This window comes from Scyliorhinus canicula, chromosome 7, assembly GCF_902713615.1.
Source record: "Scyliorhinus canicula chromosome 7, sScyCan1.1, whole genome shotgun sequence".
Classification (NCBI taxonomy): Eukaryota; Metazoa; Chordata; class Chondrichthyes; order Carcharhiniformes; family Scyliorhinidae; genus Scyliorhinus; species Scyliorhinus canicula.
The window spans coordinates 97,595,734-97,667,822 of NC_052152.1; the positions used below are offsets into that span (position 1 = coordinate 97,595,734).

Consider the following 72,089-nt stretch of genomic DNA (forward strand, 5'->3'; position numbering starts at 1 on the left):
GATCAGTATTCTCAGGATGGGGTGGGAAGGATGGCAGAATAGTAGTAATATCACTGGATTAGTAATTTAGAACAATTTAGGTCAAATGCTCTGGGGCATGAGTTCAAATCCCAGCATGGCAATCGATGGAATTTAAATTCAATTAATAAATCTGGAATTTAAAACTAGACTCAGTAACAGTCACCTTAAAATTCTTGTCAATTGTAAAACAATCTGGCTCACTAATGTCACTTAGGGAAGGAAATCTGTTAAACTTCCCTGGAACGGCCTACATGTGACTCCTGACCCATGGTAAAGTAGCGGACTCTGAGATTGCCTCACAAATCACTTGGTTCAAGGGCAATTACGGATGGGCAACAAATGTTGGTCTTACTGGTATTTTCGTTACATAATTGGATCAATCACTGGCATGGTCAGTACCCAAAATAGTCAATGGATTTGCTGAGAGGACTTTGACCTGAAATGTTCATCTCCATATCGGTCCATATCCATCCCCATCCATCCATATCCCTCCCTATCCCATCCATATCCATCCCATCCATATCTATCTCCATCCATATCCATCCCCCTTATCTATATCTATATCCCCCATCACCCTACAGCCGTTTGCGTCGTCTGTCTTCAAGGGGCTGAGTCTCAGCAGCGCCGCCTGCGGCCGCTGCTGGAAGGGCGCGTGCGCACTGGCGGCAGCCGGCACCTTCCGCCCAGCGCGTGCCGGGCGTTCCAGGCACTTCCGTGTTGTGCAACGTCACCGGGAGACGGACGGAGATGTTCCGAACGGTCGGCAGCTGGTTCGGCCTGGAGGGCCCCCAGGAGCAGCCGGCCCCAGCGGATGGTGGCGGCGACCGGGAAAAGGAGCAAGAAGGAGGAGAAGCGGTCGGCGAGGATGAGGCTCCCGAGATGCTGAGCCAGGCCAAGGGTCTGGGCGGTGAGTGTGGAGCCGGAGCGGCAGCTGTTCGTGGCGGGGAGGCCGCAGCTTTTGCAGCGGGCGGGCGGTGCCGCCTCCTCCTCGGGAAGGTGCTGCCTCCTCCTCGGGAAGGTGCTGCTTCCTCCTCGGGAAGGTGCTGCTCTTCGAGCCGGTGCGCCCCCCGCCCCCCCCCCCCCTCCCCCCCCCAAGCGTATCATTGGCGGGGATGTAGGGGCAGTATCCAGGGTGTCTGTCACAGGGATAGTGAGCAATGTCCCATCACAGTACAATACACATGTCGCCAGTCTTGGGAGCACTCTCGCCTCTCCATCAGCAGGTGGACCTGAGCCCAGGCCCACAGGCCTGAGCACATTGTTGGTGGCGAGCCCTTTTGAACCGCAGGACGCCCACCTGATGTAGGTACGCCCACTGTGTTGTAAGGTAAAGAGTATCTCGGGTTTTGGCCCAGCAACAACGCACTGTTAAATTGTCTGAGATGCTTTCTTTCCGATGTGATGTTAAACTGAGGTGCTAACTGCCCCTTAAGGGTCACCAACATATTGGTGGTGTTCTGATTATGTCAATGACAGGCCCATTTGGCACTTTTCACAACCATGGTCGTCTCAATGTGCTTTACGTCAGTGCTTTTCAAACTTTTTTTACCCGGCACCCATTTTTACCGACCTTCGTGACCCATGCCACCCAAACTTTGTGACCCACCTTTTTGCTTACCTTTAATGCGACAGGTGAGCTGGCTTGGTCCTCATGATCGCACTTGGGTTGTCATTCAATGTTACATTTCTGCTATGGACTTCAGCTGATGATTAAAGTTCTCACTGCATTCTTTGAAAAAAAACAAGAGATTTGTCCTCAAACTCGCCATTCTAAGTCTTCAAATGCCTTTTGAAGTTTTCAGGGTTTTAATCTTCAATTTGCCAGTACTTCCCTGCACATAACACACATGGGCTTTGCATTCTGATTTGCATTGACACAATTAATAAAGCCATACCTCAAGAAATCATCTTTATACTGCTTTGATATCACTTTCAGCTTCTTAATGGGTTGTTCATCAGAAGCCCTGGAACTTACACCAGCACTGCTTTGTCCTGCCGTGCGCTCTTCTGAGAAGTTGTCTCCAGCAGAAGATTCAGTTGTGAGATCCCGGCCTGTTTGCGTCTATGGCCCTTTCTGCCTTATTTAAAACTGATCCGTCTTCAGTTCTTCACACACACCTGTTGCTTGCTTGCTGCCAGCTACAAAATGGAGGAATCTCCTCTATGATTTTGCGGCCAAATCACAGATTGTTTGACGTAAGTGGGATGTCTGTGTATGTGTCCAGCATGTGACCTGCTCTCTGATGCCACTTCTAATGGGAAGACTGCTGTTTTAAAAAATAAATTTGGTGCTGGGACAGTGAGCTTATGTCGGGAGGAGACGGTCCTAGGGCAGTGTGTTGATGTCAGGAGGAGACGGTCCTGGGACAGCACGCTGACGTCAAGAGGAGACGGTCCAAGGACAGCTCGCTGATGTCAGGAGGAGACAGTACTGAGACAGAGCAGTGACGTCAGGAGGAGACGGTACTGGGACAGTGCGCTGACGTCAGGAGGAGATGATACCGTGACAGCGCGCTGACGTCAAAGGGAGACGGTACTAGGACAGCGCGCGGACGTTGGGAGGAGACTGTACTGGGACAGCGCACTGGCGTTGGGAGGAGACGGTACTGGGATCGCGCACTGACGTCACGAGGAGATGGTACTGGGACAGCGCACTGACGTCAAGAGGTGGCAGTCTGGCGCACAGGCCTGTGTACTGTCGGATCCACTTGAAGGGGCATGCATGCAGACAGCATTCTTTTTGTTTGTTTTTTAAACAGCATCTTGCATCCCATGAGTTTTATTTGCAAAGACTGATGACTTATGCACATTACAGTGACATGATTGCAGAGGTTTCAAACATTCACACATTTCACATGCTATTCCTTAACTTCCACTTGCCCTGCCCCAGAGGAGAACCACATGTCATTTCTATTCTGAGATTGCTGCTGGCACCTTCTTCTTGGATCTCAGTTTGAAGAACGAACAAATTACTGCAATCCCTATTTATGTAGCTATCTCACAATTCCTCCTCCCTGTGATGGTGTGGGCATTGAAGTACTTGTGGAAGCCAGTGAATTGGTGCTGACTGCCAGCATCATGACCTGTCATTCTCACCCCTTACACCAGGGGTGGGCAAACTACGGCCCGCGGGCCGCATGCGGCCCGCCAAAGGTATTTCTGCGGCCCACCAAATCATTAAAAAAAAAAAAAAAAAAAAAAATTTTCTAAAAAAAATTTTTTTTTTTTTTTTAATTTTTATTTTTAAAGGTTAATGGGAGGGGGGGCTGTTGGATTACTTACTGGCATAGGGTGGATACGTTGACTTGAGTAGGGTGATCATTGCTTGGCACAACGTCGAGGGCCGAAGGGCCTGTTCTGTGCTGTACTGTTCTATGTTCTATATGAGGCGCCCAGAATCATAACCGGGTGAAGTAATTATTTTACTTAATATACTATGCGGCCCTTTGTGAATTGTGAATTTCTGAATGCGGCCCTTGCACGGAAAAGTTTGCCCACCCCTGCCTTACACAAACGTCACTCGGCTGCTCTCTGTGTTCTTCCCCGGCTGCAATCTGCAACAATCCCACCGCTGGGAGTACCCCCCCCCCCCCCCCCCCCCCCCTCGTCCTATTGGTTAGCGGAACAATGCGGTGCCGGATGTGACGTTAGGAAAGCTAATCACCCATTGGATAATCTGGGTGCAATCGGATGGATCAAGGCAAAATGCTGGAATATTGGAAACATGGCAGCTAGTATACATAGCAAATTCTCAAAATGTGATAATGAGCGGATAATCGTTTTTCACAATGTTGATTGAGATAAATATGGTTCAGGATCCCAAGGATAACCTCCCTGCTGTTCTTCGAAATAGTACCATGACATCATGTAATACTTGGGCAGCATGGTAGCATTGTGGTTAGCATAATTGCTTCACAGCTCCAGGGTCCCAGGTTCGATTCCCAGCTTGGGTCACTGTCTGTGTGGAGCCTGCACGTTCTCCCCGTGTCTGCGTGGGTTTCCTCCGGGTGCTCCGGTTTCCTCCCACAGTCCAAAGATGTGCAGGTTAGGTGGATTGGCTATGCTAAATTGCCCTTAGTGTCCAAAATTGCCCTTAGTGTTGGGTGAGGTACTGGGTTATGGGGATAGGGTGGAGGTGTGGGCTTGGGTAGGGTGCTCTTTCCAAGAGCCGGTGCAGACTTGTTGGGCCGAATGGCCTCCTTCTGCACTGTAAATTCTATGAATACATCTGTCCAAACAGGTGGATTTTGATGTACAGTCTCATCTGAAAGTTAGCATCGCTGGCAGTGCAGTATTCCTGCAGTACTGCAGTGAGTACCAACTTTGATTTTGGACTGGGTCTTTAACCCACAACTTTGAGAACTCTTGACTGAGTCAATCAACTGAACCATGGTTCACTGTTAATGGCATTACTGTCTAAGGCAACCGTGATAAACAGAATACTTATTCTGTCCTCCAGGACTGCCATGGAGGCTTCAGGCTTTGAACTCCTGAAAGAAGATCACAACCACTGATATGCCTGAGCACACTAACTTTTCTTTAATAAATTTAGAGTACCCATTCTTTTTTTTTTTCAATTAAGGGACAATTTAGCACTGCTAATTCACCTATCCTGCACATCTTTTTGGGTTGTGGAGGTGAAACCCAAGCAGACATGGGGAGAATGTGCAAGTCCCACATGGATAGTGACCCGGGGCCGAGATTGAACCCGGAACCTCGCTGGCGTGAGGTAGCAGTGCCAACCACTGTGCCATTGTGCTGCCCCTGAGCGCACTAACCTACTTGGTAGACACTTCCAAATAATAAACAACTATTAAGGCATTTTCAATGTGACATTTTAATTGACTTCAAATTTGTTTCATGTGATTTGAATTAATGTAAAGAAGATCATGCTTTTAGAATGTCGTCTTTATCTATAACCATTACATAACAGTTGGTAAGTAATTTGGCTCTGATGGAATGTATCCTTCGTTGCTGAAAGAAAAAAAGATAGAAATTATGTCACAGTTTTCAATCCTCATTGGTTAAAGGAATAGTGCTGCAGGATTGCTACAAAAGGAAAGAGATCACAAATTGGGAGAGAGATAAACCAGTAAGCTGCAGGCCAGTCAGCTTAATAATGGTAGTGGGGAAATTATTAGAAACCATTATCAGGGACAAAATAAACCTTAATTTTGAAAGACGTGCGTTAATCTAGCAGTGCCATCATGTATTTGCTAAAGGAAAGTAATGTCTCACTGACATGACGGAATTTCGAGGTTGATCAAGGTAGTGCAGTTGATGGTGCATATAGGGGCTTTTGGAAGATATTTGACAAAGTGCCACACAAGCTTATTAAGCTAAAAACAAGGGTGGTGCCGAGTCTAGAGGTTACGATTTTTGGAGTGTCGGAAGATCCGGGTGTCCAGGGGGCAAGAGAGGCCGATGTCTTGCCCGGAGACGGATATTGCTAGCATGGAGAGACTTGAAGCCCCCAAAATCAGAGATCTGGGTTAACGACATGGCTGGGTTTCTCAGACTTGAGAAAATTAAGTTTGCCTGAAGAGGGTCAATGCCAGGGTTCGTACGGAGATGACAGCTGTTTGTCAACTTCCTCGACGAAAACGGCAAAAAGAAAAGGGGGGGGTGGAAGTTAGGCTATTTTCTATTTAGGTTAGGTGAGATTTGTTAGGGACGGAGATGGTTTATGCCCAATGTTTATATTTGTACTTGTACAGGGCAGCACAGTGGAGCAGTAGATTAGCCCTGCTGCCTCACGGCGTTGAGGTCCCAGGTTCAATCCCGGCTCTGGGTCCCTGTCCGTGTGGAGTTTGCACATTCTCCCCGAGTTTGCGTGAGTTTCGTCCCTACAACCCAAAGATGTGCAGAGTAGGTGTATTGGCCACGCTAAAGTGCCCCTTAAATTGGATAAAGTTTATTGGGTTCTCTACATTTAAAAAAAAATTGTATTTGTACTGTTTACTGTTATTATAAAATTATAAATACCTTAATAAAATGTTTTACAAAAAAAAATGAAAGTCCATGAAATTAATAGGACAACGATAATTAGGAAAATGGTTAACAGCAAGTTTTGGAAATGATGTAGACTTGAGCATTGGGTGTAGCATTATTAAGTTTGCAGATGATACAAAACTTGGCAAAGTAGTAGGACAGTCATGGGTTTCAGGAAGATAAAACGGACAGAAGCATGGAAGATGGAATTCAGTGCAAAGAAGTGCAAAATAATGCACATTGGGAAGACAAATATCGGATAGTATATTATAAATGGCACAATTCTGAAAAGTGTCGATGAGCATGGGGTCTTTGGTGTCCAAATACACACATTTTCAGTGTGGCAGGATTCATCAAGTTAAAGAGACAGATGGGTTTATAAATTGAGGTATGCCTTAGCTGGGGAATTGTGGACAATTCAGCACCACACGTCTGGAAAGATGTAAATATATTTGAAAGATTACTGTTCAAGTTGCCAGGATCATATCAATGATGAGGGGTGGCAATTAGGAAGGGAGGTTGGAAAAGTTAGGACTGTTCTCCTTGAACAGGGAAAGCTGATATGGAGGTTTACAAGATGAATGGATAGAGTAAAACAAAATTTCTCTGATAAGTTGGTCAATAATTAGAGCTAATGGATATAAAGTCATTGGAAAAGATCTGTGGGGTGGGTGGGGGTGATAAATATTTTCATTGAGTGGTTGGGATCAGGAATGCTCTTGAATTGGTGATGGAATTTGATTCTCTACATTTTAATAAGAAATTGGACAGGTAACTGAGGAGCTTTACAAGGTTCTATACAAAAAGCAGCGCGAGGTGTGGGACTTGGTTTAACTGCTCTTTTAAAGAGTCAGTGAGTCTACCCCCTTGACTATTAAGTTTCAATGATTCTAGTACATTAAATACCTCCTAAAACAATCCTTAACCCTCCCAGTAGTTTATGGAACTTGCAGTTCCTTGTGTCTTTCGTATTACATAAGATCATTCATGCTATTCAGCACACACTTTACATGTCATTTGAAGTATGGTGACCTGCCCATATATTGTAACAATCAATTTTCCCTTTTAATTACTTATTGCAAGTTGCTAAGTGCCAGGTACCTGCCAAACGCCCAACTGCGCTAATCCTGTTTTCTTTATGACATACTTGTTTCTCATTCTTTCATCCAAAATACAATGTTTGGCATTTTTCACTATCTAGTTTAATGTATTTGCTCAGTTAACACACAAATCATCCTGTATCCTCCAACCTCATTACACCCTATTTATGTAATCTCTAATTACAATAAGTTTACAGCTGGTTTCTAAATCCAGGTCATTTGATGTAGATGGAAATAAAATCTAATTCTCACCCCGTATCCAAGACCTCCTTTCAGGATCTCTGCATTTTATATATTTTAATCCAAGTTTTCTCCACTCTGATATTGCATCTTAATTTCGGTTGATTTTACTTTAGTTGGTCTTTTGTGTACAACTTTATCAAAGACTTGCTGGAAGTCAAAATAAACCAAATCTGAAGGATTTCTACATTTTTGTGTTTGTAACTTCCTAAATGGGAGATTTGGTGAGTAGAATCACTATCCCTACAGCTTGATGACTGTTACTCATAAGCTTTTACGATGCAGGTGTTCATTCACCCTGTACAGTGCAATTCCATTATTTTACCCAGTATTAATGCAAGGCTAATGGACCTCTGATACATACACTCCTCTGGTTTCTCCCCTTTTTAAAATGTGGTGATCCCAAATTTGTTTCCTTGCAATTCTTTAGACATTTCAAGTAAACAGATAATCTTCGACTAACCAATACCTCAGATTTTTTTCTCTAATCTACCTCCTCGTTTGTATACCATCTGGTCCAGGTTACAGGTGGAACATGTCCACATGGCTTGAAGGCCTAATAGCTGTATGTGTTGATACATGAAAGATTATATACTCAGGCAACGAGTTCGATTAGGTATCCTATGAAGTAGGGCAGCACGGTGGCGCAGTGATTAGCACTGCTGCATCACGGCGCTGAGGTCCCAGGTTCAATCCCGGCCCTGGGTCACTGTCCATGTGGGGTTTGCACATTCTCCCCATGTTTGCAGGGTTTCGCCCCCACAACCCAAAGATATGCAGGGTAGGTAGATTGGCCACACTAAATTGCTCCTTAATTTGAAAAAATGAATTGGGTACTCATAAAAACTTTTTTTAAAGGTAGCCTATGAAGTATGTAGAAAATTTCTGTTGCCCCAAGCAAATGAACAGTTGCTCTTGTTGGAGACTAGCCACTTGCCACCTAAATTGAAAGTCTATAATTCAATATTAAAGCGCAGTGCATTTAAACTTATTTTGCATGAAAAAATAGTTCAAAATTGTTTGTAAAACTTTGCTGCACTGGATATTCCCAGTTTGAGTTTGCTGATTTTTTTTAAAGATTGCCTTTGCACGGTAGCACAGTGGTTAGCGCTGTTGCTTCACAATGCCAAGGACCCAAGTTCGATTCCCGGCTTGGGTCACTGTCTGCACAGAGTCTGCAAATTCTCCCCTTCTGTGCGTGGGCTTCCTCCCACAAATGAAATATGCTTGTTAGGTGAATTGGCCATTCTGAATTCTCTCCGTGTATCTGAACAGGTGCCGTGGCGTGGCGACTAGGGGATTTTCACAGTAACTTCATTGTAGTGTTAATGTAAACCTACTTGTGACACTGATACAAATTATTATTATTGTTAATAATGTCTCACTGCCTGTCCACTGTTGCTTACTGAATCCATAGAGACTTTTTGAAAATAAATTTAGAGTATCCAATAATTTTGTTTTCAATTAAGCGGCAATTTAGCGTGGCCAGTCCACCTGACCAGCACATCTTTGGGTTGTGGGGGTGAAACCCACGCAGACACGGGGAGAATGTGCAAACTCCACACAAACAGTGACCCGGGGCCGGGATCATACCCCGGTCCGCAACGCCATAGGCAGCAGTGCTAACCACTATGCCACCTGATCCAGAGAGATTTTTACCATTTGCAGGATATCGATAGTAAGGCGAGTTAGTGGGTCGTTGGGGGTACCAATGCAGTAATCTGGCAATCAATAGAATAATCTGGATAAAGGATGAGAATTATCAGTCCTGAAATTCATTGAGGGAGTTCAGCGATGACAATGATTGAGGACATAATTTAAACATTGTTTCAAGCATTGAATTGAAGTTCATAAACATGTATCAAACAATTCACTGGAGTTATCTCTTATAAGCTTTAGTCTAGAGTCCAAGTTGATGTGGAACTTTCACAGTTAGCATGGAGGAATCTAGTTTGTACGTTACTAACATGTGAATAAGAGTTCAAGCAGAATTGTAAGTTAGCACTGTTGGGGTCACCCAGAATATGGCATTTCAAACTTAGTCAGACTGAGCTTGGTGAGTGGGTGGAGATCATAGAATTTACAGTGCAGAAGGAGGCCATTCGGCCCATCGAGTTTTCACTGGCTCTTGGAAAGAGCACCCTACCCAAGTTCAACACTTCCACCCTATCCCAATATCCCAGTAACCCCGCCCAACACTAAGGGCAATTTTGGACACTAAGGGCAATTTATCATGGCCAATCCACCTAACCTGCACATCTTTGGACTGTGGGAGGAAACCGGAGGAAACCCATGCACACACGGGGAGGATGTGCAGACTCCGGACACAGACAGTGACCCAAGCCGGAATCGAACCTAGGACCCTGGAGCTGTGAAGCCATTGTGCTATTCACAATGCTACCGTGCTGCCCTCCGATGGATTCCATCGATGGCAGGACAATCCAAAAGATCAGAAAGAATTAGATGTTGAAGCCCTTTACAGTGGTGATATGTACCTTGAAAGACTTCCTGAATACTATTATGACTGTCCCACTAATGTACCTTTACATCAGGACCAAATAGTTTAGTTTTCTGACTTGTTTATATTTAGCCCTTTTTTTGGCTTCACTGTGTTCCACATTTTTAGAAAAAATAAAAATCTGTACACAAATCTCCTGTTTGCCCTGGTGGCAATTGTGAAATCATGGCGAAAAACTTTCCAATCAATTGCTGATATATTTGTTGTATTTTAAACACAAGCTGCAACTTGAAAATGTATCAGTGTTGGTGGACTTCTATATTAAATCTGACAACTAGAGACCTCAGTCATGTATCAAATTAGTTGCTGATCTGTTTTCAGTGTAGCTTATATTTATATCACATATTGTAACATTGTGTTTTTTCATCAAGTGAACCTTGAGCGATAGAACAGGGAACAAATCCATCTGTTCCCAGGATTGATTACTTTGAAGACGTTCCTTCCCTTTGTAAAATAAAAACAATTGGCCACCGCTTGTACTGTTAAAATCAATACCTCATTCATGGACTGAATAGAATTTACTTTATTTTTTGTCCAGTGCTTTTCTTATTTTTTAAAAATTAATTTACGTGATGTGGGTGTCGCTGGTTATTCATAGAATTTACAGTTTCAGAAGAAGGCTATTCGTGCCATTGAGTCTGCAACTGCCCTTACAAAGAGCACCCTACTGAAGCCCACGTATCTCCCCTATCCCTGTAACCCAGTGAAATCATGGTGAAATGGTTGTGCCAGCATTTATTGCCCATCCCTAGTTGGCCTTCAGAATGTGGTGATGAGTTGCCTTCTTGAACCAATGCAGTCCCTGAGGTGTAGCTACACCCACAGTGCTGTTAGGGAGGAAGTTCCAGGATTTTGACCCAACAACAATGAAGTAACGGTGATATATTTTCAAGTCAGGGTGGTGAGTGACTTGGAGGAGAACCTCCAAATAATGGAGTTCCTCGATATTTGCTGCTCTTGACCTAGTGGTCGTGGGTTTGCAAGATGCTGCCTAAGGGGTGACACAGTGGTTAGCCCTGCTGCGTTACAGCTCCAGGGTCCCGGGTTCAAATCCAGCCTTGGGTAACTTTCTGTGTGGAGTTTGCACTCTCTCCCCATGTCTGCGTACTTTTTCTCCAGGTGCTCCGATTTCTTCCCACAGGCCAAAGGTGGTTAGGTGGGTTGGCCATGTAAATTGCGCCTTAGTGTTCAGAAAGTTAGGTGGGGTTACTGGTGATGGAACCATCAATTCAGCGAACACATATAGCGATGGTAATGCTATTGAATGTCATGGGGAGATGGTTGGATTCTCTCTTGTTGCAGGTTGGCATTGCCTGGCACTTGTGTGGCGTGAATGTTACTTGTCACTAGTCAGCCCAAGCCTGGATATTGTCCAGGTCTTTCTTCAGTATCTGAGGACTCACAAATGATGTTGAAGAGTGTGTAATCATCAGCGAACTCCTACAGTGATGTCCTGGAGCTGAGACAATTGACCTCCAACCACCACAGACATTTTCTTCCAGGTATAACTCCAACCAGCAGAGCGTTTTCCCCTTGATTCCCATTGACTCCAGTTTTGCTCGGGCTCCTTGTTGCCATAACTCGGTGAATTGCTGCATTGATGACAAGGGCAGCCATTCTTACCTCACCTCTGACATTCAGCTCTCTTCACCATGTTTGAACCAAGGTTGTAATGAGGTCAGGAGCAGAAGTGACCCTGGCGGAACCCAAACTGAGTGTCCGTGAGTAGGTTATTGCTGAAATGGGCTCCTGATTCCTTTTAAGCCACTACTACATGGCTTTATCCAGAGACAGTCCATTTTAAATTAAAACAGGGGTTCTCTTCTTTAGAAGACAGTGATCATTGTATCATAAGGTTTAAAATGATTATAGAAATGGGCAGTAGGTAGTCTAGATTAACATAATTAACTGAGGGAGTGCCGACTTCAATGGGGCAAGAATGGAGCTGGGCCAGTTAGACTGGAACAAAAGTTGTCGGGAAAAACTGTAGCTGAACAATGTGTTCAAAACAGAAATGGTCTGGACACTTTCAAAGCATATTCCTTTAAAAGGAAAGGTCGGGTAAACAAATTCTAAACTCCTTGGAAGAAAAAGGAGATTGAAATTAATATAAGGAAGATAAAGTGTGCTAAATACTGGTGTTGGATAGAAAACAGTTGAGAACTAAGAAGGTTCAGAGGGGAGGTGAAAAAGCACATTAGAGAAGTGAAGAGAGATTATGAGAAAAGACAGGCAGCCCTAATGGGGAATCCAAAGTCTTTTATAAGCATATAAACAATAAAAGTGCGGTAAAAGGAGGCATGGAGCCGATCAGGGACCAAAAACTGAATTTATACAAGCAGTCTGGGGACATGGCTGACATATTAAAGGAATACTTTGCATCTGTCTTTAGCAAGGAGGTAGATGATACGTAGACTATGGGGACAGACAAGGAAACACTGTTCCTCGAAGGGTTCAAAATTGATAAGGAGGAAGTGTTGATTGTCAGTACTTAAAAATGACAAGGCACTGGGACTGCATGAGGATATTGATGGAAGTGAAAATGGAAATTGCAGGGGTGTGACCATAATCTTCCAGTCTTCTCTAGACTCGGGGGTGGTACCAGGTACTGGAGAATTGCAAATGTTAGACACTTGTTCAAAAAAGATTGTACGGATAGCTCTAGCCACCAGATCAGGATAACAGCAATGAGGGGCAAACTTCTAGAAACAATTGTTTGGGATAGAATTAGAAGTCACTTGGAAAACCGGGTCAATTAGGAAGAGCTAAAGAGAAAATCATGTTTACCTAACTTGCTGGAATTTTTTGAGATGATAACAGAAAGGGTTGATGAGGGTAGTGTTGTTGATGTAGTGTACATCAGTGTTTTTCAAACTTTTATTTTCTGGGACCTACTTTTACCAACCGGCGGAACTTAGGGACCCATGCCAGCTAGCAATTATGAACCGCGCTGTCCAACCATCGCAACACACCATTATTGCTTACCTTTAATGCAACAGGTGAGCCTGCTTGGGCCTCACAATTTCACTTGCTTGGTCCTCACAATCTTGCTTGCTTTGTCACTCAATGCTACATTTATGCTTAGGACTTCAGCTGATGATTTAAGTTCTCACTGCATCCTTTGAAAAAAAGCAAGAGGTTTGACCTCGAATTTGGCATGTTCAGTCTTTAAAAGCCTTTGACGATTTGAGGTTTTTAAACTTTCATTTGCCATTACTTCGCTGCATATACCACTCATGGGTTTTGCATCTTATTTGCATTGGCACAATAAAGCCATACCTCAAGAAATCATCTTTATACTGCTTTGTTTCTGATTTCAGTTTCTTCTTAATGAGTTGTTCACCAGAGGCCCAGCAGGCACCAGCACTGCTTTTTCATGCCAGGGACTCTCCTGCGAAGTTCTCTCCAGCAGATTCAGTTGTGAGACCCTGACCTGTTTGTGTCTCTGGCCCTATCTTTCTTATTACAAAAATAATCCAGCTTCAGTTCTTCACACAGTCCTGTTGCTTGCTTGCTGGCAGCTACAAAAAGCACAGGGCTTGTGGCGTGAGCGTACGCGCCGGGCAGGTGACCTTCTCTCTGGCAAAAAGACTCAATGATCATATTTAAAGCCTGCTGCAGCCAGCATTCTTTTTTATTTACTTTGAAACTTTATTTCCAATACTTGATATTTCCATATTTATGACTTTTTACTACTGAAAATCAAACCATTTCAGTTGAACATGCACATCCTTATATTAACACACAAACTTTGTTTTAAAAATATACCAATTTCTTTTGAAATTTAAACAAGTATGGAAAAATGTTCAATCTTGTTTTTACTTTACAATCTATGACTTTAGACGAGATGAAGTAACTTGTCAAACACACAATGTAACAATATTTATTATTGGTTCCACTACATTGCACTATCCAAACATCTAAGTCATCACCCTCTCCATTCTCACCAAAAACACTGACTTCCTGGTTTCCAGAGAGTGGTGACACAAAGTGATGACTGTGTTGACTTCCAGTGTTGACATGTGTCAGCTGTATTGACTGGCCTCGTTTGATCGGTATTCCTGGCTGACAAACCTGACCTGATTTCCCCCTCACTGTTCAGTAGCTACTTCCACCCCAGTCACTGACTGCTGAACACTTTCCAACCAGTACTTCACGTCATGGGACTGCAAGCGGAAGTACTACCGGCCATTGAACAGCTTGACCACTGAGCCACAGTTCGCATACTGCCAATAAGTGGTGGGAACGAGCTGAGCAGTGCACAGAGGACGAGCGCTACAACCTGGCGCCACCACCGTTAGCATCGTGAGTCCACATTGGGTGCCTGTCTGCTCCCTGTCCCCACCCCCTGTGCACACGTGCAGTGACCAGCGCACAGCCCAGCCTCCCACCACCCCCCCCAATCTCAAATGTCGCAACCAATCGGGGACTGCCCGCGGCCGGCAATCTTAACAACCGGTTGTGGCCATTGGGGACTTCTTCCCGTGATTGGGAACGCCACAACCGATTGCCCCACGACCCCCCCTGCTGGTCGCGAACCTGAGTTTGAAAAACTCTGGTGTACATGAATTTTCAGAAGGCATTCAATGCAGTGCCATACAACAGACTTGTGAGAAAAGCTATAGCTCAAGGAATAAAATGGACAGCAGAAACGTGGATTCAAAATTGACAATGATAGGAAGCAGAGAGTACTAGTCAGTGGATATTGTTCAGGCTGGAAGAAGGTTTGTAGTGGTACTCCTGTGGGGGGGGGGGTGTTGATCTAGATCTTGGTGTGCAGGGGACAGTTTGTGGCTGATACGAACCTTGAAAGTATTGTAACCTGTGTAGGGGAGAACAACGTAGAACTTCAGAGGGACATAGACAAGTTGGAGTGGGCAGATGGTGGCAGATGAAGTTCAGTGTGAGTTGATAATTTAGCTAGGAAGAACATAGAGAGATAATATGAAATAAGGGGTAAAATTCTAAATGAGCTGCAGGAGCAGAGGGACCTGGGTGTACATGTGCATAGATCATTGAAGGTGGCAGAACACGTGGAGAGAGCAGTTAATAAAGCATATAGTATTCTGGGCTTTTCTAATAGGGGTATAGGCTGCAAGAGCAAGATGGTTATGCTGAACTTGCACAAGATACTAGTTAGACCTCAGCTGGAATATTTATTGTGTACAGTTCTGCGTGCGCGCCACTATAGGAAGGATGTGAAAACATTGGAGAGACTGCAGAAGAGGTTTACAAGAATGGTTCCAGAGATGAGAAACTTCAGTTATGAGGATAGATTTGAGGAATTGAATTGACATATGTGCTGTGTCAGAAATTGGAAAGAGAATTTAGACCCTTGGGATAAAAGAACCGATACCTAGTTTAGGTGCAGTATCTCTTGGTGACACCCAGAATTTGTCATATCATTCTGTTCAGTTAATAGATACAGCTTTGTTTGATTAAAACTTCAAAACTGTAATACTGCGTGAGTATTTAACCATGTGTTTTTTGCTTTGTAGAATCTCTTATGTACAGTTATTTTGTACACATTAGCATACAAGTTGTGAAATGTAGATTCCACAGGAATACCAAAAGAACCTGGCTCAGTGAAGCATTTGGCAAGTTTATTGAAGATCTCAAAACAAGGGCAAGGAAGCAGGATAATGTTACACGCCCTTTTAATTACTTGAGGGTTCTGTTAACTTAGTCTAGATACTTGTTATATACCTAGAGTCGCATTACATATCTGACATTTTCTTCTCTTGCATAGATTATCTGTTCAGCTTTGCCACTGCTGCGACCAAAAAGATATCTGAATCCATGGTTGAGACCGCACAGACTATTAAGAAATCTGTCGAGGAAGGAAATATTGATGGTGTGATTGACAAGGTTCGTATGTTTCCACAGAAAGACACATATATGTTAATGTATTACAGCCATGGTGGATGGTGTTGAGGAAATGAAGGAAGAATATGAGAGAATTATGGTGCTGTTATGCCCGTGTCCAGTAATTCATGAGGATGTCTGGGTAGAGTTTTTGCTTTGGAGGTAGTTGGGTACAAATTGTGCTGGTTAATATATAGTTCAGGTTTTTGTAAAAATTCATTTGCATATTCACATGGAAAATGTCCCATGAAGCAGTGTAATCAGGTGAAGTAATAGAAAGTAATTGTTTCCTTCCTTCACACGTTACGGTTAACAGTGGTAACTTAGTGCAGTTTTATCATTGCTCCTGGAACTGGAGTTATTGCAACAAACGAGCATATTTACAAATCATTGACTCCTCCACCACCTATGAGCAGCCAAATTTTTAATCACCTGAAAGGGATTTTTACAAAATATTTCCGAATTTCAACAGAAGAAACTTGCCATCTCGTTATTTTGACCTGGAGACCTGGCCAGTTTTGGGTGGGGTGGGGGAAAGCTTCAAGCAGAAAATATTTTAACACCATGTTAAAGATTTTTAAAAATGTATTTTATTACAAACGTGTAAAAACAGTAACATATGCAACACACTCCACCACGTCACAATCCACAGTCTGTACAATTTTCCCCCTTTTTACCCCCTACCCTCTCCTCCTCCCCCGCAACGAACAGTTCCTCAAACATTATCATGAACAATCCCCATCGTGTCTCGAAGCCCTCCTCCGACCCCCTCAACTCAAATTTGTTCTTTTCCAACCATAAAAAAAATCATACAGATCTCCCAGCCAGGCCGCCACCCCAAGCAGTATATCTGACCTCCAGTTCAGCAAGATCCTTCACCGGGCAATTAAAGAAGAGAAGGCCATAACATCAGCACTCTTCTCCTTCATCCGCTCCAGCATTTCCTACACCCTAAAGATCACCACCATTGGGACCTCCGTGACCTTCACCCCGATAATTTTGGACAACGTCCCAAACACCGCTTCCCAGTACCTCTCCAGTTTCTCACAACCCCAGAACGTGAGTGCATGATTCCCCGACCCCCTCCTGCACTTCTCGCACTCGTCAGCCACCCCTTGAAAGAACCCACTCATCCTTGCCCGAGTCATATGCCCCTTGAGCTGAATCAAGCTCATCCGCGTGCAAGAGGAGGTTGAATCCACTCTACGTATCGCCTCACAGCACAGACCCCAGTCTATTTCTCCTGCCCCCCCCCCCCCAAAACTCATCCTCCCACATGTACCTGATCCTCACCACTTGCATTGCAGCCCCCCCCCCCCCCCCCCCCCCGCTTCGCCAACCACCCATATATATCCCCAAACCTACCCTCTCTCCCAACTCGTCCAGGAGCAGCACTTGCTCTCACCAGCCTCGCCTGCCTCCACTTCCCGTACATCCCATCCATCTCCCACGGCTGAAACCTATGGTTCTCGCACAGTGGTGTCGACACCAACATCCCCTCTAATTTAAAGTGCCTCAGCTGATTCCACACCCTGACCATTGACTGTACCACTGGGCTCCCCGTATACTTCCTTCGAACTAACAGCAACAGAGCCATCACCATGGCTCTCTTCCTCCATTCTAACCCACTTTCCCTGCCCTTGCAAACTCTTGAGATCACCGTCTCCAATTTCCAAAGAAGGAAGGAAGATCGGTAGGATCTAGAAAACAACAGGAACCTTGGCAGCACATTCATTTTCACGACCTGCACCCTCCCTGCCAGTTTCGGGTGTAATGTGTCCCATCTCTTAAAATCCCCCTAATCTCCTCCACCAATGTTGTCAAATTCCACTTGTGCATCATAGCCCATTCCCTCGTCCCCTAAATCTCCAAATACCTGAACCTTTCCCTAGCTACCTTAAATGGCAACATCCTCAAATTGGCCCCCAGCCCCGCCGCATTCACCGGAACACCTCGCTCTTCTCGACTTTCAACTTCTACCCAGAGACCCGAAAGACGTGCTGTTGGGTGATTTGGGCATTCTGTATTCTGCCTCTTTGTACTCGAATAGGCGCTGGAGTGTGGCGACTGGGGGATTTTCACAGTAACTTCATTGCAGTGTTAATGTAAGCCTACTTGTGACACTAATAAAGATAATTATTAGATTACCCCAAACCTCTCCAATATTCCCATGTTCCTACCCATACTCTCCAGTGGGTCTAACACAAACAACAACAAATCATGCGTGTGCAATGACACTCGGTGCTCCCTGTCTCCCCTCACAATCCCCTGCCGCTCCACTGACTCCCGAAGGGCCATCACCATGGGCTCAAACACTAACAGCAATGCGACAACGGACACTGTACAGACCAAAACTCTGTTAACTCGTCCCAATTGTACATACACTTGCCACCAGAGCTACAAATAACAAGTGCGCCCACACCATGAACTTCGGGCTAAACCCAAACCTACCCAAAATCTCAAATAAATACCTCCACTCCACCCAATCAAAAACCTTCTCTGCATCCACAGAGACAATGACCTCTGGCACCCTCCCCACCCTTGGCCAGTACCGTAATGTCAGTGTTCAACAACAAAATGGGCCTATATGATGGATCCTTCCCCTTCAGGGTTAGCGTGATCGAAGTCTACGCCAGTGTCTCTGGCAGCTCCCCTATCTCCAATGCCTCACTAAATATCCTCAACAAATGCAGGGCCAACTCAGTTGCAAATGCCTTATAGAACTCCACCGGAAATCCATCCAGCGCTGTAATGCTATCAATCACCTCCCTCATTCCCAGCGGCTTCGATGCCTGCCTCTTCTCTTCTTCCAACCTTGGAACCTCCAATCCGTCCAGGAACCGTCCCATACCCCTTACTGTCCATCCGGCTCTGCCCTATATAGCTGTTCATAGTACTCCTGGAAAGCCTCATTTATCTTCCCCAGCTCAGACGCGACCTTCCCCTTCTCCGTTCGCACCTTTAAAATTCGCACCAGCATGCGAATCATCTTCTCCCCATTGTCATATTGAACTCCCCTCGCCCCCCTTAACTGCCCCACTGCCCTCCCCAAAGTCAACCTATTGAACTGTCCATGCAAGGTCTTCCACTCCGCCAATATCTCTAGTGGGGGCCCCTGCGTAACTCCTGTCCACCTCATCCTTCATCCAACAGCCGTTCATGCTCCTCCCTCCCTCCTCCTGTCCCTGTACTCCTTGAACGAGAGAATTTCCCCTTGGACCTCTGCCTTCAACGCACCCCAGAATGCAGCCACCGACACATCCCCATTCTGATGAATTTCCACATACATCCTGATTGCCGACCTCACCTTTTCACAGAACCCCTTGTCCCCCAACAAACCCAAATCCAGCCATCCCGGCCTCTGCACCTGCCCCTCACTGAGCCTCACTCCAGCCAATGCGGCGCGTGATCGGATGTTACAATTTCCGCATACTCCGCACCCAGCACCCGCAACAGAACCACCCGGCTCACCAATTCTCAAGTACACCTTATACCCGTGTGAGAAGAAAGAGTACTCCCCCACCCCAACCCCCCATCCATAACGCTATTAAAATCTTCACCCATAATCAATTAGTGCGTATCCAGATCCGTGATTGCTCCCAGCAAACCCTTCACAAACCCTATATATTTCCAATTCGGCACATGCACACTGACTGGCACCACCGCTGTCCCCTCAATCACCCCACTTACTATCACATATCTTCTTTTCCCCCCCGGACCCTGTTCTTTTGTTCAACAAGATGCCTGCCCCCCCCCCCCACGACTTTGAGAAAACCATCCAGTGGAATACCTGTCCCACCCATCCCTTCCTCAACCTAACCTGGCCCTTCACTCGGAGGTGCATCTCTATAAGAAGATCCCCTCCATCTTCAAACTCCTCGAGTGCACAAAAATCATGGACTTCTTAACCGGCCAATTTAATACCCGAACGTTCCACGTTACAATTCATACCGGAGGCTTAACCCTCCACTCCCCCCATCCAAGATGGCCCCCCTCTTTGTCCATGACCATGCTCAGTCTCCAATGTGCCAGCCCCCCACCCCCCCCCCCCCTCCCCCCGCCATCTCTCCCTCCTGTCCTGCCCCTCACCTCGCCACCTCTCTCGGCCTCCTCCCCCACCTCACCTCTTTTCACCAGCATTACCTGCCAGCGTGTCAGCGCCAACAGCCCCCCTACACCCACACACGCGCGCACACCCCGTAGATAGAAAAAACAACTAAAGCCATATTCCTCCCCTTCCAAAAGAAAAACACCACAGATGTGGGTGAGGGGGAACAACTACCCCCATACATATGTTTAACTCCGCAAAATGCAATATACAATAACATCAACAAACAAAAGGAACCCCCTCCCACCCTCCGGCAACGTACAACAACCATAACCTCCAACTTTTGCAGATGCAGCTCCTCCATCTCACACCAACTCTCAGATCTCCCCCAGTTTATGGCCCTTATTAAGTCATTGGCCTCTTCTGCGGTTTCCAAATAGTATTCCCGGCCTTCGAATGTGCCCCACAGTTTCGCCGGATAAAGCACCCCAAATCGGATCTGCCTTCGGTACAGCACCAGTTTGATCCTGTTGAATCTTACACGCCCCTTCGCCAGCTCTGCACCAATATCTTCATATATTCGGACGCGGTTCCCTCCCATTCACAGTCTCACTTCTCCCTGACCAATCGCAAGATTGTTTTCCTTCTCCACGCATTTGTGAATGCACACAATCACCACGCGCAGAGGCTCCCCTGCTCTCAACCTCTGCTTTAAAGACTTATGGGCCCAGTCCACATCTGGGGCCTTGTCCAGCACTCCCTGCTCCACCAACGTGGCTAACATCCTTGACTTGTATTTCATGGTGCTCGTTCCCCACACCTGGCAGCTGCTCAATCCGTAGGTTCTGCCGCTTGAACCTGTTTTCATGCTCCACCACCTTCATCCTCAGCGACTGGCATAGGTCTCCCAGAACCTCCGCCTCCAGGGACACGAGCCGGTCACTCTGGTCAGATACCACCGTCTCCACCTCTTGTGTTTTTGCCCCTTGTGCCTCGAGTCGCTTCTCCACTCGTTCTATGACCCTCGCAGAGGTGCTATTGCTCCCTCGATGACCTTCAACCAGTCCCCATGCATCTTCTTTCTCTGCTGTCGAAATTTATCTTTGAAGAAGGCCATCAACTGTTTGCACATTCTCCCCATGTCTGCGTAGGTTTCACCCCCACAACCCAAAGATCTGCAGGTAGGTGGACTGGCCACGCTAAATTGCCCCTTAATTGAAGAAAAAAATAATTGGGTACTCAAAATTTAAAATAGAAATGAAGGCCATCAACTGTTCCATCTTGGCCTTTCCCACTGGCGTCGATCCTTCTCCCTCTGCCAATTTTTTGCAATTGTCGCTAGACCTCCAATTCCTTAGCCAGGTCTTTAACATTTTTGCCGGGTCTAGTAGCCAGTAGACATACCAATCTTGGGGAGAACTTTTTCCCCCTACATCTTCTGTACTATCCTTTTTTTAAAATTCAGAGTACCCAATTATTTTTTTTAAATTAAGAGGCAATTTAACGTGGCCGATCCACCGACCCTGCACATCTTTGGGGGTGCGACCCACGCAGACATGGGGAGAATGTGCAAACTCCACACGGAGTGTGACCCAGGGCCGCGATTCGAACCAGGGTCCTCAGCGCCACAGTCCCAGTGCTAACCACTGTACCACATGCCGCCCTCTGCACCACTTTCCTGCCGGAGCTACCTCACTAACGGGTATAAAGTGCCCAATCCAACGCCTTCGACCAGGAGCTGCCACTCACTCCACGGCCGCCACCGAAAATCTGCTCTTGTGTTAAAGATTGGCGAAACCTGAGTTTTGCTTGTGTTTCCTCAATCACTGGGTTGGCCAATTTCTAGCAGTAACTTTATGCCTTAATATTTTCTTTTTAATAAACACACACGACCTGGTTGAACCTGGATAATTTTATCAAAGGTACATGCGCTGGTTTAAAACTAGAAAATACATTCGAGTAAACCTAAAGCTGTGTATAAGTTATATTGGACAGTGCTTTTGTGGCTGTTGCTGAATTTGTATTCAAAGTGTGATTGTAGTTCCATTTTAATCTGAGTTTATGATGAAGGAAATACAAAATATTGCTTTGCAATCAGTCTTTTTCTCATATTGAAGGGAAAAGTGTTTTCTCAAGATAAAGTAGAAAATAACACTTTGCATTTTTTTCAACAATTGTTGATTTGATATTAGTTTACAAACAGGCACTTGTGCAGCACATCAGCTATTGTTGTATATGCAAGCAAAAGCGTGCTCTTGTGCATGGCAAAAAGTTAGTTTTAAGTAAGTTCAAGCCATAAGTTTGTATCCAAATCATGTGGTTGTAAACAAATTATTTTTCTGCATTTTTAGACCATCATTGGAGATTTCAAAAAAGAGCAAGACAAATTTGTGCAAGAAAAGTTGACAAAGAAAACAGGTACTGTTCATGGATTCCTAAAGCCCATCGAATCTGCACCGACCCTTGGAAAGAGCACCTTACCTAAGCCCACTTCCCCGCCCGATCTCTTTAATCCTGCACATTGATCATGACACTAAGGGGCAATTTAGAATGACCAATCCACCTAACCTGTCTGCCGGTGGAATGTTGTGTATACAAGTCTCTGCTTTAGAATAGCTAAGCATTAACTATTTTTTTAACTTTGTCTCAATTGACTTTCCAAATTCCATATTCCTCAGATGTGATGGAAATTTCTCATTATTTGATACATTTGGCCAAAATCATTTACAATGAATCTGTGAAAAGCAAAGCACATTTAAATATATGCTGGCAGATTACCCTGCTTAGAGTAAATTTGACGATATGCTGTTTTCGAATCCCTATAGTGCAGAAGGAGGCCACCCAGCCCATCACATCTGCACCGGCCCTTGGAAAGAGCACCCTGCCCAAGCGCACACCTCCACCCCATCCTGGTAACTCAGGAACCCCACCTAACCAACACATCTTTGGACTGTGGGAGGAAACCGGAGCACCCGGAGGAAACCCACACAGACAAGGGGAGAAGATGCAAACTCTGCACAGTCATCCGAGGCTGGAATTGAATCAGGCTGGAGCTGTGAGGCAGCAGTGCTAACCACTGTGTCGCTGTTTAACACATTGCAAATCAGAAACACAAATTCATGGTGACTGAATACATCTGACATATTCTATTACATATTCTCATATTTTTGTATTCTTTTAGGGACCAGATTCTGCAACTCTGTCCATTAATCTGTGTTTTTTTTATGCGTTATGTATTTCATTTTTATCCTTTACCATTTTGAGGAGATACAGCAAGGTTTTATGTGAGGCTTAACAGTCCGAGGTAGGTGCCCAGTATTTAGCTGCACCCAGGGAGCGGAAGAGAAATGATCGTACACTTTGGTCCTGGTGGTGGTAGGTAGGAATGGTTGGTCCTGCAGTTTGGTTGCACTACTCAGGATTTCTTGTTTACACAATGCTAAAGTTGTAGTCTAAATGTGGTCAAAGATGTTTACACCTTGCAAAATGAGATTTCTATTCAGGGGTATCCAACATAAACTTCACATTCCTATCTTAGGCTGGATGACCTTTTTTTAATTCATTTATAGGATGTGGGCTTCACTGGATAGCCAGCATTTACTGCTGCTTTGAACCGATGCATCCATGTTGTATAGGTACACCCGCAGTGCTGTTAGGGAGGGAGTTCCAGAATTCTGACCCAGCAACAGTAAAGGAACGGCGATATATTTCCAAGTCAGGGTGGTGAATGACTTGGAGAAGAACTTCCAGGTGGTGAGGTTCTCGTGTATCTGCTGCCTTGTCCTTCTAGATGGTAATGGCCTTGGGTTTGAAAGGTGCTGCCTAAGGAGTTTTGGTGAGTTTCTGCAGTGTATCTTATAGATTGTACACACTATTTACTGTTTGTTGGAGGTGCAGGGGGGGAATGTTTGTGGAAGGGGTGTCAATCAAGTGGGCTGCTTTGTTCTGAATGGTGTTGAGTCTCTTGGATATTGTTGGAGCTGCATTCATCTAGGCAAGAGCATGCCTTGTAGATGGTGGACAGGCTTTGGGGAGTCAGGAGGTGAGTTACTCCCAGGGTTTCCAGCCTCTGATCTGCTCTAGTATTTATATGGCTAGTCCAGTTCCGTTTCTGGTTAATGGTAACCCCTAGCATGATATTAGTGGGAGATTCAGCGATGGTAATGCCATTGAATCTCAAGGGGTGATGGTCAGATTCTCTCTTATTGAAGATGACCATTGCCTGGCATTTATGTGGCACAAATGTTACTTTCCATTTGTTGGCCCAAACCTGGATATTGTCCAGGACTTGCTGCACTTGGACATGAACTGCTTCAGTATCTGAGAAGTTGCGAACATCTCCACTTCTGACCGTATAATGGAAGGAAGGTCATCGATGAAGCAGCTGAAGATGGCTGGGCCTCGGACACTGCTAGGTATGACTTCAGCCACCGGAGAGTTTCCCCCTGATTCCTAATGTCTCCAGTTTTTGCTAGGGCCCTTTGATGCCACACTCAGTGAATGTCCAGGGCAGTCACTCTCCCCTCACCTCTGGGATGCGGCTCTTTTGGCAATGTTTGAACCAAGGTTGTAATGAGGCTAGGAGGTGACTGGCCCTAAACGTCAAAGAGCTTGTTATTGTTAAGCAAGTGCTGATTGATAGCGCTGTTGGTGATCTCTTCCATCACTTTGCTCATGATCAAGAGTAGACTGATGGGACTTCCGGTTGCGGCTATGACCAGCTAAGTCGCACGTTTGGCTGCTCCTGCTACAAAGGTGTTTTCGGGCCGATTGGAGGGCCCCAACGGCGCTGTAGGGACAAATCCCGGTGGGGGAAGGCTCCCTGAAGAGAACCAGACCAACTTTATGGTCGGTACCCGGAGTGGGGTGGTAAAGAAAGCAACAGCAGCTCCCAAAAAAAAGCGGGGGAAGAAGACCAAAATGGCGGCCGGGGGCGCACCCGAGGAATGGAGGAAATGGGCGGAGGAGCAGCAGGCCGCTCTCCTGCGCTTCTTTACGGAGCTGAAAATGGAGCTCTTGGAGTCAATGAATGCGACGACCACCAGGCTGATGGGAGCCCAGGCGACCCAAGAGGCGTCGATTCGGGAGCTGCAACAGGAGATGACTGTGAGGGAGGAGGAGGCCACGGTCCTCGTGGGAAAGGTAGAGGTGCACGAGGCACTCCACCTGAAATGGCAGAGCCGTTTTGAGGAGCTGGATACCCGAATGAGGCGGAAGAACCTGAGGATCTTGGGCCTGGCAGAAGGCCTGGAGGGGTCAGACCTCCCGGGATATGTAGCAGAAATGCTGAGCTCCCTGATGGGGGCAGGGGCCGTCCCTTCGCCCCTGGAGCTGGAAGAGGCCTACAGGGTCATGGCTAGGAGGCCAAGAGCAAATGAGCCCCCGAGGGCGGTGCTGGTGCGGTTCCAGCGACTCAGCGACCGTGAGAGAGTGCTGGAGTGGGCCAAGAGGGAAAGGAGCAGCAAGTGGGAGAATTCGACGGTGAGGGTCTACCAGGACTGGAGTGCGGAGGTGGCAAAGCGGCGGGCCCGGTACAACCGGACGAAGGCGGTGCTACATGCAAAACGGATCAGGTTCGGAATGCTGCAGCCAGCGCGCTTGTGGGTCACCTACAGGAACCAACACCACTATTTTGAGTCCCCAGAGGAGGCGTGGGCCTTTGTACAGGAAGAGAAACTGGACTCGAATTAGACCCAGGGGATACTTGGCGGCCGTAGCCGCTCGGATACTTTCTGCTGAATTCTTTGTTTGGATTTTGAACTCTTGCTGTGGTTTTTCTTTTGATGTTTTTTCCCCCTTTGCCAACTTCCCTTAGTTATTGTTATTGTGGTTATTCATGGTTATTTATGGTTATTTATGCTGTTTGGTAGAGGGCGACTGTTAAGTACATTGTTATTTGTTATTTATCTGTTATTTATAATGTTAAGTTGGGGAGGTGGGACGGGGGGGAGAGCAGATCGGGGATATGGGTTCCTAGGGGGGGTTCTTTTACAGGCATGGACGGGGACGGGGGTGGAACTGAAGATGGCGGGGTGGGGTGTGGCAGGGCGAAAGCGCGGGCTTTCCTCTGTTTTCCCGCGCGCGGGGCAGAGGAGGGGGGAGGGGAGGAGTGCGGGGGCGTGGCTAGCAATGGCGACCTTTCCCGCGCTGGAGCGGGGCCAGGGAGGAGTGGCAAGGGGGGGGAGGCCCCCCCCCCCCGAGCCGGGGGGAGTCGGAGTGTGGCAGGAGCAGCCGGGTCAGCGTGAACCAGCTGACTTACGGGAGTACGATGGAGGGTACATCGCGGCTAGGAGGGGTCCTAGCCTGGGGGTGGGGGGGGAGGGGGGTTAGGGAGGGATACCGGGTTGCTGCTGAAAAGACCAGAAACGGGAAGTGGAGGGCTGGAGAGGTGGGGGGAGGGGGACATCGCCATGGGGAGCGGGTCAGAAGGGAAGGGTCGACCCGGGGCGAGCAGGGAACAGGACATGGCTAATCGGCAGGGGAAGGGGGCGGGTCGTCCCGCGACCCGGCTGATCACTTGGAACGTGAGGGGGTTGAATGGGCCGGTCAAGAGATCAAGGGTATTCTCACACCTGAAGGGACTGAAGGCTGATGTAGCAATGTTACAGGAGACCCATCTGAAGGTAGTGGACCAGGTTCGCCTGAGAAGGGGGTGGGTGGGACAGGTGTTCCACTCTGGATTGGACGCAAAGAACCGGGGGGGTGGCGATTCTGGTGGGAAAGAGGGTGTCGTTCGTGGCGGAGGAGGTGGTGGCGGATAAGGAGGGTAGGTATGTGATGGTGAAGGGTAAGCTGCAGGGGGAGAAAGTGGTGATGGTCAACGTATATGCCCCGAACTGGGATGACGCGGGTTTTATGAGGCGCCTATTGGGCCTCATTCCGGGACTGGAGGCAGGGGGCTTGATCATGGGGGGGGACTTTAACACAGTGCTGGACCCCGGGCTAGACAGATCGAGCTCAAGGACCAATAGGAGGCCGGCAGCGGCAGAAGTGCTGAGGGGGTACATGGAGCAGATGGGAGGAGTAGACCCATGGAGGTTTGGTAGGCCGAGGGCGAGGGGGTATTCCTTTTTCTCCCACGTCCATAGAGTGTACTCCAGAATCGATTTCTTCGTGTTGAGCAGGGGGCTGATCCCGAGGGTACGGGAAGCTGAGTACTCGGCCATTGCGATCTCTGATCATGCACCGCATTGGGTGGATGTGGAAATGGGGGAGGCGCGGGACCAGCGCCCGCTGTGGCGGCTGGATGTGGGGCTGTTAGCGGACGACGAGGTGTGTAAAAGGGTCCGGAAGAGCATTGAAAGCTATCTGGACTTGAATGACACGGGTGAGGTGCAGGTGGGGATGGTCTGGGAGGCCCTGAAGGCAGTGATCAGGGGAGAGCTGATCTCCATAAGGGCGCACAGAGAAAGAAAGGAGAGGCAGGAGAGGGAGAGGCTGGTGGGGGAGCTATTGGAAGTGGATAGGAGATATGCGGAGGCACCAGAGGAGGGGCTGCTGGGAGAACGGCGCAGCCTGCAGGTCAAGTTCGACCTGCTGACCACCAGGAAGGCAGAGACGCAGTGGAGAAGGGCACAGGGCGCGGTCTATGAGTATGGGGAAAAGGCGAGCAGGATGCTGGCACACCAGCTTCGCAAACGAGATGCGGCTAGGGAGATTGGGGGAGTGAAGGAGAGGGGCGGGAAGGTAGTGCAGAAGGGGCAAGAAGTGAACGGGGTCTTCAGGGATTTTTACAAGGAGTTGTATCGGTCTGAGCCGCCGACGAGGAGAGGGGGAATGGAGGACTTCCTAAACAAATTGAGGTTCCCAAGGGTCCAGGAGGGGCTGGTAGAAGGGCTGGGGGCGCCAATAGGGCTAGAGGAGCTAGTCAAGGGAATAGGTCAGATGCAAGCGGGGAAGGCGCCGGGGCCAGATGGGTTCCCGGTGGAATTCTATAAGAAAAATGTGGACTTGGTGGGACCGGTACTGGTTCGAGCCTTTAATGAGGCGCGAGAGGGGGGGGTTCTGCCCCCGACAATGTCGCAGGCTCTGATCTCCCTGATATTGAAGCGGGATAAAGACCCCGTGCAGTGCGGGTCCTACAGGCCTATCTCGCTTCTGAACGTGGATGCCAAGTTGCTGGCAAAGATCCTGGCAGCTAGAATAGAGGATTGTGTGCCAGGGGTAATCCATGAGGACCAGACGGGGTTCGTGAAGGGGCGGCAGCTCAACACGAACGTGCGGAGATTGCTGAATGTAATTATGATGCCGGCAGTGGAGGGGGAGGCTGAGATAGTGGTAGCGCTGGACGCGGAGAAGGCATTCGATAGGGTGGAGTGGGAGTACCTGTGGGAGACGTTGGAACGGTTTGGGTTTGGGGAAGGGTTTATTAAGTGGGTGAAGTTGCTCTACTCGGCCCCGACGGCGAGTGTAGTGACAAACGGGAGGAGGTCGGAGTATTTCGGGCTCCACCGAGGGACCAGGCAGGGATGTCCCCTATCCCCCCTACTTTCGCACTGGCGATTGAACCGTTGGCGATGGCACTGAGGGGTTCAGGGGGGTGGAGAGGACTGACTAGGGGAGGGGAGGAACATCGAGTATCGCTGTATGCGGATGATCTACTGCTGTACGTGGCAGACCCAGAAGGGGGAATGCCGGAGATAATGGAACTATTAGCAGAGTTTGGGGACTTCTCGGGGTACAAACTAAATTTGGGCAAAAGCGAGGTTTTTGTGATACACCCGGGGGACCAGGGAGAGGGTATTGGGAGACTCCCCTTCAAGCGAGCAGGAAAGAGCTTTAGGTACTTAGGGGTGCAGGTGGCAAGGAACTGGGGGACCCTCCACAAGTTGAACTTTTCCAGGCTGGTGGAACAGATGGAGGAGGAATTTAAGAGGTGGGACATGGTACCGTTGTCGCTGGCGGGGAGGGTGCAGTCAATCAAAATGACGGTCCTCCCAAGGTTCTTGTTTTTATTTCAGTGCTTGCCCATCTTCCTCCCTAGGGCCTTCTTCAAAAAGGTGACGAGTAGCATCATGAGCTACGTGTGGGCGCATGGCACCCCAAGGGTGAGGAGGGTCTTTTTGGAGCGGAGTAGGGACAGTGGAGGGCTGGCACTGCCCAATCTCTCGGGGTACTACTGGGCGGCAAATGTGTCAATGGTGCGCAAGTGGATGATGGAAGGGGAGGGGGCAGCTTGGAAACGATTGGAGAGGGCGTCCTGTGGCAACACAAGCCTGGGGGCCCTAGTAACGGCACCATGGCCGCTCCCCCCCACGAGGTACACCACGAGCCCGGTGGTGGCGGCCACCCTCAAGATATGGGGGCAGTGGAGGCGACATAGGGGGGAAATGGGAGGTCTGTTGGCGGCGCCAATAAGAGGGAACCATAGATTCATCCCGGGGAACATCGACGGGGGATTTCAGAGCTGGTACAGGGTGGGCATACGGCAGCTGAAGGACCTGTTTATAGAGGGGAGGTTTGCGAGCCTGGGAGGGCTGGAGGAGAAGTTTGAGCTCCCCCCGGGAAACATGTTCAGATATCTACAAGTGAAGGCATTTGCTAGGCGGCAGGTGGAGGGGTTTCCCCTGCTCCCCAGTAAGGGGGCGAGTGATAGGGTGCTCTCGGGGGTCTGGGTCGGAGGGGGGAAGATATCAGACATCTACAAGATAATGCAGGAGGCGGAAGCAGCATCAGGGGAGGAACTGAAAGCCAAGTGGGAAGGGGAGCTGGGAGAGCAGATAGAAGACGGGACGTGGGCGGATGCACTGGAGAAGGTCAACTCTTCCTCCTCGTGTGCGAGACTGAGCCTCATTCAATTTAAGGTGCTGCATAGAGCTCACATGACGGGGACAAGGATGAGCCGGTTCTTTGGGGGTGAGGACAGGTGTGTCAGATGTCTGGGAAGCCCAGCGAACCATGTGCATATGTTCTGGGCATGTCCGGTGCTGGAAGGGTTCTGGAAGGGGGTGGCAAGGACGGTGTCGAAGGTAGTGGGGTCCAGGGTCAAACCAGGATGGGGGCTTGCGATCTTTGGGGTCGGGGTAGAACCGGGGGTACAGGAGGCTAGGGAGGCCGGAATACTGGCCTTTGCGTCCCTAGTGGCTCGACGAAGGATATTAATTCAATGGAAGGACGCGAGGCCTCCAAGCGTTGAAACTTGGATTAATGATATGGCTAGCTATATTCAGCTAGAAAGGATCAAATTTGCCCTGAGAGGGTCGGTACAGGGATTCGCCAGGCGGTGGCAACCTTTCCTTGACTTTTTAGATCAGAGATAGACGTTCGGGGTCGTGGCAGCAGCAACCCGGGGGGGGGGGGAGGGGGGGGAGGGGAGGGGAGGGGAGGGGGGGGGAGGGGAGGGGGAGGGGGGGGAGGGGAGGGGAGGGGAGGGGGGGGAGGGGAGGGGAGGGGGGGGAGGGGAGGGGAGGGGGGGGAGGGGAGGGGAGGGGAGGGGGGGGGAGGGGAGGGGAGGGGGGGGAGGGGAGGGGAGGGGAGGGGGGGGAGGGGAGGGGAGGGGGGGGAGGGGAGGGGAGGGGAGGGGGGGGGGAGGGAGGGGAGGGGGGGGAGGGGAGGGGGGGGAGGGGGGGGAGGGGAGGGGAGGGGGGGGAGGGGAGGGGAGGGGGGGGAGGGGAGGGGGGGGGGAGGGGAGGGGAGGGGGGGGAGGGGAGGGGAGGGGAGGGGGGGGGAGGGGAGGGGAGGGGGGGGAGGGGAGGGGGGGGAGGGGGGGGAGGGGAGGGGAGGGGGGGGAGGGGAGGGGAGGGGGGGGAGGGGAGGGGGGGGGGAGGGGAGGGGGGGGGGGGGGGGGGAGGGGGGGGAGGGGAGGGGGGGGGGGGGGGGGGGGGGGAGGGGGGGGGGGGGGGGGAGGGGGGGGAGGGGAGGGGGGGGGAGGGGAGGGGGGGGGGAGGGGAGGGGGGGGAGGGGGGGGAGGGGAGGAGGGGGAGGGGGGGGAGGGGGGGAGGGGGGAGGGGGGGGGGGGAGGGGGGAGGGGGGGGGGGGGGGGGGGGGAGGGGAGGGGGGCAGCAAGGGCCGTGGGGGGACATGCACGACTGTAACGCGGGCAAGTCTGCTCGCTGCTCATGTCTGAAACTGTAGGCTGCCTTGTTTGTTAAGGTTGCCTGGGGGGGGGGGAGGACTGGTGCGCGCGAGAGGGCGGGCGAGGGAGGGACATTTGCCTAGAGGGATTGTGTTGTAAATAATTTAAAATTAGTAGGGGTAAATGTTTGTATGGAAAAACTCTTTCAATAAAAATTATTTAAAAAAAAAAAAGAGTAGACTGATGGGTCAGTAATTGGTTGGGTTGGATTTATCCTGTTTCTGTAAACAGAATATATCTGGACAATATTCCACATTGTTGGTCGATGCGAATGTTGAGCTGCACTGGAACAGTTTAGATAGGGGTGTAGCTGCACTGGAACAGTTTAGATAGGGGTGTAGCTGCACTGGAACAGTTTAGCTAGCAGTGTAGCTGCACTGGAACAGTTTAGCTAGCGGTGTAGCTGTACTGGAACAGTTTAGCTAGCGGTGTAGCTGCATTGGAACAGTTTAGCTAGTGGTGTAGCTGTACTGGAACAGTTTAGCTAGGGGTGTAGCTGCACTGGAACAGTTTAGCTAGCGGTGTAGCTGCATTGGAACAGTTTAGCTAGTGGTGTAGCTGCACTGGAACAGTTTAGCTAGCGGTGTAGCTGCACTGGAACAGTTTAGCTAGCGGTGTAGCTGCACTGGAACAGTTTAGATAGGGGTGTAGCTGCACTGGAACAGTTTAGCTAGCAGTGCAGCTGCACTGGAACAGTTTAGCTAGCGGTGTAGCTGCACTGGAACAGTTTAGATAGGGGTGTTGCTGCACTGGAACAGTTTAGCTAGCGGTGTAGCTGCACTGGAACAGTTTAGATAGGGGTGCAGCTGCACTGGAACAGTTTAGCTAGCAGTGCAGCTGCACTGGAACAGTTTAGCTAGCGGTGTAGCTGTACTGGAACAGTTTAGCTAGTGGTGTAGCTGCACTGGAACAGTTTAGATAGGGGTGTAGCTGCACTGGAACAGTTTAGCTAGCGGTGTAGCTGCACTGGAACAGGTTAGCTAGCGGTGTAGATGCACTGGAACAGGTTAGCTAGCGGTGTAGATGCACTGGAACAGTTTAGCTAGCGGTGTAGCTGCACTGGAACAGTTTAGCTAGGGGTGTAGCTGCACTGGAACAGTTTAGCTAGCGGTGTAGCTGCATTGGAACAGGTTAGCTAGCGGTGTAGCTGTACTGGAACAGTTTAGCTAGCGGTGTAGCTGTACTGGAACAGTTTAGCTAGCGGTGTAGCTGCACTGGAACAGTTTAGCTAGCGGTGTAGCTGCATTGGAACAGGTTAGCTAGGGGTGTAGCTGCATTGGAACAGGTTAGCTAGCAGTGTAGCTGCATTGGAACAGTTTAGCTAGCGGTGTAGCTGCACTGGAACAGTTTAGCTAGGGGTGTAGCTGCACTGGAACAGGTTAGCTAGCGGTGTAGCTGCACTGGAACAGGTTAGCTAGCGGTGTAGCTGCACTGGAACAGTTTAGCTAGCAGTGTTGCTGCATTGGAACAGGTTAGCTAGGGGTGTAGCTGCACTGGAACAGTTTAGCTAGCGGTGTAGCTGCACTGGAACAGGTTAGCTAGCGGTGTAGATGCACTGGAACAGTTTAGCTAGCGGTGTAGCTGCACTGGAACAGTTTAGCTAGCAGTGTAGCTGCATTGGAACAGGTTAGCTAGCGGTGTAGCTGCATTGGAACAGGTTAGCTAGCGGTGTAGCTGCACTGGAACAGTTTAGCTAGGGGTGTAGCTGCACTGGAACAGGTTAGCGGTGTAGCTGCACTGGAACAGGTTAGCTAGCGGTGTAGCTGCACTGGAACAGGTTAGCGGTGTAGCTGCACTGGAACAGGTTAGCTAGCGGTGTAGCTGCACTGGAACAGTACAGCTAGCGGTGTAGCTGCATCGGAACAGGTTAGCTAGCGGTGTAGCTGCACTGGAACAGTTTAGCTAGCAGTGTAGCTGCACTGGAACAGTTTAGCTAGCAGTGTAGCTGCACTGGAACAGTTTAGCTAGCGGTGTAGCTGCACTGAAACAGGTTAGCTAGCGGTGTAGCTGCACTGGAACAGTTTAGTGAAGGGCGCGGCAAGTTCTAGAGAACAATTCTTCAGTACTGTTGCCGGATGTTGTCAGACTCCATAGCCTTTGCAGTATCCAGTGCCTTTATCAGTTACCTGATATCACGTGGAGTGAATCGAGTTGACTGAAGACTGACACCTGTGATGCTGGGGACCCCTGGAGGAGATTGAGATGGATCATCCACCCGGCACTTCTAGCTGAAGATTGTAGGAAATGCTTCCGCCTTATCTTTTGCACAGATATGCTGGATTCCCCCATCATTAAAGATGGATATATTTGTGGAGCTACCTCCTCCAGTGAGTTGTTTAATTGTCCACCACCATTCACGGCTGGTTGTGGCAGGACTGCAGAGCTTGTCTCTGATCCGTTGGTTGTTGGATCACTTAGTTCTGTCTGTCGCTTGCAACTTCTTTTATAATCTTTATTGTCACATGTAGGCTTACATTAACACTTTAATTAAGTTACTGTGAAAAGCCCCTAGTCGCCACATTCCGGCACCTGTCCGGGGGCACGGAGGGAGAATTCACAATATCCAAATGACCTAACAGCACGTCTTTTGGGACTTATGGGAGGAAAGCGGAGCACCTGGAGGAAACCTACGCAGACATGGGAAGAAAGTGCAGACTCCGCATAGACAGTAACCCAAGTCGAGAATCGAACCTGGGACCCTGGCCCTGTGAAGCACCAGTGCTTAACCACTGTGCTACCATGCCGCCCACTACAGCTTATGCTGTTTTGCATGCATGCAGTCCTGTGTTGTAGATTTACCAGGTTGACACCCCATTTTTCAGTATGCCTTGTACTGCTCTTAACATGCCTTCCTGTACTCTTTATTGAACCAGGGTTGTTCCCCAGGGTTGATTCATTAATGGTAATGATAGAATGGAGGCAATGCAGTTGAGTATAATTCTGCTGCTGCTGATGGCCCACAGTGCTTCACAGTTGTCCAGTCTTGATTGTTGCTAGATCTGTTTGAAATCTATCCCAGTTGGTAGTGCCGCACACTACGATGGGGGATGCCCTCAATTTGAAGATGGGGCTTCATCTCCACAAGGCCTATGTGGTGGTCACTCCTACCGTTACTGTCACGGCCAGATGCAACTGTGGGAGGCAAGTTGGTGAGGATGAGGTCAAGCTTGTTTTCCTGATTATTTGTACCCTTAGCATGTGCTGCAAACTCTGCTTCCCGCCTGTGTCCTTTAGGACTTCATCACTAATGAGGTTACCAAGCCACCTGTAGCACAGTGGTTAGTTCAGTTGCTTCACCGCGCGAGGGCCCCACATTCAATTCCCAGCTTGGGTTACTGTCTGTATGGAGTCTGCACGTTCTCCCCGTGTCTGCGTGGGTTTCCTCCAGGTGCTCCGGTTTCCTCCCACATGTCCCGAAAGACGTGCATGTTAGGTGAATTGGGCATTCTGAATTCTCCCTCTGTATACCCGAACAGGTGTCGGAATGTAGTGACTAGGGGCTTTTTACAGTAACTTCATTGCAGTGTTAATGTAAGCTTACTTGTGATAATAAAGATTATTTTATTATTATGATGGATATTGAAATCCCCCACCCAGAGTACATGGTAATCAGCAGGAGGTTACCTGGCCCGTATTTTATCTGAGAATTCGTGGGGTCCGGAGGTGATGCTGAGGACTCCCAGGGTAACTACTTCCTGACTATATACCACTGTGCCACCACCTCTGCTTGCTCTGTCCTGCTGGTGGCACAGGATATGGCCAGGAATGGTAATGGTGGTATCTGGGACATTATCTGTGAGTTCACTTTTTTTTTACAGGATATGTAAAGACTTCTTTGTAACAACAGTACTTTCTTCCAGATGCTGCAGTACCTCCTTGGGTTGGATATAGTGAAGAAGAAGCTATTCAACAGCAAATCCTAGCCTTATCAGCAGTATGTGTGCTTTTCTCTAATATTTCAATGTAATATCACAGTGACTGAAGCTAAAGTCTTTAATGTACCCTTAAATATTCAGCTTGGGCACAAACTTGCTAACGTCAGAATGACAGCATCCCAACTGAAAACTTGTATTGAGTGGCCCATATTTTTATGCAATCTAGTATCAATTTTGCAGCTGCTGACATGCTCAAATGTTGCTGCTTTAATGATTAATTATGCTGCAGCCATCACAGCGGATGCCAAACATTCGTCACTGATTTAAGAGCAGAAACGATGGCACGTGCATCACCTGGAGCCATTGGGATGGTTTAAATCAGGGGTGGGCAAACTACGGCCCGCGGGCCGCATGCGGCCCGCCAAAGGTCTTTATGCGGCCCACCAAGATCAAGTCATAAAAAAAAAAAAATTTTTTTTTTTTAATTTTAAGGTTAATGGGGGGGGCTGTTGGGTTACTGGTATAGGGTGGATACGTTGACTTGAGTAGGGTGATCATTGCTCGGCACAACATGTGTTTCATGTGAAGTTTCTACTTTAAAATATTAATTAATAAAAATTAATTGCTTTTTTTTTTAAAAAACCTTTTATTTTGGCTATTTTAAATATTAATTATTTTACTTAATCTACTATGCGGCCCTTTAAAATTGTGAATTTCTGAATGTGGCCCTTGCACGGAAAAGTTTGCCCACCCCTGGTTTAAATCATGGCTCAGCGGTAGCAGTCATCTCTGAATCAGGAGTTTGTAAGTTCGAGTGAATTTAAATTCCAAGAATGTTTTTTTTAGCTTCCAGTTATGTTAGGCTGCAGGGTGTTTTGTATATTTTAAATTGCCGCAATATTCTATGGTGACAAATTGCCCATCCATTTTGAAGACTATCCCCACGATCAAGTAAGTGCTCAGTGTGTCTGAATCTTAAGCCTGCATTTTGTTTTTTTGCCCCATTAAATGCCAGGCCATAGTTGTAACCTTGTGCTAGACTGCCATCTAGGGGTTGTAAACTGGCATCGTCCGAGGCAATGCTTTTCAACCCTGCAGTTTAGTTCCTTGCATAAAATGATAAGTACTGTGAACCCATTTTCCCATCTTCCCACTTTGATGCCTTGTGCTTTTTTCTCCGTCCAATTTCTTCCTGCTAGATGCCTTATTTGCATCCACAATGTGAAACTATTTCCTTGTGCTTTCATTCTTGTAATGCAGGATCAATCTTGAGGTTGCCTAAGCCTCCCCTACTTTCGTCTGTATGGAAACCAGCCATAGGGGTTTTAACTAATCTGATTCACAGTCGTACTTTTTAGTGACGGTAATCATTTGTCAGTGAATAATAGTCCTACTTAATGTATCTTCTACATAAGCCTTTTGTAAAATCTGCCGAAAGATAAATTGAGATTCTTGTGTTTTCAGGAGAGGAGAAATTTTTTGCGAGATCCGCCAGCAGGAGTGCAGTTTAATTTTGATTTTGATCAGATGTATCCTGTTGCTGTTGTAATGCTTCAAGAAGACGAACTTCTTAACAGAATGCGATTTGACCTAGTTCCAAAGCTGTAAGTTAAATAGATTGCATCCGCAACAATGACTAGAACACCAAAAAGACGAACACTAAATATGTTGGAGGCCTTAGTTAATTATATATATGTTAAACGAATGTTCTTTTGAATGTGAACCGGTTTACTTATGGCTATTTCCATCTATGCTGCTCAGTTTGTCCGTGTGAATTGGAAGGGACAGTTGCATAGAAGTGAGTGGCAATTTCAGCGACTGTTTACGAGGCAACGAAAAGATGGCATAGTGACAATGCCCATAGAACAAATTAAACCAGTTCTAAATGCTGTGCAATATTTGGTTCTGCCAGGGTGGGGTATGGGGAACCACATGATTCCGCCAGGATGGTGGGGAGGAACACATGGTCCCGCAAGTATGGGGGGGAGCACATGATTCTGCAAGGATCGGGGGAGCACATGATTCCGCAAGGGTGGGTGGGGGGGGGAAGCACGTGGTTCTGAAAGGGTGGGCGGGAGCACGTGGTTCTGAAAGGGTAGGGGGGGGGAGCACGTGATTCTGCAAGGATCAGGGGAGCACGTGATTCCGCAAGTGTGGGGGGAGCACGTGGTTCTGAAAGGGTGGGGGAGGGGAGCACGTGGTTCTGAAAGGGTGGGCAGGAGCACGTGGTTCTGAAAGGGTGGGGGGGGGGAACGTGGTTCTGAAAGGGTAGGGGGGGAGAACGTGGTTCAGAAAGGGTGGGCAGGAGCACGTGGTTCTGAAAGGGTGGGGGGGGGAGCACGTTGTTCTGCAAGGATGGGGGGGGAGCACGTGGTTCTGAAAGGGTGGGCGGGAGCACGTGGTTCTGAAAGGGTGGGCGGGAGCACGTGGTTCTGAAAGGGTGGGCGGGAGCACGTGGTTCTGCAAGGATCGGGGGGGGGAGCACGTGGTTCTGCAAGGATCGGGGGGGGGAGCACGTGGTTCTGCAAGGATCGGGGGGGGGGAGCACGTGATTCCGCAAGGGTGTGGGGGGGGGAGCACGTGGTTCTGAAAGGGTGGGGGATAGCTCGTGATTCCGCAAGGGTGGGGGGGGGCAGCACGTGGTTCTGAAAGGGTGGGGGGGAGCACGTGATTCTGCAAGGGTGGGGGGGAAGCACGTGATTCTGCAAGGATGGGGGGGGAGCACGTGGTTCTGAAAGGGTGGGCGGGAGCACGTGGTTCTGAAAGTGTGGGGGGGGGAGCACGTGGTTCTGCAAGGATGTGGGGGGAGCACGTGGTTCTGAAAGGGTGGGGGGGGCACGTGGTTCTGCAAGGAAGGGGGGGGCACGTGGTTCTGAAAGGATGGGGGGAGCACGTGGTTCTGAAAGGGTGGGGGGGGCACGTGGTTCTGCAAGGAAGGGGGGGGCACGTGGTTCTGAAAGGGTGGGGGGGGCACGTGGTTCTGCAAGGAAGGGGGGGGGCACGTGGTTCTGAAAGGATGGGGGGAGCACGTGGTTCTGAAAGGGTGGGCGGGAGCACGTGGTTCTGAAAGTGTGGGGGGGGGAGCACGTGGTTCTTCAAGGATGGGGGGGGGGAGCACGTGGTTCTGAAAGGGTGGGCGGGAGTACGTGGTTCTTCAAGGATGGAGGGGAGCGTGGTTTTGCCAGGATTTGGGGGGGGGGGGGTGGGGTGACAGGCATTTCTGCCAGGATTTTGGGATGGGGGGACACATGGTTCCACCAGGATTGGAGGGGGGGGGGAAACATGATGTTCCGCCAGGATTGGAGGGGGGGAGCACGTGGTTTCACCAGGATTAGGTGGGGGAGACATGGTTTTGCCAGGCTGTGTGGGGGGGAGGGGGGAGGGAGGAGAAAGAGAGAGAGAGAGAGAGAGAGAGAGAGAGAGAGAGCAGATAGCAGAAAGGGATCAGTGCAGCAGACAAGTCCATCACTCGTGGATTAAAATAAAATTCAGTGCAGTTATAATAGAGACTGGGACCATGCCTCATTTATTGGTCTTCGGCATTCAAACAAACTGCATATAAGGAAATAGGTCTTGCTATATCTGAATGTATTTTTTTAACTGAAAAGTCTTAATTTTCTTTTTGATTGGATTGTCTCTTTTTCTTTGCTTTATAATTCCACAAAACAGCCAAAGTCCAGTGGCGTAACACAGTGATTAGTGCTGGGCCGCCTATTATTCATCATTTATATAAACAACATAGATGACTATGTGTAGGATCAATAAGTTTGCAGATGACACAAAGATTGGCTGGGTGGTTAACAGTGATGTTGAGTGTCTTCGGTTACAGGAAGATATAGACGAGATGGTCAAATGGGAAGATAACAGGCGGATGAAATTTAACCCTGAAAAGTGTGAGGTTATACACTGAATACTTCCTTGTCAAATTTCTTCTTCCAATGAACTGCATGACACTGGGAACAAAGGGACCTTGGAGTGTTTGTCCATAGATCTCTGAAAGAGGGCAGGTTAATAGGATGGTGAAAAAGTCACTTGCCTTTATCAATCAAGGCATAGATTACAAAAGCAGGGAGGTCATGTTGGAGTTGTCGAGAACTTTGGTGAGGCCACAACTGGAGTACTGTGTCCAATCCTGATCACCATATTATAGGAAGGATGTAATTACACTGGAGGTGGTGCAGAGGAGATTCACCAGGATGTTGCCTTGGATGGAACGTTTAAGTTACTTATGTTATGAAGAGCGATTGGAATGGCTTGTGTTGTTTTCATTGGAGCAGAGAAGACTGAGGGGTGACCTGATTGAGGTGTACAAGATTGAGGGGCATGGACAGGGTGGATATGGAGCAGCTGTTCCCTTCATTTGAATGGTCAGTCACAAGGGGCAGGAGGTTTAGGGGTGATGTGAGGGGAAACTTTTTTTTTTACCCAGAGGGTGGCGATGGTCTGGACTGTACTGCCTAAGAGGGTGATAGAGGTGGGTTACCTCACATCCTTTAAAAATAACCTGGATGAATACTTCATAAAATTCAAGGCTATGGGCCAGGTTCTGGCAAATGGAATTAGGTCGGCAGTTCAGGTGTTTTCCATGTGTTGGTGCAGAGTCAATGGGGCGATGGGCCGCTTCTGCACTGTGTTTTCTGTGATGGTGTGAAGAGCGATTTGTTAGAATTACAGGAATGCTAGGGTCTTTAAATTTGGGTGCCGTGAAAAGTAAAATCTGGGTGTACTTTCAAGATAAAATATAATCATTTCTTTGTGGTAAGTTGAACAAATTTCTCCACACAATCTATACATTTAAAAAAACACTTTTTCTTGAGATGCAATCAGGTGGCATTGAGAGTACAAAGATGATCGTGGGTTCAGCTGAAATTTTACTTGATTATATATTGCACTGTACTCATTACCATGCAATATTTTGTTGACAGAATGCAGTACGCATTAAATCTGTATAAACTCACTTTTGACCTTCTGATTCCCCTCCAGTGTGAAGGAAGAAGTATTCTGGAGAAACTATTTCTACAGAGTGTCACTTATCAAACAGTCAGCTCAACTTACAGCTCTGGCTGCTCAACAACAAACAGTTGACCAAGAGAACAGAGAAGATAGCTGTACAGATGATGCCCATTTGACAGGTAAATGAACATCTTGGTAGACAGTCCAATGATGGTAATGTTTTCACCCCTGTTGGTTAGTCTATTTGTCTAAACAACGGGCTAGACATTCCGGTCTCCCAGCCGCATGTTTCTCAGTGACGCGCCTTTCGCTGGCAGCGGATGTCTCTCTTCCTGCCACTTGTCAATGGGATTTCCCATTGAAGCCACCCCACGCCCCTGGGAAACCTACAGCAAGGATGTGCTGCCAGCGGGAAAAGAGAGTCCCAATGGCCAGACAGTTCCAGCCAATATATCTGAAAAACTAATGACTGGATTTCATATGGTTTATTTTCAGTGATGTTTGTGGATCAGTATTCCAGATATTTTTTTTATAGGTTCCGTTAACAATGGGAGATTGGGTGAATTGACTTTTTTTTTGTTTTATGTTAGTGGTGTAGTTTGTCTCCGGTGCTATGGTGCAATTTGACACAGCTGTCGAAATGTGAGCCTAGTTTTCAGAGCCGATTGTTGGTTATGGAACAGCGTGACGCCTCCGCAGTGGGATGGAAACACTTAACTAGAGGATTTATTTTTTCAGCTTTTTAGTTACAGCACGTCAACCAGGCAGTGAAAAACCACAAAGTGGAGCTGCGTAATTGTGATAATGTTAGCACAGCGTGGTCGAGGTATGCATTCCACTGAGTATCCCCTTAATTTGTTCTGCTTGCAATATGCCAATATTTGGTAGTTACATTTTGTGTACATCTTTCTATTTTCCAACCAGCAAACCTAACTGAAACATGACTGGTCTGCAGCTGGCTGTGAACTATGCCAATTGCATCAATAGCGGACGTCCTTTAAAGAAATATCCCTTTAACTTTCATTACTCTGGTGCCTTTGCTCTACTTAGGAGAAATGTGAAGATGCTCTGAGCATTAAGTTGAATAATTTAATATATTTAATTGGTAAAAATAATGTGACAATGTCATGAATAGGTACTTACTGTCACTTGGAGTCAACAGAATGTTCTCTGGATTTCACTTGTGAGGTTCGATTAATCTATTTCAGGAACTGTGAAACATACTAAAATCTAATCAAGGAGCTCAAATAATATAAGCCACAACCATACTTTTGCAGTTATGATTAACTTAGTTAAATAGTTTTAATCATGATTTGTAGACTGTTTGCAAGATAGCAATGAAGCCGTATTAACCCGCATGCGCATTCTTATCCGAAGGCAATTGAGATGCATACACGTCCCTTTGTACTGCACTCTGTAGATTAGTTAATTGTTTAGATCTATGGTTATCACCACTGAGTGAGTTGTTCATAACCAGAATTTCATAACATTTTTCTTCCTTTCAGAAACAAGGTCAAAAACACCACCTTATGCTATCCAAACTCAGACAAAATCATGTGAGGTAATTTTATTTTGACTTGTACAATTTATTACTCTACTAAGTATTTAAGAATTGCATGATAATGTAGGGTGTAACTAGACCGATTCTGTAGTGGGTTTTGATTTTTTTTTACTGCCTCCGAGAGAACCACAGCAATCTCTTCATGCCTTGATGATCCCATCAGGAGGAAGAGGAAATTTCCACAAGTCCAGGTGCTACAGAATTTATTAGCGATGCATACGATGCATGCAATCTGAACCAAGAGGATCTGCGGAAAGAAATTGAGCAGTTGGTGTTGGATAAAAAAGACGATGTTGCAAAAGAAGGTAGGAATGAAATGAAAATCACTTATTGTCATGAGTAGGCTTCAAATGAAGTTACTGTGGAAAAGCCCCTAGTCACCACATTCCGGCGCCTGTTCGGGGAGCCTGTTACGGGAATCAAACCGTGCTGCTGGCTTGCCTTGGTCTGCTTTCAAAGCCAGCGATTTAGCCCAGTGTGCTAAACAGCCCCTCATTAACAACCTCATTAACAAATATTACCTGAAATTTCTTCTCGAGCATCCTTTTTTTAATCTTCTTTCTAAAATTCATAAATTAATTATGGTTTTATCTGAAATCTATACATTGTTTTCTAGCCCAACAAATATACCAATTGCATCTTTGTGTAATATCAGGGGGAAACTCTCCACTGGTTGTAAACTCGGGCGGGTTCATGGGGGGTCGCGGGGAGATCTTGCCCCGGGAGGTGCCCCCATGGTGGCCTGGCCCGCGATCGGGGCCCACCGATTCACGGGCGGGCCTGTGCCGTGGGGGCACTCTATTCCTTCCGCATCGGCCGTTGTGGTCCTCCGCCATGGCCGATGCGGATGTGAATCCCTGTGCGCATGCGCGGGGATGACGCCAGCACGCGCCAACTCGCGTCGGCCGGCGGAGGCCCTTCGGTGCCGGTTGGCGTGGCGCCAGGCCCCTATCCCGCCGGCCAGCGGGGCGCCAACCACTCCGGGCAGGCCTAGCCCCTGAAGGTGCGGAGGATGCCACACCTTTGGGGTGGCCCGATGCCTGAGTGGTTCACGCCACTCTGTCCCAACGGGACCCGCCGGGTACGGGAGAATCCCGCCCTTGATTCCTGATGTGCTGTATTAGCTCATCAGAACTGAGATAGTATTGAGGTTGGCTGGAATTTCTCCTCCATAACAAAGAGGCAATCAACCATTATTCCCTTTCTGAATCACTCTTAACAGAGCTTGCTTTCAGCATAACCTACTTTAGAATGCATGGAATGTGTTCAAGTTCACAACTAAACTGAGGGTTAAGCGTGATTTCATACCAATAGAATTAAACTGGCGGTTGTCCAACCTTATAAAAAATAAATTTAAGAGTCCCCAATTATTTTTTTTCCCACTTAAGGGCAATTTGGAGTGGCCAATCCACCTAACCTGCACATCTTTGGGTTGTGGGGGTGAGATCGACGCACACTGGGAGAATGTGCAAACTCCACACGGACAGTGACCCAAGGCCGGGATCGAACCCAGGTCCTCGGCGCCGTGAGGCAGCAGTGCTAATCACTACACCACCATGCCACCTCAGTTGTCCAACTTGATTGTATCCATCAAATACAGATTAAAATTCATCACCTTGTACTCATGTAACTCACCAAGCTGTAACAATTTTGCTGTACTTGAGCAAGTTTTTTCTCAGCCGAGCAATGTCAAATGAGTTCAACTGATTTCTGCTTCTTGGACATATTTCCGAGTAAGTTAATTTTTCTTTGCATGCGCATTGGCTGCCGCATTTCCTACGTTACAATAGTAACTACACTTCATAAAATAACTTATTGGCTGTTTCAGGCTTTGGGACATCCTGGGCTGGTGAAATGTTTAAATGCAAGTCAGTCTTTCCAAAAGCATATTGTTCAGAATCAGCTGGTTGGCAAAGCTAATTGGACCACCAATGTATGGCAGGTCAGAGGGAAGAAATGAGTTCCTGATTTTGGCCCCGTTGCTGTGGATTGCGCCTAGCCCCTGCTCAGTTTATCCCGGAACATTGTCATCTGTAGCTCTCAGTAGCTAGCAGAAGAGCAGCACTAAGTAGAGTGGGTCACCCAGCTCTGTTCCCAATTGCAGAATGTGTGACCTGAGCAAGTTTTGAACCAAGGGATCTTATACCCTCAAAATTCCTCTGGGTTATGTTTGATTTTCCATCCAGTATGTCCCCCTCTCAACATCAACAAATGTGTTGACTGCTTTCTGGGGTACATTTTGTAAGATTGTCACAACTGAGCCCAATCCTTTCCTCATCAGGGATCACTTGGTAGTGACGTGGATTGTAAAACCTGGGCAATTTCATTATCTCCTTAACACAGTGCCTTAAAAAAAAAAATCATTTATGTGGTCTCTAAATATTTCAGATGCAATAAGAAAAGGAAAAGATAATTTTAAAACAAATAAGGTATAGTTCTAGCTATGAAGAAGTTGCAACTTTATGACTTGTACTAAATCGGGAATGCTGAATTTTAGCATGCGATTCGAAAAGATTAAAGCTGCTTCTACTTAGCAATTTCAATTAAGGCCAAAGGTAGGAACACTCAATGTAATCTCACGATGTCAGGGTAAACTTTATCTATATTCTAAAGTTCTCCCAGCATAAAAGAAGTCCAGTCTTGGAAGTTCACAATGGAACTGGTTTAGTGAAACACTTGATTAATTATACTGCACCTATCTATTCCACGTATAATAAACAATGTCATATTTATTTGCTGCCAGTGACTAAATATGCAGTATTGCAACATTCCTTCTCAGGCAAAATGTGTCTGGATACCTCCGACTAAAAAAAAACGTTGCACTGAGCCTGTATGAAAGCATCAGAACCTGCAATAGATTGTGTATAGCTCCCTAGGTGCATTCTTTGAAATGAAGCAAAGCAATAGTGAACCACCTTTAACTTTTTTCAACAGCACCTGCTGACTGGGAAGAGGAACTGCAGCAAGAACTTCAAGATTATGAGGTGGTGGTTGAGGCAGAAAAAGCAGGTGAAAATTGGGATAAGGAAATTGAAGACCTGCTACAAGCAGATGGTTGAATTGAACATTGTGTTGCACTCCTTTACTTTTCCCAGCACATAACCAGCATGACTGGCATGAACCTCAATTCTCTTCACAATATGTCATCTGAGAAGATAAGACGTAGGAATAATTCTGAATACAATGTGCCTTGCTTTATGCCTCCTCTGTAATTTGGAATAATTAACTTTTTTCAGTCAAAGGTGGATTAGCAAGGTTAGATTTCCAAGTACATTAGCACTTTAATGCATTCCATGCAGATGTGCCAGTGGTTTATAGTTGAATATGCAAAAGTCTGCCTGGTGCAAGTAAAGTTCTGATGCAGGCATGGGGTTTCAGTGTGCATTCTCTTTAACTTCCATCATGTGATAAAGAACTGAAGGAAGCAAAGCTTTCTTCACAGGCTAGTTATGAACTTAGCAAAATTCATTACATTGTTTATGCTAAATTATATATACAAAAGAGGTGACCTTACACTTGGTTAGAAGTTTTCAGTTGTGAAAAATATATATTCAGACTAGGTTAAAAATAATCTAAATTTACTATGTACCAGTGGTTTAACAATTTGGAACACACTAACTCTCATCCTTTCTGTTAGCACAAGAAACCAAAGTTTTTTTTTAACTATCTGCATCCTTTATTGATAAAACAATCTTTCCATATTCCTTATGTTTGATTGATATTGTTAGTAATAGTCAAATAATTATATGGGGTTTTGCAAGAATTGTTTTAATACAAAATAGCTTTTTAAAAATCCAAAAGCATTGAGAATAGTACAAATGTTTGTCATTTCATATTTGCCAAGAAGCACTAATCGCCTTACTTGTAAGTTTGGAAATCTAGATGTATTTATTGCTTTGCTTGATTATTTATATTTTTGTGAAGCAAATCCAAAGTTTCTGTATCAATATTGATTCTGGAGGCTGATTAAATGATTAAAGTCTTTTTCACAACACTCCTATCATATTTATAACTTCAAAGGCAAACATATTCTCTCAATAGCCACCCAAAACTAAGTTTCATGCAAGGTGTTTGCTCATTTACCCATGACTCTGTCACCTGTTGCCCAGCTGTAGACTGATCTTTTGACATCTTGACGTTTATGACCTGTTATGTCATGATTGGGAATAGCAACCTCCTGTTTTAATCACTAATGGGGAAGTCCTACAAAATGTCTACTCCCAGTCTAATACTAGCCATTAGTTACAATAAGTGTTGGTATGCAGGTGGCTTGAAGCTGCTAAAATAATAGGGCAAATGAGTTATTGCAGAAAGTTTGGTTTTTCATTGCCACCAGGTCTAGATTGTGAAGGGCTCCCTTCGCAACAATTCAGACTCTGATGCATTTCAGTAAAATGCAGTTTTAATATATCATGTCAGTTTGGGATTCCGTAAATGCTTAAGTACTTGATTTGATTTTAAGTTGTACAAAGTTGTTTATTCTAGGCTAAATGTAACTTATGAATTTCTCCTGTATCATTTAAGTCTTAATAAAGTAGATTTTCTTTAGATTCATTTATGTTCATTTTGTTGCAGATTCTTTTAAGCAGATATGACTTTGTTTTAAATGTCTATCAACTTGTAAATTTTGACAGATTTTTCCAAGATATTCTGTTTGAAGATTAATGAAAAAATTGCATTAAATGTAACCCTTTGGGGGCAGCACAATGGCACAGTGGTTAGCATTGCTGCCTACGGCGCTGAGGACCCGGGTTCGAATCCCGGCCTTGGGTCACTGTCCGTGTGGAGTTTGCACATTCTCCCCGTGTCTGCGTGGGTTTCACCCCCACAACCCAAAGATGTGCAGGATAGGTAGATTGGCCATTCTAAATTGCCCCTTAATTGGAAAAAACAATTGGGTACTCTAAATTTATTTTTTTTTAAATGTAACCCTTTGACATGACACAGATACAACATGAGGAAGAAGGTGAAGTGAGCCAATATATTTTTTAATTAACTTTCTTTTAATATTTTATAGTGAAAATATTGTCTTCATTTTTTTCTACAAAAACTAATTATGAAGACACAACTTTGACAAAAAAAAGTAATAAGTTTAGGGGAACATTTAAGATCCAGCACTATTTGATGAGAACAGGGAGTTCTTCCAGTACCCGAGCAAACATTCTCTTTGTCAATATATTCCACAGAAAACCCGATTAACTGGTCATTTACTTAATGATATGTGGAATTTGCTGTGAAAGTGTGTGTCATGTTTGTATCCATAACAGCAGTTACCCCACTCAAAAGTAATGAATTTAAGTTATTTAGTCACACTTATAAGTTGCAAGTTGACGTCCCTTGTAAATGTGAAGATGCTTTACATACATTTATGCAGAGCAGTTCTTCTGTTAAAATGGAGATCTTTGTAGCAGTCTGAATGAGGCGCAAGGTATGTTATAAGTCAGCAATGAAAGGTTAATTCTTGGGAGCAGTTCGAGGTTAACAGATTTATTGCAGGTACATGTGTCAGTAATATGTGACTAATTGGATTGGGTGGCGCAACGTCCTTCGAGGTGTGATCGTCAATCAACTAATCTGTAGGTTAATTTTTTTTTAAAACAATCGCACAGGCCATAAATCAAACTACGAAAGAAAAGAGAACACCCGTCAAGCCAGTCAGCATATGTGGAAAGAAGCTAAGAGTTAACATTGCAGTTGTGGACTTCTTGTCAGAGCAGATCTTGAACTCTTGTAATTTGTAAGTCTCTTTGCAAAAATTCAGTGCAATTCCTAACTATGCCCACTGGATGGAGCTATCAGTATTTTGAAAGCAATACACATAGTCGTTGGTTTTGATAGGTAAAAATAAGTTTCCATGAAGCAAAACTGAAATTCCAGACGGTTGACAGCTAGTTAGTACTTGAAAAGTAAATACATTATCACACTGAGGAATGTTTTGTGAATAGTTCAACAATTAACCCTAAAGAAGTGAATTGAGTGTGGTATTTCCCCAGCATAGACTGTTGTAAAGGACATGAGCCAGGAAAGGTATTAAAAGTACCTCCAGCAGGGTGGTGGGAGTGAAGCTTGAAGAGACATCCTCCGAGACACCAAAGTGATTTTTTTTATTGGTCCTTGGAAAAATAAACCTATAGTATTTTCCTTGTCCATTACACAAACATGTTCTCATGCAACGTGCTGCATGTAGATACGAGATCACCTTTAATATCGGCCGAGTTTAAGGATACGGTTTCTTGCTGGTAAAAATTATATAAAACTTTAGTTTAATTTTTCCTCATTGCATATTTCCTTCTATACCAGATGACCTGATGCTTGGGCAGAATATTTTGAAAGAAAATTTAAATTTGATATATCACATCTTTTACATGGAAAATTGTACAAAGCACTTTGGGGCATTGTCAAAACAAAAAGTGCTGAATTGAAGGAGGAGATATTATAGGAAGTAAAACAATTGCAATTATAGTCCAGGAGTTGTATCTTACAAAGAGCAGTTAACTACAGCACTAGAGGGATTTGGGAAGGATATTGCAGGGTACGGAACCTTGGTGACTGATGGAATGTCCTTTAGGGAAGGAAATCTGCTGTCCTTACCTGGTCTGGCCGATATGTGACTCCAGACCAATAGCAATGTGGTTGACTCTCAAATGCCCCCTGAAATGGGCAGTTAGGGGTGGCCAATAAATGCTGACCCAGCCAGCGACGCCCACATCCCATAAATTAATTTTGAAAATCCAGATGCTCTAGGTACGGGTTCAAATCCCACCACAGCAGCTGGTGGAATTTAAATTCAATTAATAAAATCTGAAATTGAAAACCAGTATCAGTGAACCTGTCTAGTTCTTTTGGGCTAAGAAATCTGCCATCTTTACCCGCGTCTGAACTACATGTTGACTCTTTTTTTGAAATGTATTTTATTCCAAACCTGTTCAAAAAAAATACAAAAACATAAATAATCTGGGGAACACTCACCCCAACTCTCAGTTTTGCAGTCTGTACAGGATGTTCCCCTTTTTCACCCTGCTTCCCCCCCCCCCCCCCCCACAGACAAACAATTCCTCCAACATGGCCACAAACAATCCCCACTTAAAACCCTCTGCTGAACCCCTCGATTCAGACTTAATTTTCTCCAACCAGAGGAAGTCGTACTGGTCCACTAGCCAGGCCGCCATCCCCGCCGGTCTTATTGACCGCCATTCCAGCAAGATTCTTCGCCAAGTAACCAAAGAGGCGAAGGCCACAACATCGGCCTTCCTCCCCTCCCGTCAACTCTAACATTTCCGATACCGCAAGAATCGCCACCGTTGGGACTGGCCCGACCTCCAACCCGTCAATCTTTGCTGGCATCCCAAACACTCCCGCCCAGTATCTCTAACTTCTCAATACCCCAGAATATATCCACATCGTTTGCTGGTCCTCGCCTCCCACACTTCACACCTCCTGGAAGAACCCACTTATCCCGCCCAGGTCATGTTCACCCTGTGTACCACCTTAAACTCTATCAAGCTCATCCTCACACTTGAGGTTGAATTCACCCTACGCAGTGTCTCACTCCCAACCTATTTTCCCCCTCCCCCAAACTCCTCCCATTTGTCCTTGATCCTCACCACTTGCATTCCCCCCTCCTCCCTCAGCTACCCATATATGTCCCCAATCCTACCCTCCTCTTCCACATCCGTAAGCAACAACCTTTCCAATAGGGCTTATCTCAGCAGCCTGAGAAACCCTTTCCACACCTTCCGTGCAAAGTCCCTTATTTGTAAATACCTAACTTCACATCCCTTCGGGAGCTCTACCTTCTCCCGCAGCTCCTCTAGACTTGCGAACCTCTCTTCCAGAGATAAATTCCTCGCCTTCACCAACCCCATCTCTCTCCACCTCTTGTACATAACATCTGTCTTCCCTGGCTTAAACCCGTGGTGCTCATACAACAGTATTAACACCAACATCCCCTCCATCTTAAAGTTCCTCCTCAGCTGGTTCCACACCCTAATTATGGACTGCACCACCGGGCTCTCAGTATATCTCCTCGGTGCCAGCGGTAGCGCCGCCTTCACCATGACCCTCCGGCTAGACTTCCTACAAGACTCTGTCCTTCCGACCCCTCTCCCCATCATCGCTCGCGTTCTTCACATCCGCTGCCCAATAGTAGTGCAGCAAATTTGGTAACGCCGATCCCCCTTTCTGCCTCTGCAGCAGGGCCCTCTTCACCGTTGGAACCTTCCCCGCCCATATAAACTCTGAAATGACTGCGTCCAACTTCCGAAAAAAGGCTATTGGAATAAAAATCGGGAGGGCCTCGAATATAAATAGGAACCTTGGCAAGACATTCATTTTCACCACTTGAACCCTCCCTGCCAGAGTCAGGTGCAGTGTATCTCGCCTAACGCCCTCATCTTGCAAAGGACTCCCTAGAGCCCCACCACCGATTCCAATGCCAACACCGTTCCATGTAGTCCGACATCGCCCTCTCCATCTCCCAAATCTGCGGCCCCTGTGCCTCCGAACACTTCTCGACTCTCTCCATCGAGCCCTTGGAGGTGCAACCGCTCCATCGAGCCTTTGATCTGTCTTCCTGAATTTCCTTTCTTTGTTGGCGAAACTTCTCTTTAATAAACGCCATCAGCTGCTCCATATGGGATTTTCCTACTTGCGATGACCCTTCCCCCTCCGCCTTCTTTCCAATTGCTACTGCGCCACAGGCCTCTTCCAGTTCCTTGGCCAGGTCTTTCACCTTCTGCCAGGTCTGATAACCAGCAGACATGTCATTCCCGGGGGAAACTTCTCCTTCACACCTTCAACTTCACTTTCCCGTCAAAATTCTCCCATTTTCGGGTAAAAAGAGCTCAGATCTACACCTTTGCGCCAGAGCTGCCCTGTGTGCGACCACTCCATGGCAGCCACCAGAAGTCCTACATGTTGACTCTTTTTTTATAAATTTAGAGTAGCCAATTATTTCTTTTTTCCAATTGAGGGGCAATTTAGCGTGGCCAATCTTCCTAACCTACACATCTTTGGATTGTGGGGGTGAAACACACGCAGACAATGGAAGAATGTGCAACTCCACATGGACAGGGACCCTGGGCCGGGAATCGAACCCGGGTCCTCGGTGCCATAGGCAGCAGTGCTAACGACTGTGCCACCGTGCTGCCCTTATGTTGACTCTTAACTACCCTTTGAAATGGCCGACCACGCCACACTCAGTTCAAGGGTAATTAGGGATGGGCAACAAATGCTGGCCTTGTCAGCGATGCCCACGACCCATGAAAGAATAAATTAATTTTTAAAAGGCATGAATCTATAAATACAGGTCTGAGAGTCGGAAATTTGAAGCAATGAGGAACTATATACAAATCTCTGGCAGGCAAAACTTGGTGCAAGTTGGGAAACATGCATACTGGTTATGGCTGATCTGATGTTTACAGAGGTTTCATGGATACTGGGCAGGAGAGCATTGGAATAGTTGCGTTTTAAGGTGACAAAAGACTAGATGAGGCATAGAGGCAGAGTATGTCGTGGAAGTGTAAATATGCAGTCTTTATGATGGAGAGGATTTGGTTGGAAGTTTAGCTTGGGTTGAATCAGATGCTGAGATGGTTTCATTCACACTAAGCCAATGACTGAAAAAGAAGTGTAGTTAGTATCAAGAGTGGCATTTGTGGCGGGGGTTGAGTACAGTGGCTTTGGTGCTTAACCAGATTAATTTGCTTAAACTGGTGGAAATTATAGTTTATTGTCAAATGAACAGTCTTTCATTGGAGTGGCAGACAGCTGCTGGTGAGATAGAGCTAGATTTCACAGTGTACATTTTGAAGCTGACCTCTCATCTATGGATGATGTTGCTAAGAATGGATTATTGGAAGATTCTGAAGGTGACGGTGCTGTCATGAAAGGGAAGTTGTTCTGAGAGATACTATGACCAGCATGAGGGCAGCACAAGGAGTTGGACAACCTCTAAGGTGCTGAATGTATGGTAAGACAACTGTTTCAAAGAATGTCGAGAGGATAAGGAAGAATAATGCATCGCATTTGCAATCACAGAGCATGTTCTTCATGACTTTGAGTGCTTTGGAAAGGATGGATGCCGGATCTGAGTTTAGTTCCTACTGTGTTATCCCATTTCTGGTCATTAATTGGTATGCACATTTTGTTTTCAAGGTCACTTCAAAAACTGTCCAAGCTTGTGCTTTACATTGTTTTCCTAAAAATGATTACTCTTTGGGATTTGATTCACAATTTATTTCACCTATCAAGGTGAAGGATGTCAATGTTGGGGATTGGAATACTGTTCCTTTCAGGAGGACATTTGTCAGCATCAAACACTCCCAGGTCAGAATTTGAACATAATCTATCCTTTCTCTATGTTACTCTGACTGCCTCAGGCCCTTAACACAGATGGAAGCCCCATAGTGCATCAACGTGGCATTCTTCCATATCCCAACACCCTGTTCAAACAGCAATGTTAACTGTGGGAAAATTTTCTGCTGTAGGCCATCCAGAACTTCATTCTCCAAACCCCTTGCACATAGAAACAGAAGGGACTCAGTCTGGGCCGGATTTAACTTAACAAGAGGCATGTATTTAATCCACTGCTACTAATTGTCCCCTCAGTAATTTTATACTGGCAAAGCTTTAATTCATAAGTAATCTAGCAGTCGATGACAATTCCTTGAAATTGAGTGTCCAGCAGTATGCTGTGAGCAGTTACCAGCTAGTTTGAGTTTTTTAATTAACAGTTGCATATGTAAACTTTTAAAAATATATTTTATTCCAAACAGCACAAAAAAAATCACAAAGTCCCACATGGTAGACTGATACAAAAACTAAAATCACATGGGATTCGAGATGAGCTGGCTAGATGGTTACAGAACTGGCTTAGAAGACAAAGCAACGGTAGAAGGGTGTTTTTCAGAATGGAGATCTGAAGCTAGTGGTGTTCTGCAGGGATCTGTGCTGGCACCTCTGTTGTTTGTAGTATATATAAATGATCTGGAGGAAAATGTGGGTGGTCTGATTAAGTTTGCGGATGGCACAATGATTGGTGGAGTTGCTGATAGTGCCGAGGATTCTCAGAGGATACAACAGGATATAGATAGATTGGAGACTTGGGCGCAGAAATGGCAGATGGAGTTTAATCCAGACAAATGCGAGGTGGTGCATTTTGGAGGATCAAATCTAGGTATCAATTATACTGTAAATGGCAGAACCCTTAGGAACATTAACATGCAGAGGGATCTGGATGTGCAGGTCCACAGTTCCCTAAAAGTGACAACACAGGTTGCCAAGGTGATTAAGAAGGCATATGGCATGCTTGCCTTCCTCAGCTGGAGCATTGAGTACAAGAGTTGGGAAATCAAGTAGCTATATAAAACCTTGATTAGGCCGCATTTGGAGTATTGCGTGCAGTTCTGGTCACCACATTATCAGAAGGACATGGAAGCTTTGGAAAGAGTGCAAAGAAAGTCCAACCAGATGTTGCCTGGTCTCGAGAGTGTTGGCTATGTGGAGAGGTTGAATAAACCAGGATTGTTTTCACTGGAATGACAGAGGCTGAGATGAGACCTTATAGAGGTCTACAAAATTGAGAGGCATAGACGGTGGATAGTCAGAGGCTTTTTCCAAGGGCGAAAGTGTCAATTCCAATGGGACACAGGTTCAAGGTGAGAGGGAGAAAGTTTTTCACACAGAGTGGTGGGTGCCTGGATTGCGCTGCCAGCGGATGTGGTGGAAGCAGGCACATTAGCAACATTTAAAACGCATCTGGGTGGGTACGTGTATAGGGAAGAAATAGAGGGATATGGACCGTGAAAGGGCAGAAGGTTTTGTTTTTAGTTAGGGCATCATGATTGGCACAGGTTTGGGGGGCCGAAGGGCCTGTTCCTGTGCTGTACTTTTCTTTGTTCTTTGTATTACAAACAGTTTGCCATTTTATTTGTATGAAGAACTAACTATTATAACCCCAGAGCGCTACCCCCGCCCCGCTTCTAATTGTTGGCCGCAAACAAGTCTTTAAAGAAAGTGATGAAAGGCTTCCATCTTGGTAAAACCCTTCCTCCGATCCCCAAATGGCATATTTAATCTTTTCCAGCCACAGAAATACTGCCATGTCCCGCAACCATGCTGAGGCCCTAGCTGACACCACCGACCTCCGTCCAAGCAGGAATTGTCGCCGGGCAATCCAAGGCCAAAGTGTCGGCCCTCTTCCCCTCTAGCAGCTCTGGCATGCCCGACACCCCGAAGATCGGCACCAGTGGGCACGGTTCCAACCTAACCCCCAGAATCACCGACATGGTCTCAAAGAATGAACTCTACCTATTCTGGGCAGGACCATAACATATGCGAATGATTTGTTGGTTTCACTAAACACTCCTCACATCCATCCTCCACATCGGGGAAAAGCCCACTCGTGTGTGTCCTATAAACTACCTTAAATTGCAACACGCTCAGACTGGCACAAGAGGAAGTAGAATTTACCCTGTACAAAATCTCACTCCAGGCCCCCCTCTGCAGCCCCAAGCCCCCTTATCTCTACCAACAAAGCCTTTCTTGTCTCCAGTAACTACCCATATATGTCTGAGATCTTCTTGACATCCCCCTCCCCCCACCCACATACAACCCCACCCAGCTCATCACAAGACCGCATCTTATCCATTAGTGTGATGCTATGTCTCGACTACTGGGGGAACGAAGAGAGTTCTTTGTGAACAGAGTCTTGCGCCTACATCTAAACTCGCTCCTCCTCGGGAATTGGTATTACAAAGGGGACATTGTTGTCTCATGCCCCTGTACAGACGATTACTTCAGGCCCTTCCCCCTAAATGGGGACATGACCACGTTTAATGGTCGCCTGATATTGGCCAACAACTGTCGCCCCTTAACAAACCCTGTCTGGTCCTTGTAGGCAAACAACCATCCAGGGGCTTCACCAAAGCTTTAGCTAACACCTTTGCATTGATAGTCAGTAAAAAAAATAGGCATATAAGACACACACTCCACTAGTCCTTTTCCTACTTCAGGATCAGGGATTTTGACTCCTGCACCTACGTGGCCAGCAGCCCTCCCTGTGACAGAGAGTCATTAAACATCCCCAATAAATGTGGTTCGTATGATGCTGCAAACTGCTTGTAAAATCCCACCGGGAAACCATCCAGCTCCGGTGTCTTCCTGTTTACATGGAACTGATGCACTCTATAATAATAATATCTTAATTTTTATTAGTGTCACAAGTAGGCTTACATTAACATTGCAATGAAGTTACTGTGGAAATCCTCTAGTCCAGCTCCAACAGCCTCCAACCCCTGTTCCTGCACCCTCTCCACCACCATGAAGTACGGCCCATCTAAAAACTGTTCCTCTCCAAGCCCTCCTTCGGGGGCGCAGACTTATTCAGCCCCCGGTAAAATGCCTCAAATGCGCCATTGAATTTAACTGGATCCATCACCAGTCCCTCTTCCTTGACCTGGACTATCATGCAGCCGCCTTTCATCTCCGCTGGTGAACCAATAGATGGCTGGCCTTCTCTCCATACTCATAGAATGCTCCCCATGAGCGACGCAGTTGGTTCACTGCCTTCCCGGTCAACACTAAATCAAATTCCACCTGTAATCTCTTTCACTCCATTAACAGCTCTTTTGTCCGGGCTGTGGAGTAATGCTGGTCCACCTCCATAATTGAATGGACCAACCTCTGCCTGTCCACCCTCCCAACCTCGTCCCTGTGGGCCTTATATGAGATTGCCTCTCCTCTGATTACCGCTTTCAGTGTTTCCCAGAATGTAGAGGACAAGACTTCCCCATTCTGATTGAACGCTACATAGTTCCCTATGGCCGAGGCTGCCTTCTCACAGAATTCCTTATCTGCCAGGAGCAGCATGTCTAACCTCCCAAGCGGGGCGCTTTGCTCGACCTGTCGCCAGCCTCATATCCATATAATGTGGTACATGATCCTATATCACTATCACCACCCCCGGGAGTACCTATTCCCCTCCACAAAAAATTTTTTTGGGAGTATACCCAGTGCATGTGGGAGAAGGAGGAAAACACCCTCTCTCTCTTCTCTCCGCCCCCGCCCCCCTCCCCCCTAGAAGCTTAGTATGTCGAGGAGAATACTGAGATACAGGCTACTAGACTAGAAGGGCTTGAGGTTCATAAGGAGGAGGTGTTAGCGATTCTGGAAAGTGTTCAAATAAGTCCCCTGGGCCGGATGGGATTTATCCTAGGATTCTCTGGGAAGCTAGGAAGGAGATTGCTGAGCCTTTGGCTTTGATCTATAAGTCATCTTTGTCTACAGGAATAGTGCCAGAAGACTGGAGGATAGCAAATGTTGCCCCTTGTTCAAGAAGGTGAGTAGAGACAACCCCGGTAACTATAGACTAGTGAGTCTTACTTCTGTTGTGGGCAAAGTATTAGAAAGGTTTATAAGAGATAGGATGTATATTCATCTGGAAAGGAATAATTTGATAGTCAACATGGTTTTGTGAAGGGTAGATCGTGCCTCACAAACTTTATTGAGTTCTTTGCGAAGGTGACCAAACAGGTGGATGAGGGTAAAGCAGTTGATGTGGTGTATATGGATTTCAGTAAAGCGTTTGATAAGGTTCCTCAAGGTAGGCTATTGCAGCAAATACGGAGGTATGGGATTCAGGGTGATTTAGCAGTTTGGATCAGAAATTGGCTAGCTGGAAGAAGACAAAGAGTGGTGGTTGAATGGAAATGTTCAGACTGAAGTCCAGTTACTAGTGGTGTACCACAAGGATCTGTTTTGGGGCCACTGCTGTTTGTCATTTTTATAAATGACCTGGAGGAGGGCGTAGAAGGATGGGTGAGTAAATTTGCAGATGACACTAAAGTCAGTGGAGTTGTGGACAATGTGGAAGGATGTTACAAGTTACAGAGGGACATAAATAAGCTGCAGAGCTGGGCTGACAGGTGGCAAATGGAGTTTAATGCAGAAAAGTGTGAGGTGATTCATTTTGGAAGGAATAACAGGAAGACAGAGTACTGGGCTAATGGTAAGATTCTTGGTAGTGTGGATGAGCAGAGAGATCTCTGTATCCATATATATGGATCCCTGAAAGTTGCCACTCGGGTTGAGAGGGTTGTTAAGAAGACGTACGGTGTGTTAGCTTTTATTGGTAAGGGATTGAGTTTCGGAGCCATGAGGTCATGTTGCAGTTGTACAAAACTCTGGTGCGGCCGCATTTGGAGCATTGCGTGCAGTTCTGGTCGCCGCATTATAGGAAGGATGTGGAAGCATTGGAAAGTATGCAGAGGAGATTTACCAGGATGTTGCCTGGTATGGAGGGAAGATCTTATGAGGAAAGGCTGAGGGACTTGAGGCTGTTTTTGTTAGAGGGAAGAAGGTTAAGAGGTGACTTAATTGAGGCATACAAGATGATCATAGGATTAGATAGGGTGGACAGAGCGAGCCTTTTTCCTTGCATGGTGATGTCTAGAACGAGGGGACATAGCTTTGAATTGAGGGGAGATAGATATAGGACAGATGTCAGAGGTAGGTTCTTTACTCAGAGTAGTAGGGGCGTGGAATGCCGTAAGCTGCAGTGCTAACCACTGTGCCGCGTGCTGTCCTAGTCTTGGCCTTGTTAAAGCCAGCTAGACATTTGGCCAGATCAGCCCCAATGTCCTGGTAAATACCTATGGAGTGCCCCCCCCTCCCCCCCCCCCCCCCCCTCCCCGCTACAGTTTTGCATGATCTTCACCCACTTCAGGTTTCGCTCCTTCTCCAAATATTTATGTAAACGGACAGCGGCAGATACCCAGCTCGTGGCTTCTGGTGCAGCAACCAGTGGGCCTGTTCCACCTCCGGGGGGGGGGGGGGGGGGGGGGAGTGGTTGCGCACACCCCCTCCCCAACCAGCTTCCTGAACACCTTTATGCTCGGTGGCGCTCATACCTTTCATTCTCTCTGGCAACCTGACTATCCTCAGGATTTGACTCCATGATCGGTTCTCCTGGTCATCCACTCTGGCCTTCAAGACTTTGTGGGCCTCCGCCAGCATTGCAATTTCTGCCTCTAAAGAGATAATTCGGTCGCTGTGGTCCAAGACCGCCCTCTCCACCTCCCAAATCATCGTGCCCTGCAGCTCCAGTCGCTCTGCCCACGAAGGGGAGCCACTGACATCTCAATCGCCTTAGACAGGTCTTCCCACATTGCTTGTCTGTCTGTGCCTCTGGAATCCTCCAGTGATAAACCCCATCAGGGGTTGCTCCATCAGCAATTGGGAGGGCATTGACTGCACGGTGACGTCTGCCATATTCTCCTTCACTCCGCCACGATGGTCCTCTGAGGTGGGGCCTTTGTTCGATTTTTGCCTCGTATTATATCCCACCAAAATCCCACACCGGAGGAGAAACCCACAAACTTCACATGCTTTAACTTTCTTCCCACTATGACACCCGTTTACCGGGCAAAAAAGGGCCAAAACCAAGTTTCCAAGTGGGAACCACCTTGTGTTTGACTGCTCAGCTCATGGCTGCCACCAGAAGAACATATGGAAAGCTCCAGGTATTGGAGACTCAGACTACTCACAAGGGCACAGGCCTCAATAGCCCTCTAAATGTCCTTGAGATACAAAAAAATTCACCAAATACTAAACCTGGAAATACTTATTTGCAAAAGTTTCATAATTTGGTTGGACATTTTGTAATTCTTTAACTTTATTATGCTATGAACCTTATTTCCATCAATAAGTGGCTCGTTTAGTAATGAACCCAAGATGGAGGCTGAAAGAATCGGTAGCTGTTACTGACCTAAATTAAAAATTCACATGAATTTTATAAACTTAGTGCTTGGTGTTTCTTTCCCTTGCTACTTATAAGACTTCAACAGATAAATGAAAAGATAAATTTGATTTAATTCTACCTCCATGTGGGGGTAAAACTAAAAATGAATGGGTCTCCTATGCTTTGATTCAATTCCTGAAATGTACATGAATAATCAAAAGTTTTTAGAAAGATAAATGCTTCCAAAGATCTCTTGCTTGCTTTTCGAGCTGAGATTGCAGCTACAGCAACAAACTGGGACCATCTGGCGTTGCTTTCCGCAGCTGTTCTGCCAGTTTGGGATGGAGATGCAGACTGTCTTAGTTTCAAGTAATTTCTGATGCGTGTAAGTAAAAATGGGTTGGTTACGGGGAAAGAAAATAATACAGTACAACTGTTGTGGATTAAGACATTGACTGCTTGGAGTTCTTATAGTGCAGCCACATGCACTGGGTGGATCAGTTTGATGTCGTTCAGGTTCTCCGTCACCAAGCACTCCGTTGCTAACACTAATTGAGACAAATAATGATAAACACTGAATAGTCCTGGGGATTAGTGAGAGTGGGGGGATCCTTTGCTTAGGAAACAATGTATGGTTCTAATACAGTTTCTGGAAACAGTGGAGGTGTTTTTGAGTTTGCGAAGAGATCAGGGAAGGAGTTCTAGACTGAGGAAAGGAAGGGCCTTCCGTGTTGTTCCTGGAGGAGTATGTGGGATTTGGGAGAACTAGAGGTGGTACGTGAAGTTTGAACCACTGCACAATTTGTTGGGGGGTTTCCCCATTTTCTGGAGTTTGCAGTACTGTTGTTAACTTCCAGCAGCATTGGGGGCAGGGAGTCCTGGCGTCTGGGATCCTAAAGCTATGCAGTACCAGGAATGGTCCTGGGATCGACAGAACTGAGGGGCCCCTCCAGACACTGGGCGCATGTAGAGAGTGGTCCCGGGGTGTGGCAACTGGATAGAAGCAGAGAGGCTCCTTGGTATGGCAACATCATGTTCAAAACGTCAGACTAACTTAATCTGCTTCTGGTCCTTAACATCTGTAAAAGGACGTGTGAGAGCCACATGCCAGTATTGAAGACACACAACAGTGAAAGGAGACAGAGAACAGAAATAGCTTGTACAAATATTAGCAGAAGCAGCTAGAAAAACTCTGATTCAGATCTCACAGTGTGAGAACCATAACAGTACAGAGAAATAGAAGGAAAAAAAGTGATTATTTAAAATATATAAATTGGAAATGAAACGTAGCTCAGGAAGAGAGAACATTTTTATTAGTGAGCAATATCAGGGGAAATTAAAGATTTGTTAAAATATTGTGTGGTACATGACATCACATTGCTGTCACATACAGTGTAGCCCCCAGCTAGAACTAGCTAAATGGCTCTTGCAGAGAGGTGACATTGGTCTCCTTTTGTGCTGGAATCATTCTATGATTCACCACGTGTAATGTGATGGGAGAGTAGATTAAAACCATTCTAACTTTGAATAAATGGAACATGTTTTGAGGCTCCGCATGATGCACTACATTGCAATTCTAATGCATGACAAAATGATGCACATGTTCCTGATGTATCTCTCTCTGCTGCCAGGGAGGGGCCAAGTATTCTCCAACAGATGGCAAAGAAAAATAAGACTGCATTGACAGAGGCCTGAGAGCAGGACTCCCAACTTACCTTCTACACCAGGAACGTGTACGAGATGGAGCAACCTCAGTGGAAACAGAAGAAAAATAAATATAATTGATTCCAAAGTGGGTGTAATGCAACTTGTTAATGACATGCCTTTGGCCCTGCTTCACTCAATTTTGAATATAAAATTTCACTACAGAAATAATAAGTCAAATTGTTAGGCAGAGTGTAACAGACAGCATTGTGTGAAAATGGTGTGACAGCCAAAAAGACAGAGTAGGTAAGTACATTCTCCAGGTTGATCATATTACTCAGCTTTGAAATATTCTGACAGGTGGCAGAGTTGTCCTGACTGCAAAGACTGATCATCATATTAAGGATTCTCACAAGAACATGCATTTATAATAGCACCTTTAGTCCACAGAAAGAATGGCCTTTTGTCGCCTCAACTGACAGTAACTGGCAGAAGCTGAAACTTGCAATGGGAAAGCACTCAGCTAAAATAAGATACCTTCAATCATGTTGGGTTAAAAACCACTAAAGTAAAAGTACTATATCATTAAATAAATTCAGTGAAACTTTGTAAAGGAAAAAGCATCAGGGTTAGTGTAGTAGCTCGTGACAATGCACTGGAGACTTCCAACAAAAATGGGAATTTATCAACAGTAGGCAAAGGCAACTACTGTATATACAGGCACAGAGCAATGCTGGATAGATTTAACTCCAGCTCTGGGGTCAACACAGCCAGGGGCCCACGCTTTCTCTCCATTAGTTGGGCTTTGCATGCTGCCACACGATTGGTCCTGAGTCAGTCACGTGGGCTGCAAAGCCTGCCTTCTTAAAGGGGCCGTGCTACCAAATCCCTCCCTCCATCCCCAACCACCTTAAGTCCCTCGTTACATTTTACATGTAAGCTATATACAAGGCCAAAAGACATAAGGGGAAAAGAGTTCATCACAGAGTCAGTCTGTATGGCCATTTGAGTCCTCGCAGAGCTCCTTAGACCCCCCAGCCAGTTCCACCATCTCCAAAATAGACTTGTCTGCAGAACATGAAGGTTCAGGAGAGTCCACCACTTCTGTAGGGCTGCTCGTCTCACCAACTCCCACCTGGACTCCTGGTGGGGCTGACACTGAAATTCCCTGCTCCCTCTGCTCTGGAAGACCCACAGGAGTGCTGACGTCACTAGCTGGATCTATCTCTTCTGGAACGGGGGTTACCGTCTCCTTACATGGTAGACATGCTTTGCACAGTCCTGCCATTGACATTTACCACATACAATACTGATCATAAAATCATAGAATTTACAGTGCAGAAGGAGGCCATTTGGCCCATTGAGTCTGCACCAGCTCTTGGAAAGAGGACCTTTCTTAAGCCCACGCCTCCATCCTATCCCAATAACCTCGCCTAACTTTTTTTGGACACTAAGGGCAATTTATCGTGGCCAACCCACCTAACCTGCACATCTTTGGACTGTGCGAGGAAACCCATGCAGACATGGGGAGAACGTGCAGACTCCGCACAGACCCAAGCTGGGAATGGACCCTGGAGCTGTGAAACAACTGTGCTACCATGCTGTCGTGATGGGACAGTATCCGACTGGCTAACCAGAGTGAGCCCCGAGCAAAATTCCAAATTAGAACCAGGTCACCCACCTGAAATGGTCTGTCACCCTTTTGTGAACACAGTAAGAATTCTTACAACACCAGGTTAAAGTCCCACATGTTTGGTTCAAACACTAGCTTTCAGAGCACTGCTCCTTCCTGAGGTGAGGATGGAGCAGTACTCCGAAAGCTAGTGATTTGAAATAAACCTGTTGGACTTAACCTGGTGTTGTAAGACTTCTTACTGTGCTCACTCCAGTCCAACGCCGGCATCTCCACATCATGGCTACCCTTTTGTAAAGTATGTTGATTTTTCTGGGAGACCTGACATGCCTCCACCCTCCCTTCCAAATTTGGGAATATCAAGTCCAAACGAATACTGAGGCAATGCCGTTGGGGGGGGGTCGTGTTTGGACAATAGGAAGTTGGCCAATCAATGGTGCAATGGCCAGTCTGATTGCTTCCTCAAAGCATTTTTTAAAGTCTATGTGGCCCTTTTCGCCAACCCATTGGATGCAGGGTGATATGGGGCCATCTTAGTATGTCAAATTCCGTTTGTCCGAACAAAGTGTTGGAAATCATCCTCAGTAAAAGGGGCACCATTATCGGACACAATGCCGTCTGGTCGGCCATGTATGATGAATACCCAGTGTAAAGCGTCCACAGTAGCTGACGAGCTTGTAGCTCCCATCTCTTGTATGGGTAGCTATTTGGAATGAGCATCTACCAAAGCAAAAGACATCCTGCCCAAGAAATAACTTGCAGAGCTGACGTGCAGTCTGATCCATAGGCAGACACTCCCAGAGATGGAGATTGGCCAAAGGAGGTAACGATTGTCGGGACTGGTAGGGAATGCATTGCTGTACCACTTCCTCAATAACTTTATGGATTTCTGGCCACCAGAAATAGCTGTGAGCCACCATGTTCATTCTTGTTTGGCCCAGATGGGTGCTGTATAATTCTTGTTAGAGGAGTTCCCTTGCTTGGGGTGGAACAACGACTTGAGAGCCCCAAAGTATTACTCCATCTTCGCAGGTTAGTTCATCCCTTTGGGTTAAGTAGGGCTTCAACTGTTCAAACTTGTGCCAACCTGTTTGTATCATCTGTTTCTCCTTGGATAATTCTGGATTTCCTATATGTGCGGACAACACCGGCAAGATCATTTCTTGGGGCACTGGTGGGGACACCAAGTTCTTTGGCAAGGAAAGTCGACTCACTCGTCAGTGTTGGAGATTTGGGTGCCAAATCAAAGTCAGAATTATGAACTGGGGACACAATTCGATAATAAAATTATAGAAATGACAGGAACCAAAATTCACACCCCTATTGAAATCAAAGCATTTTTGAATATCACAAAGGAACTTTGAACATCACAAAGGAAACAATATAATCAGAGATCTATGAGATGAAGTCATGCTCAAAATGAATACTTAGTCGTGTTAGAAAAATTTAGATTAAAGGAACCTTTTACAATCCAAGTGAAATTAAAGTTACTTTACAATAAAGTCATAAAAACGTAACTGTTAGAAAGATAAATAAACCCCGAGAAAGGGGCAGAGGGGAGAGAAGCAGAGAAGGAACATGAGAAGCAAGCAGAGTCAGCTTACAGTCAGCTCGGTCATGGGAAAGGGACAGAGCAAAGCAGCTGAGCTAAAACAGCTAATACATCTAAGGAAGACCAGAATTTAAAGAGGAGGCAGAGTCAGCTCAGAGACCGCCAGCAGAGACCGCCAGCATACGGGGCCTCACGGTAGCATGGTGGTTAGCATCAATGCTTCACAGCTCCAGGGTCCCAGGTTCGATTCCCAGCTGGGTCACTGTCTGTGTGGAGTCTGCACGTCCTCCCCGTGTGTGCGTGGGTTTACTCCGGGTGCTCCGGTTTCCTCCCACAGTCCAAAGATGTGCGGGTTAGGTGGATTGGCCATGCTAAATTGCCCGTAGTGTAAGGTTAATGGGGGGATTGTTGGGTTACGTGTATACGGGTTACGTGGGTTTAGGTAGGGTGATCATTGCTCGGCACAACATCGAGGGCCGAAGGGCCTGTTCTGTGCTGTACTGTTCTATGTTCTATGTTCTAGAGTCAGCTCTCATAGCTCGGTACATGGGAAAGATAGAGCTTAGCAAACGAGCTAACCAGCGAATACATCTAAAGAAGACCAGACTTGAAAGAAGATTCATTGTCAAGGTGGGCCTGAAGGTCCCTTCAACCAACCAGGAGGATCCAGAAGCAAGATCTTTTTACCTTTCTGTAAAGACAGTGATTGCAGCTCTTAAAAGAAAAAATATAATAATAAAATAACTTAAGTTTTAACCTGAAACAGTGGTTATTCCTAAGCCTACTTTACTTACTTAGCAACGCAGGACCCAGGACATCGATGCTACTAAGTGGTAAGTAGGTAAAATTCTTCTATGAAGATATGGGTTATACTGGGGGATAACTTGAAAATATAGTTTGACCTGACTAGCACCCTCCTAAGTCTGCATAGGAGTCAGGGAGTGAGAATCCCTGTTCACCATTTAGAATGTAGGCCCTTTTTGGTATTGGGGGACTTCTAAGTATAGTGGTGAGTTTTCAATAACAATAGTGACGTGTGTCATGTGAGAACAATTGGCTTCCCCGGGTCAAAATAAACTAAAAGGCTCGAAGATTGCAGAGCTCATTTTGCCAAGCAGAAAGCTCCCTCTTGCTATTCCTTCCTTAGCAACTGCTGTAGTGGTGCCAATGTCATGACTAGATTTCGAATGAAGCTGCCATAATACTTCACCATGCCCAGGAAGGATTTCCGCTCAGCTACATTCCTGGGTGCTGGGACCTCTCGTATGGCTTTGATGTTTTCTTCGAGTGGGTGTAGACCTCTGGTATCCATCGGAACCCCAAGTACATGACAGGAAGGTACATTTCTCATGTTTAAGGTGGACTCCTGCATCTCTGAACCTGTTTAATACCTCCTCCAAGTTTGACATGTGCTCTTCGTGTGTGACTCTAGTGACTAAAACATCGAGGTCGACCATCACTTTTCCATGGTACTCTGGAAAATAGCCAAAAGGTAGCCTCGTGTACTGAAATAGCCATTATGAATATTGATCGTGGTGAACCTTTTGAACTCTTGGCCTACTTTCAACTGCAGGTACATGTGGCTGAAGTCCAGTTTGGATTGGTGAGGTCTCCCACCAGCTAGCCGTAGAGGTCTTCGATTAGGGGGATCGGGTACTTATCCACATCAGCAGCCTGATTGATGGTAGGTTTGTTATAATAATCTTTATTGTCACAATTAGGCTCACATTAACACTGCAATGAAGTTACTGTGAAAAGCCCCGAGTCGCCACCTTCCGGCGTATGTTCGATACACAGAGGGAGAATTCAGAATGTCCAAATTACCTATTAGCACTTCTTTCAGAACTTGTGGGAGGAAACCGGAGCACCCTGAGGAAACCCACGCAGACACGGGGAGAACGTGCAGACTCCACACAGACAGTGACCCAAGCCGGGAACGAACCTGGGACCCTGGCGCTGTGAAGCCACAGTGCTAACCACTGTGCTACCGTGCTTATAGTCCGCACATATTATTGATTGGTCTGGCTTCAGCGTGGAGACTAGGGGGTTTGCCCACTCGAAAAATTGCATTGGTATAATTATTTCCAGCCCCTCTAATTGCTTTAGCTCAGCTTCGACCTTTTGATGCAGGGTGCTAGGAACTAGTCTGGCTCTAAGAAACTTAGTTGTCGAGTCTGGATTGACATAGATTTTGACCTCCACGCCCTTAATCTGGCCTAATCCTTGTATTTTCACAGCTTGAAAATGCTGTCTGAGGCTTTAAAATTTTCCAGACAATTTATCATAGAATCATATAGGTAGCACAAGTGGGGGGCAGTACGGTAGCACAAGGGGGTCGCACTGTGGCTTCACAGTGCCACTGTCTTTGTGGAGTCTGCACATTTTCCCCGTGTCTGCGTGGGTTTCCTCCTGGTGCTCTGGTTTCCTCCCACAGTCCAAAGACATGCAGGTTAGGTGGATTGGCCATGTTCATTTGCCCTTAGTGTCCAAAAAAAGGTTTGGAGGGGTTATTGGGTTACGGGGATAGGGTGGAAGTGAGGGCTGAAGTGGATTTGTGCAGACACTATGGGCCGAATGGCTTCCTTCTGCAATGTATGTTTATAGAATTTACAGTGCAGAAGGAGGCCATTCGGCCCATCGTGTCTGCACCAGCCATTGGGAAGAGCACCCTACGCCTCCACCTTATCCATGTAACCCAGTTACCCCACCTAACCTTTTGAACACTAAGGGGCAATTTAGCAAGGCCAATCCATCTAACCTGCACATCTTTGGACTATGGGGGCGGCAACCGGAGGAAATGCATACAGACACGGGGAGAAAGTGCAAACTCCACGCAGACAGTCACCTAAGGCCGGAATTGAACCTTGGAACCTGGAGCTGTAAGGCAACAATGCTAACCACTGTGCCACCACGCCGCCCCAAATTTAGTTTAATTCACTGCAACATGTCCCTTCCCATCAGGCTTGGTCTGTGCCTCTCTACAATAATCAAAGGCAGCTGGGCCTCTTGTTCTTTGTAAGCTACTGGCGTACTGGTGATCCCAAGAATCTTCAGGATTTCCCCCGTATAGGTTGACAGCTTGGCCTTTGTACATCCCAAGTTTCGGGTTTTACCAATTCACGTCTGTCTTTAAAGGTTTCTTCCCCCCCCCCCCCGATATCCCAAACTGCTTAAGTCTAATGATCAAACTGTTTACCTCATCGCCAATATGGTAGTTTGAGACAATACACTGGAGACTTCCAATAACAACAAAAGGGTTTATTAATAGTAGCCAAAGGCAGTTCTATACAGGCACAGAGAAATGCAGGATCCACACAGCGCGGTGCCCGCTGCCAGGACGCCGTGCTTTCTCTCTATTGGTCAGGGATCACACACTCCCGCGTGATTGGTCCCAAGGCGGTCATGTGGACCACAAAGCCCGCCCCATTAGTGGGGCCACAGTACCACAATTAGGTTAATTTCACTTCTGCAAGGCAGGAACATGATATCATGCAATAACTTGTCATGCAGCATGGCCTACATAAAAATGGATACACAAAATTTTAAGATACTAATTTTCACTCCCCAATGGTTCATTGAGGTTATCCAGTGAGCAGCTGTTAGAGAGCAAATGATTCCAAGTTGAGTCCCCAGTCTATGATGAGTTAGCTGATGTCAGTTAGGATGATCGGAATTATGCTTTAATTGGCTACGATCAGGAGAATCAATCAGGGTTGTTTCTCCTGAATAACATCCAGGAACTCCTGCTCAAAGTGAGCATCAGGTGATGAAAGGGTTGGGTTCAAACATAATGCACTCTGGATAAAATTGGCTACTGACAGGGAACATGTGATGTGAGTGCGGGAGTGGCTACGCTTTCATGAGCTCCGGCTCTGCTCATCTATTTAATCCATCTTTTCATAATTTCTTTTTCAAATTTAGAGTACCCAGTTAATTTTTACAATTAAGGGACAATTTAGCCTGGCCAATCCACACTATCTACTCTGGATAAAATTGGCTACCGACGGGGGACATTGTAGCCACCTGAGTTGGCCATTTCCCTAGTTTATAATGGAGATTCGCAAAGAACGCAGGGAAAAATGGACAGGCTCAGAGAAGCAAGCAGTTTGCAAAGTTTTCCTGTATATTCGACTCGCAGAAAGCAGACAGCATTGAAACCAGCAATCTGAATATTAATGAGCGATTCCCGGGCACAATGGTAACAATCGAGAACGGTCAAAACAAGTCAGACTCCTCGGCGCCAGCAGGAGTCCAAGACAAAAGAGGCTAACGAGCACCCAAGGAACGCCCAGCGATCAGGGAACAGCCCCACTATTGGGGGAATTCAAACCGATCGATTGGTACGTAATCCAATCGATTGGAGGCAGGAACGGGCTCTGCCCAAAAGGGCGCGAAGCCCCTGGGGCCTATAAAAGACAGGTCACAAGTTCAATTCACTCTCTTAGCCGGCCCTCCCAGCAGAACATCTTAGCAGCTTGGAAGAACTTTTTTTTATGTAAATTTAGATTACCCAATAATTTTTTCCAATTAAGGGGCAATATAGCGTGGCCAATCCACCTACTCTGCACATCTTTGGGTTGTGGGGGCGAAACCCACGCAGACACGGGGAGAATGTGCAAACTCAACACGGATAGTGACCCAGAGTTGGGATCAAACCTGGGACCTGGGACCTGGGACCTAGCTTGGAAGAACTCTTGACCGTGAGAAGGAGAGGCCTGGCTAACAGCTACACCGACAAGTAAGTGTCCAGTCAACGCACTACGAGATAGGCGCTCCCGATCCTTAGTCCATACCAGTTGGAAGCCTGCAGCCCCAGGATTGAACAAGAGGCCATTGTTCCCTGACCCAGTGGGTTCTTTTCCAAAGATAATTATTGGCCTGTAGTGGTAGAGATAGTCTAGTTTCATAGTGTTTATGCATGAGTAGCGATTAACTGTATATAATAAACGTGTTTTGATTTGAACCTTACTAATTAGTATACTGAGTTATTGATCAGCACTTGAACTTGAACCTCGTGGTGGTATCATAAAGATACCTGGCGACTCTAGAGCAAGGTAATAAAACAGAGCCAATTGAGTGTAAAGCACACTCACCAGAACGAGCAACATTTAGTGGCAACCTCTGACGGGACTCGATTTAGAAGTGGCCCCTCCGAGAGAACCCAGAAATCTGAAATCAGAAATCCAATTGGGAACAGAAACAACAACAAGAGTTCAAGCAGTTCTGATCAATCCTTATAATTCGGAAGTGTGTTTTTGCATGCGTAACTAACAGGGATATAAGGTAAAACTGATAGATTTTGTTGCGAAAAACTGTCGGGAGTTTGTATTCCTGAAAATAGCGAAAGCCGTACCCGTGTCTACAACACCGCCTTAGTATCCCTCGTTCCAAATTTTAAAAGAGAGCATAAGATAGGAGAAATGGCTATGCCGGCAATGGAACGCCTCATGAACCCTCAACAATTCGTGGTCACAGCGATCAGCAGCAGAGTAGATCAGTGTCCCGTTTGAGAAGTTGAATTGAGGAAGTACCTCAAAGGGAAGGGATGGCCCCTTTGGAGTGACTTTTGCTCAAATGAGGAAACAGGTCCCGGGAGTATAGGACATATTTGGTGGGAGAACCTGAGCGAGATTCATAAAAAGAGTTTAGGAAAGGCCCATAAGCCGATGGCAATTGTGTCCAGTTTGGCACAATTGCGAGGCACAGAGGAGGTCGTTCGGATGCTCCGCAAAGAGTTACAGGAGAAACATCAAATGAGTAAAGTCGATGTTAGCGAGGTAGAGAGCGAGAATATAGAATTAAGGAAGAAGTTGGCAGAAAAGGACAGAGAGGTGGATGATGCCAAGAGGGCACACCAGTCTTGCCTAGCACATCTGAGCAGCTTCCAAACACAGCACGATAAGGCCTATCAGGATACGCAGCGTGCAGTCCTGGTAAGAGAGGGAACAGAGAAGCAGGTAGAGGCACTTCCAAAAGCAATGCAGTGACTTAAAGGCAGCGTTAAGAGCACTCCATGCTGCTACCACAGAGCAGAGACAGAGCTCCTTAGATCATGCGCAATGTCGGAAGCAGATTGCTGAACTGCAGTCTTTGCTTTCCGTACAAAATGGGTTTCAAAGCACCTTTGGATCCCAGTTAGAGGAAGAAGATGGCCCTGATTGGCAGGAACTGAGTGAGACAGCGCAGAGATATGTTCAGAAAGTGCTGCCTAAGGAACCATGGTGAGTTACTGCAGTGCATTTTGTAGGTGGCACACACGGCTGCCACTGTTTGTTGGTGGTGGAGGGATTGAATGTTTGTGGAAAGAGAAGCAATCAAGCAGTCTGCTTTGTCCTGGATGGTGTCGAGCTTCTTGAGTGTTGTTGAAGCTGCACTCATCCAGGCAAGTGAAGCGTATTCCATTACACTCCTGACCTGTGCCTTGAGATGATGGACAGGCTTTGGGGTGGAGGGGGGCAGGAGGTGAGTTACTTGCCGTAGGACTCTTAGCAATTAACCTGCTCTGGTAGCCACAGTATTAATATGGCTAGTCCAGTTCAGTTTCTGATCAATGGTAACCCCCAGGATGTTGATTATGGGGGATTCATCGATGGTAATGCCATTGAATGTCAAGGGGTGATGCTTATATCCTCTCTTGTTAGGAGATGATCATTGCCTGGCACTTGTGTGGCGTGAACATAATTTGCCGCTTGTCAGCCCAAGCCTGGATATTGTTCAGGTCTTGCTGCATTTGGACATGGACTGCTTCATTATCTGAGGAGTCACAAATGGTGCTGAACATTGTGCAATCATCTGCGAACATCCCCATTCTGACTTTATGATGGAATGGTTAAACATCAACTACGCACAGAATATGATTTGGTAAAACCACCCAAAATATAATAAATTGTCAAGAAAAAGCAGCAGAATGAGGTCATACAATGGGAGAACAAGGTGAAATGTGGTGGTTTTCATGAGGGTCAAGAAGTTCTGGCAAGAAATTATACCTCAAGTGAAAAGTGGATTCCTGCCACCATCTTAGCACAGACAGGACCTGTCTCCTACACTGTATGAACCCGAAACAAGGTAATATGGAAACGGCAATGCGGATCAACTTTTGGGGACAGGAACCAATCTGCCAAATCCGGCTGTGCCAAGAGGTGACCTGGATCTTCCAGAGAACCTGGCACTTAACTGAACTAATTGGGGAAAACAGCGCCTCAATTACGAATCAAACACCAAGTCAATCACAGATCACTACGTCGACATCTAATAATGCTCACACCAAGCTAAAGTCACCAAAGGTTACAGCAAGTACCAAAAAATAGACCCCTGAGATTCGCCAACAACCACACAGAGAACAATGACCTCCAGAATGTCCAACGTATTAACTTGTTGATTGATTGTTCATGTTGCTAATGGATTGTTAGTGTTGCACTGCTTATTGTGTAAGGGATCTTTGATTTAAAGGAGGAGGAAATGTGTATCCATAGTGTTTTTAGTGTTTCCTCAGAAGCAGCCTTGTAGTTGAACAGGGGCACTTTAAGAGAACAATGACGTGATACCATCACCATTAGCCGTTTGCACAGCAAAAAAGGGCAGACTTAACATCTTCTAAATAAGTTTCTACGTTTTGGTCCAATCTCCAAGGCCTGGAGACTCAATCTTGAATCCACCACATTATTATGGTGATTTGTCCACCAAAAACGAAACTGCAGATATTATAGAGGGAATGGATGGATCAGTGCTGAGACCAAGAGAAAGAAAAATCATAGCTCTAAGCAAATGTAAATAGAACAAAGAAACTTGGGGAGAGAGAGACATGATGCAAGGTTATGTACTTTACTTTTTTAAGAAAAAGAGAATTCACTGAATGGATTTATACAAGTCAAAAAGTAGTTAGACAATTTATACTAATCAAATGGTGTTAGCTTTACAAATAATTAAAAATACTTTTAGCGTAAATCGGGTTGGTACAGCAGGAATAGGCTGCATTTAAATAGGCTCAGAAATTACGAGGATAGAGCAGAAATTGCCAATTAGACCAGATAACAAAGGACATTTATAGATGAACAGAAGTCCCTGTCGCATTGCTCAAGGGGTTAGATTTGTTGTTTAGTTATGAAATATATATTTTACAAAGATAATTCTGCTGCAAAGAAAGATTTATGTATAATAACCATCTCATCCGTTAAATATCACAAAGTCTAATTGCTGTAAATAGGCACATTCTGAAGTCACTTAGAGGACAAAGGAGCAATTTGAACTTCCTCTTCCAGCAAATATCAGCAGTAGAAGTGTTTAACGGGAAGCAATGATTTGCCAACTCCCATCTGGTTCAGTAGGTGGCTAGAGCAGCCACATCATTCAGCTGGGAATCTCTTGGTTCCCTCACCTCGGGAGTTCTATTACACAGGTAGAATGGCAAAACCATCTTCATGGCCTACCGGGTCTGTCTAATAGGGTCGTTAGTCAAAAGCTGGAGGCGGTCAAGGATATGTGAAATAATGATATTGGTGGAATGAGGAAGGTTGCTACTCCAGTAGCCACCGCCACACCAGATCACCACCCTAGGACATGCCTTTTGGACTCCAGGCTGCTCCAAATTGTTTGGGCCCATGTGCAGCAATCTGTATTGGAATGTATGTTTGGGGCAGCCAGCTGGCATGTTCTATTTGTGCAGCACGGTAGCATGGTGGTTAGCATCAATGCTTCACAGCTCCAGGGTCCCAGGTTCGATTCCCGGCTGGGTCACTGTCTGTGCAGAGTCTGCACGTCCTCCCCGTGTGTGCGTGGGTTTCCTCCGGGTGCTCCGGTTTCCTCCCACAGTCCAAAGATGTGCGGGTTAGGTGGATTGGCCAGGCTAAATTGCCCTTAGTGTCCTAAAAAAATAATGTTAATGGGGGTTGTTGGGTTACTGGTATAGGGTGGATACGTAGGGTGATCATTGCTCGGCACAACATTGAGGGCTGAAGGGCCTGTTCTGTGCTGTACTGTTCTAATTCTAATTCTAATTTGTGTGAGTCTCATTCCTCAGAATGGTTCAGGCCATCCCGGGGATCGACCCGCATGTTCGGCCAGTCAAATGCCTGAATGATAAACTACCCACTTCATTGGTGTTTTGGAGAGTAGCAGCTACTTAGGAAGCCTTGGTTCTTCCTCAGTATTGAGGAAACCACAAGAAATAACAAGGTTTGTTTCTCTGAAGGCACAGAAATGTGCAAGCATAACAAAAGTGTGTCGCCTGAAGTGTGACGAATACACCCTAAAGCTTGAATTTAGATTGAAAGAGAAGCA

The 72,089-nt window shown here is 46.6% G+C and overlaps 1 protein-coding gene across 2 annotated transcripts; it reads left to right on the forward strand.

The window, feature by feature from the left end:
* Window positions 1–696: 696 nt before the first annotated feature.
* syap1 (synapse associated protein 1) lies at window positions 697–45,800 on the forward strand. 2 transcript variants are annotated; one of them, XR_005461311.1, is made up of 9 exons: window positions 697–928; window positions 15,620–15,738; window positions 22,135–22,201; window positions 34,718–34,791; window positions 36,197–36,336; window positions 39,716–39,864; window positions 41,191–41,246; window positions 41,369–41,551; window positions 44,181–45,800. XR_005461311.1 is itself a non-coding variant. In XM_038802516.1 (9 exons), exons 1-9 carry the CDS (start codon window positions 769–771, stop codon window positions 44,303–44,305), a joined length of 1,032 nt encoding a protein of 343 aa, XP_038658444.1. In that variant the 5' UTR covers window positions 703–768; the 3' UTR covers window positions 44,306–45,800. The 2 variants fall into 2 exon arrangements, 1 of the variants encoding a protein (XP_038658444.1); XM_038802516.1 differs by having other exon boundaries at window positions 703–928; window positions 41,410–41,551.
* The last annotated feature ends 26,289 nt before the right edge of the window (window positions 45,801–72,089 follow it).

Coding starts and splice junctions, on each gene's coding strand:
- syap1 (XM_038802516.1), top strand. CDS start 769: ATGTTCCGAACGGTCGGCAGCTGGTTCGGCCTGGAGGGCCCCCAGGAG. Junction 15,739..22,134: donor TTGATGGTGTGATTGACAAG/GTTCGTATGTTT, acceptor CTGCATTTTTAG/ACCATCATTGGAGATTTCAA. Junction 41,247..41,409: donor CTCAGACAAAATCATGTGAG/GTAATTTTATTT, acceptor TGATCCCATCAG/GAGGAAGAGGAAATTTCCAC.